This window comes from Notamacropus eugenii, chromosome 2 (genome assembly GCF_028372415.1).
Source record: "Notamacropus eugenii isolate mMacEug1 chromosome 2, mMacEug1.pri_v2, whole genome shotgun sequence".
Lineage (NCBI taxonomy): Eukaryota > Metazoa > Chordata > Mammalia > Diprotodontia > Macropodidae > Notamacropus > Notamacropus eugenii.
Genome location: NC_092873.1, coordinates 485,494,602 through 485,566,690, shown reverse-complemented (window position 1 = coordinate 485,566,690; position 72,089 = coordinate 485,494,602). Strand labels below are relative to the sequence as shown.

Below are 72,089 nucleotides of genomic sequence, written 5' to 3'. Positions count from 1 at the left end.
CTTAGGAATTAATCAAACTCATTAACCTCATTTGGAAGTAAACCAACAAAAAAATGCAGCAAATACTTTAACAGCCTCTGCGGTAGAGAGCCAGGCTCCTCTATTCCACATTATCAAGCACTTCCAGACCCAGCCTCAGCTCCTAGCCTCCCCATGGAGGATTGAAACAGGCAGACCAGGCTCTTCATGATCATAAGGACTGGACTTCCACTGCCAGTCCCCCCCATTACCTGTAAAATCATAGAATGTTGGTGTTTGAGGAAATCTCAGTGGAGAGCTAGTCAAACTCAGATTTAAAAAACAATCTCTACCACAACTCATCTGACATGTACTCGTTCAACCTTGGCTTCAAGCCCACCAAAGAAGATGAATTCATCCCATTCAAGACATCTCTTTGGACCGTGAGATAGTTCTAGCTGTTAGAAAATGTTTCCTGACTTCAAGCCTTAATCTTCCTTCTTTGTGATTTCTACCCATCATCAGTCAATAGACATTTAAGTTCCTAGTGTGTGACAGGTGGTCTGCTAAGCATTTGGGATACAAAGAGGCAAAACACAAACTCTGCCTTCTAGAATCTTCCGCTCTAATGGGGAGACAACAAGCAAAATGTATGTGTATGTCACCCTCACACTGATACACACACACACACACACACACACGCACACACAAACAAGGGATAAGCAAGAAAAATAGGAAATAATTGAGAGGGAAGGCAGTAGGATTATGAGGGGCTGGTAAAGATTTCCTTTAGGAGGTGGGATTTTTGTTGGGATTTATAGGAATCTAGGGAAACCAGGAGGTGGAGCTGAAGAGGGAGAGCATCCCTGGCGTATAGGACAGCCAGAAAAAATGCCTAGAGCTGAGTACATAAATTTTTTAAAATTTTATTTCTTTTCAGTTTTCTACAATCACTACCATATAACAGACTTTTTCCCCCTCCCTCACCTTCCTTACCCCCTACCTCCACACTCCCTCCCCGAGAAGGCATGCAATTTTATATAGATTCTACACATATATTCCTATTAAATACATTTTCACCATGGTCGTGTTTCATAGAAGAATTAAAATGAATGGGAGAAATCATATAACAACCAAAATGTAACAGAAAAGAAAATGATCTGCTACATTCTGCGATTGAATTCCATAGTTCTTTCTCTGGATGTGAAAGGCATTTTGGCCTAAAAGACCATTGAGAATTTTTTAAGCCCTTGCATTGTAATGAAGTTCTAAGTCTACTATAAAAAATCCTCACATACTGTGGTTGTTTCTGTGTACAAAGTTCTCCTGGTTCTGCTCCTTTCGCTCAGCATCAGATCATAAAAGTCTTTCCAGACCTCTCTGAAGTCTTCCTGTTCATAATTTCCAATAGTATTCCATCACATTCATATACCACAATTTATTCAGCCATTCCCCAGTTGATGGACATCCCCTTGATTTCCAATTTTTGACCACCACAAGGAGTACTGCTATAAAAATTTTTGTACATGTGGGACCCTTTCCCATTTTTATGATCTCTTGGGGATACAGTCCTAGTAGCAGTAATGCTGGGTCAAAGGATATGCATATTTTTGTCTCCTTTGGACATAGTTCCAAATTGTTCTCCAGAATGGTTGGATCAGCTTACAGTTCCACCAACAATGAATTAGTGTTCCACCTCTCCCACATCTTCTCCAACACTTATCATCTTCCTGTTTTGTCATGTTAGCCAATCTGATAGGTGTGATGTGGTATCTCAGAATTGTTTTGATTTGCATCTCTCTAATTAATAGTGATTTAGAACATTTTTTCATATGACTGTAGATATCTTTAATTTCTTGAGCTGAGATACATTATCTTGTCTGTAGAACAGCAAGGAGGCCAATGTCATGGGGGAAAAGGGCACACATCAAGTAACAAGGTATAAGAAGACTGGAAATCAGAATGGGTTCAGTTATGAAGGTGTGTGAATGCCAAACAGAGGATGTTTTCATCTAATTTTTGTGGCTGTGTCCAACTCTTTGTGACCCCACTTTGGGGTTTTCTTGGCAAAGTTACTGGAGTAGTATTCTACTTCCTTCTGCAACCCATTTTTACAGTTGGGGAAACTGAGGCTTAAGGGTAACTAAGGGTTAAGTGACTTGCCCAGGGTCACAGAGGTAAGGCCAAATTTGAATTCTTGGAGAGAGGTCTTCCAGATTCCAAGCCCAGTGCCCCACCTACCAGCCCCCTTTTGCATTTGATGCTGAAGGCAACAGGGAGCTCTGGAGTTTATTGACTAGGGGGTGACATGGTCAGACATGTGCTTTAGGAAAACCTCTCTGGTGGCACAATGACAGATAAGTTGGATTGAGGAGAGACCTGAGACAGGCAGACCCACCAATAGGAAATTGCAAAGGAGCAGGAATGGTGAGATGAGGGCCCACACCAGGGGTCTGAAAGTATCAGAGGAGAGAAGCAAGGATAGTGGAGAGAGGTTACAAAGATGAAATTGTTCTTGATTCTCCCTTTCTGGACCAAGGAGACTCCAAGACAGTTTTTTCTGGTACTTGGAGAGGATTATCGGATTCCCTTGAGTCTTTTCTGCTCTGAAAGAAACCTTCTCATTTCCTTCAAGTGATTCTCATTTGACAAAACTTGAGACCCTTCACACGATGGTTCTGGTTGCCTCCTCTGAACATTGTCTAGTTGTCAGTGTCCTCCCCAATATACAATACCCTGGATGTATTCGAGCAGGGCAGAGTACACTGCACTACTACCTCCTTTTCCTAGACACTATTCCTCTCAGTATCACATAAAATCACATTGTCTTTTTATTTTTTAATGTCATATTGCATTTTTTTCACTCCTTTTGAATTTGGACTACACCAAAATGTCTTGGTATTTTTCAGACAAGTCATTGTGTAGTAATGCTTCCCTTGTTATCTACTTACAAAAATGATTTTTGAAAGATTTTATTTTGAGTCTTAATCATTTTCATTGGATTAAATTCAGCCCATTGTTCTGGTCATCAATGTATAATTCACTTCATTCTGCATCAGTTCATACAAGTCTCCCTAGGTTTCTTTAAAAATAACCTCTTTATGATATTTTATAGCACAATGTATTCCATCACATTTATAAACACATTTAGTCATTTCCCAAACAATGGGTACTTTCTATGATTCCCATTCTTTGCCACCTCAAACAGAGCTGTAAATATAATTGCATATCCTCAGAATTTGTTTTGCTTAGGGTTAATCCTTCCCTTAATCCATATTTTTTTTTTCTAATTTCTCCTCTCATTCCTCCTTACCCCACTTCCCTCGTAAGAAATGCATTTTTGTACTCAAAAGTGTGTATATATTCTTCCATCCTTTGACCAGGAAAGGAGGGAAAGAATTTGGAACTCAAACTTTAAAAAAAGAAAAAATATTAAAAATAAGTAAACAAGAAATAAAAAAAAAAGAAAAAGAAAAATCATATCCCCTCCTCATGTCATGTCTGGATTCCTTATGTCTGTGGTTGCTCTGAGGTTATCAACATAATTGATGGGTCATGGATCAGAGTGGGAGGGGTCATCTGGTCCAGCTGCCTCATTTTGCAAGTGAGGAAACTGAGTCCAAGAAAGGTTGACTGAGTAGCCGAAGGACACACAACTAGTAAGTGGCTAAACTAGAATTTGACCTCAAGATCCCTGAATCCAAAGCTGGCCTCTTTCTCCTGCCCCAAGTGATGTCTGAATGTCTGTGTATATGCTGTGTGGGTCATGTCAAAGCAAGTCAACAAGTATTTATTAAGAGTCTGTGATGTGTCAGAAAGTAATGATTGTTGGGGATACAAAGAAAGGCAAACACAATCCCCTCTCCCAAGCAGCTCACAGTCTGTGGGTGCTGCTGTCTACACCATGTTGAGTATATGTACTGTGCATTGTACATGTGTCTGTATCTGTTATACTTAGATCTTGGGTCTCTGTATTGGAGAGACTGGAGGAGGAGAGATTGGGGGCAGAACCTCAGATTCATTGATGAAGGTGGCAGGTAGTAGGGGCTGGGGTTCCTGGCCTTGTAATGGAGGTAAATATGACTCTCCCCCTTCCTGCAGGAAGAGCATTTCTTCAGTAAATGCATCCCTCTCCTTCCCACAGAACAAAACTGACCCCAGAACTTTTCAAGGTTTCCCCCAGATTTTGGAGATTGAACTTCCAGATCATTCACTCTGCCTTTCCCTGAGATGGATTCCATTTGAGAAGATGAGAGCTCTTGGGGTTTTGTGATTGTTGGTTGTTGTTCTTATGTGTGTTTGTTTGTTTGTTTTTTACCAATCTGATGGGACCTAGGGGATCCTTAGGGAGCTGATATCTGTTCATTAATAAAGTAACCTTTTATAGTCTTTTTTCCCCCCTTTTTTGGGCATTTTCCCAACTAGTCACTTGACTTTTGGGTCCTTTGTCAAGAGTAGGGTATACTACTGTCAAGAGTAGGGTAAGATCTCAGTTCCTCCAAGATGACACAATCAAACATGTACTGGTCTGGGCACACTGAGGGATTTTTGTGCCCAGAATCTTAGCAGTTACCTCTCCACAGACACCTGGCCTCCAGTTCCACCAAGTCAGCACTGGGGGCTGATTTTCACATAAACTGTGGGGGCAGGGCCACCATTCAGTGTGAGATAAAGATCTGTTCTCTCAGGGTGTCTACACAGGGCCAAGGCAACAATCAGCTCCTCAGTGCCCCCTGGAGTTTTACAATTCAACAATAGATATGGGCTGCAGTAGGGGCTGCGGTTGTTGCTGCCTGCCCAATGTGGCCTCTGTGGTCAGCTGCTGCCTGAGACCAGAGCTATTTGAAAGCCCTTCTCCCTTCTCAGCCAGCTGAAAAAACCCTGTCACTGACCTTTGGTGCCTCTGGGTTGAGGGATCTGCAAACCTGCTGCTACTGGGACTGGGGATTCCAGGACTGGAGATTCCTCCCCAAGGGCTGTTTTCAAGCCTGACTGTGTGGCCAAGGCTGGGCTGGGCTCCACTTCACGTCTGGTGCAACAGACATTTCCTGTGGGCCTTTCAGATCATCCTGGGCTAGAAATCTCCTTCACTCTATTGTTTTCCACTTCTGCTGCTCCAAAATTTGTTGAGAGTCCCTCTCTACAGGTATTTTATGGGCTGTGTGCAGAGAACCTACCTTTGTCTGTCTTTCTACTCCATCATCTTCACTCCACCTCCTTTCTGAGACTTTATTTTTAGATTCTATCTCCTCCCTACTGGAAGTAAAAGGCCTAGTCCCAATAATGAGCAAACTGGGAGCTTAAGCTTTCTCTGTTTTTCTGACATGTGCTCATTCATCCTTCATAGGTACCCTGATGACCCTCCACTCCCAGAGAGACAGTGCAGACAGACACTTGGCTTTAACCCTACTGCAACTCAGAACTCAAGATGAATCTCCAGTCTCAGCACACATATCCCCCACTCCCCAGCATGGAGTACTGAAAGCAAGCACCAACCCACCCATCTATTTTAAAGAGTTTCCCATCCCACCCAACCTCCTGACTTTCCCTGGAGCATTTTGTCCTATTATTATGAATAACCTATAATTATGAGCAACCTTAGGTCACTATTTCTAGCACCAAGAACTCAGATCCAGTGGTGTAATGGATAGAGAGAATGGAGGTTCTGAAACATCATAGACCTATGACCATTAGCAAGTCACTCAGATTATGTTAACTTCTGTTTCTTCACCCATGGAATAATGGGTGATACATGGAATATGTCATGCAAATGGAATAATATGGAATAATATATGCACCACATGTCACAGGATGGTTATAAAAAAAGTGTCATGTAAATGTGTTATGATTATGGCATGTCAGGGGTCTCTAGGGAAGAGCATTTTCATGCTTCTCCACCTCTCTCTAAATTAGAACTGGGCTCTGGGGTAGGTCCATTGAATAACCAACAGCTGGCATTTATATAGAGCTTTGAGGTTGACAATTTTAAATTTTGTCTTTTTTCTATATACATATATATGATGCATACATACACACACACATACACACATACACACACAGAGACAGACACACTCTTCTACTTCCAGTGCAACTTACATCTTGAGTTCCACTGAGGCTGGGGTGGAGGAGTTTGCTTGCTATCTAATAGATTTCTCTGAAATTACAGTTGAGTAATCAGTTGGTTCCAGCTGTGGGTCCTTGGCTAGGAAACCCTGCATTCTACTGTCAAAGAGGGAAGGAGCAGAAGGAAGGGGGACTTCAGTGGGAGGAGGGTGAGTGAAAGAGGAGGAGGAGAGGAGACTGAGGTAGAAGGCTAATGCTCAGTCCCTCCTTTAGAAGAGTTTTATGTCCTCTTAAGAGGACTGTGCTGGGATTGTTGGGTCAGGTGTGTGCTGCTATTTTCTGAATCTTTGTGCTGTTTGGAATCCACTCCTGGCATCCCCTGCCTGCCATGGGGAGACTGTGGATGCCCCAGCCTGTCACCACCACCAGCTCTGTGCTGCTGTGGGTAACACTCTTGTGTCTAGGTGAGTCTGAGCTTAATGTGGCAGAAAATGGGGGTGCAAAGACAAAGGCAAATTCTACCTCAGGGCCCAACATGGGAGGAAAGCATGAGTGGGGAAGATGGAAAGAAGGAGGAAGGTGGGAGTGGGAAGGGGCTAAACATGACCAGTTCCTTAGGATCAGGACAGAGGACAGATGTGCAAGTTGCCAACAATGCTGATTCTTACAGAAAACTCTTCTCTGGGTGTCCTCTCCCCACCAGGCACCTGAGGGTTTTACTTTCTCCCTCCTATTGTGGCCTTCCTTTGAGAACCTGTCCCTCTCTATGGTATAAATGGCTCATAACAACTCAGTAGTAGACAGACTTCTTCAGGATGTTTCTATTTTAATAACCACAGTGGAATCAAATGGCTTCAGTCAAGAGGTGGATGAGGGTGCTTCTCCCTCTGTGGCTCAAATCATGAAAGTTTGCTGGTGTTTGCCCCTTCTTCCATGTCTAAAACTGGGATTCTTTACTGAGAGAAGGGAAGTGTTTATCCATGAAACCAGGGAATGGGGAAAACCCCCATTTCAATAATTCAGGAAGAGCAGATTGTGAGGCTTGAAGAGTTAAGAGATTCGTGTTTGCTTCCTTTATATATATAGACATTGTCTGGAAAGGAGGGTGGTGGTGATGTTGGAGGGGTACACAGGCTGTCCCCATTACGTTAGTGTAATGCACTGAGCTGGGGCCCTGGATCAAAGACTGAGAGTTGGAAAAAACTTTAGTGACCACTTGGATTCTTCCCCTTTCTGCCCCCACTTTTTAGATGAAGAACAAAAAACAAACCAACCCAAAGTCAAAGAAGGTAAATGATTTGCCCAAGGTCTCAAAGGCAGCAGGGCCATCATTTGATTCCAAAGCCAGACCATTGCTCTGATTTTGGTGCAAATTCCTCTTCTTTCATCTTTTTTGGGGGAATCATCTCCAGATCGAATTTTAAGTTGAGATGAGATATACTGTGTGTGCATCTCCTACCCTACCAAGGCCAAATGCATTCTAGAGGCTCTAGGCCTGCCCACAGTGGGTCATGACAGACACTCTTCTTCATTTCCCCAAATGTCATGCTTATATATGGACAGATTCCTGAATGTCCAGAGCTCTATCAATTCCAGGCATCTTTTGGTTCACCTCAGTGCCCTAGGGACTCCATCAACCCTGGACCTATTTCAGGAATAGCACTGAAGCAGAGAAATCTCCAGACCTCATCATAGGCAGTGCTTGGTTGTGAAAATGAAGAAGAGAAAAGGCTAGAATAGAACTGTGGAACCCAAGAGGACCCGAGATACCATCTAGTTTAGCTGTCCTATTTTATAGATGAGTCTCAGGACCTGGGAGGGCTCAATGTCCAGCCCAAGGTCCCATAATTAATAAATGACATAAAACTGTTCCAGAAACATCTGGTAAGGCAAGAGACTTTCTTGAGATCAATGGCCATGTCTCCTGACTTTCAGAGCAATTCCTCTGTCCAAGACACTGGAATGTCTGCAATTCTTCCATTTTCAATCTATTACTGGAAAGATGCTTTCCCCATAGCTCTGTCTTTCTGTCTATGTGGAGAGAAAATTCTGATTTTCCTGCACCTCCCCTCTGTACAGTCTCTGAACATCTGAACATCCCTGACCTTGTTCCCCTATTCAGACAAGGATCCAGTTCTGCCTTTGTACTAATAACAAGAGCTAACATTTAAATGGCTCTTTAAGGATTGTAAAGGGCTTTACATGGATTATCTCATTTGATCTTCACAACAACCCTGTGATGTAGGTGCTGTTATTGTCCCCATCTTACAGATGAATAAACTGAGGCAGACAGTGTTAAGATACTTACCCAGGATCACACAGCTACTTACATGTCTGAGGTCTAATTCTGAGCTCAGGTCTTCCTGCTGAGGTCCAGTGCTCTATCCACAGCACCATCTGGTTAAACTGTGACTACTCACCAATCCTAAATTAAACTTGCAGCCCCCATAGCCTTTCCTAGTTCTTAAGAAGCATAACCAGTAATATGGAAATACTTTTTGCATGATTTCACATGTAGAGTTGATATCACATTTCTTGCCTTCTCAGTGGATAACTGATTGATGTAAAGGAGGGAGAGAATTTGGAACTCAAACTTTAAAAAAAAGAAAGAATGTTAGAAATAAGTAAATAATAAAATAAACTAATAAAAAGAATAAGAAACAAACAGAAAAGAAGAAAAAGCACAATCAGATGTATCCACTACCCTAGAGACTCTCCTTTCTCTGTCTTTCTCCCTGCTCATGAGCACTCTTAGATTAAATCCTACTCTTAAGAAAGGATTTAGTTCAACAAACTCGTTGATAACTGAGATGTAAAGATGTTTTCATTTTGGAAGGGAACAAAACATTGAGCTACAGGAAGGTCTCCAATGGTGTCATTTCAGATGTCACTGAGCAGCCAGTAGGTTATTTTCTTATTTGTTTGCGGGGAGGGGACATTCAGTGCCCCTGGAATCCTTCTGATTCCAGGCAGCTCTGAGAAACCTTGGGGAAAGACTGCACAACAGGCTCCTCTGGTTCCCAACCTTGCCCATGCTGGAGCTGCCCAGCCCCTGGATTCCTTGAACTGCTCTAATCCTTGCTTTCTGGTCTCTTGCAGCTCCAACCATCAGGAGTAATGGTAAGTTCTGTATTCAGTTTTGACCTTTTATTTTTTTTTAAACATTCCCTTCACTTCCCTACTTCCTGAACATCCATATCAATGCAGTATAGCACATATCAGTACATCCAGTCCAGTAGCTCCTATCCTGACTGAGGCCTTGAACCCACCTGATTAAGGACAGAGTGAGACTTTAGGGCCAGTACTGCAGCAGCTGTCACTGAGATAACTCTCTTCTCTCAGTATCTTCCACCCACTCCTTCCTGCTGCTAGAGATTCAATCTTCTTCCTCAGGAGTCTGTTTTTAGGTGGTTCAGTCATGTCTGCCTCTCCTCGTGTCCCCATTTTACAGATGGGGAACTGAGGCAAATAAGAATTAAGTGACTCACTCACACACAGCTGGTAAGTGTCTGAACCTGGGTTTGAACTTTGATCTTTCTGATTGGGAATTTGGTTTCTAGTCACAAAGTCACAGGAAGAATATCCCCTCCAAAAAGGACTAGTCTGCTCAGGTGTGTCTCCATGTTTCTCTGTGTTTGAGTGAATTGTTTTTGTTCAGTCCTGTTCAACTCTTTATGATGCTATTTGGGATTTTCTTGGCAAAGATACTGGAGTGGTTTGCATTTCCTTCTCTGGATCATTTTATAGATGTGAAAACTGAGACAAACTGGGATATTGGGCTTGCCCAGGATGACACAGGTAATAAGTATCTGAGGTTAGATTTGAACTCAGGTCTTCCTGACTTCAGTCCTGGAGCTCTGCAACTACTGTCCCATCTAACTGCCCTTCTGGGTTTGAGTAGTTCTTATATGTATCCCCATTTCTTCTATATCCCTGGACTTGTGTGTGTTTCCATGGAAAGAAAGTCTGCTATTTATCACACATTGACCTCATTATTTCATTCCTCTAACTTTCAGTTTTCTCATCTGTAAAATGAGCCAGTCAGACTCACTAGGTAACCTTTATGGTCCCTTTCAGTTTTCACTGTTAAGATTTAGGATCAAATGAGAGAATGTGTATTAGTACTGTTCTTGGCACACATATAATGGCACTTAATAAGTGCTTCTTTTCCATCCTCACTCCCCATGGCATCTCCCTTTATATACGTGGTTGCTCTGAGGTTGCCAACATAGTTATGGGTCAGAGATCAGAGGGAGGGGTCATCTACTACAACTCCTTCATTTTGCAGGTGAGAAAACTGAGTCCAAGAAAGGTTAATTGAGTAACTCAGTTGGCAAGTTGGGCTAAACACATCTTACACAACTGGTAAGAAGTTAAACTAGAATTTGAATCCAAGATGCTTGAATCCCAAGCTAGCATCTTTCTTCTGCCCCAATTGATCTCTAGGTGTCTGTGTATGTGCTGTGTGGATCATGTCAAATCAAGCCAACAAGTATTTATTAAGTGTCTGTGATGTGTCACAAAGTGATTGCTGGGGTTACAAAGAAAGGTCAACATAATCCCCTTTCCCAAGGAGCTCACAGTCTGTGGGTGCTGCTGTCTACACCACATTGAGTATATGTACTGTGCACTGTACATGTGTCTGTATCTGTTATGCTTAGATCTTGGGTCTCTGTATTATGCCATCTGGGTTCATTGGAGGAGGAGGCATTGGGGGCAGAGACTCAGATCCTCTGATGAGGCTAGCAGGTAGCAGGGGCTGGGGTACCTGGCCTTGGAATGGAGGCAAATGTGACTCTCCCCCTTCCTGCGGGAAGAGCATTTCTTCATTAAATGAATCCCTCTTCTTGTCACAGAACAAAACTGACCCCAGAACTTTTGGAGATTGAACTTCAGATCATTCACTCTGCCTTTGTGTGAGATGGGCTCCCTCTGAGAAGAAGATGAGAGCTCTTGGGGTTTTGTGGTTGTTGGTTGTTGTTCTTGTATGTGTTTGTTAGTTTTTTAACAATCAGATGGGACCTAGGGAATCCCTAGGGAGCTGTCCACCCTTCAGGAAAAGGCTCTGTGGTCTAATGTCTCAGTGTCGTGTCAATGTGTGAGAAAATTGCCACCAGCCCTTGACCCAGCTCTGACCTTTTGTCTCCTCCACAGCCCTTATCTAAACATGCTCCATTCTGTTCTCTGTGCCTGTCACTGGTATCCTCTTCTCACATCTGGAATCTGACGCCTCCTTGGGGATTCCTTTTCTTCATTCCCTTCTCCTCTAACCATCAGGTCCCTCAAGGGCAAGAGTGACCCTGGAGCCCCCATGGTTCAATGTGCTCCAAGAGGAAAATGTGACTTTGACTTGTGAAGGGTTCCAGACCCCTGGACAGGAATTCATTCAATGGTTCCACAGTGGGTTACCTCTCCCCATCCACCAGGACTCCTACTTCATCCCAGGTGTCAGCTTAAAGGACAGTGGGGAATACCAGTGTCAGACATAACACACAGCCCTCAGTAACCCTGTGAAGCTACAGGTATCTAGAGGTAAGTGAAAGATAAGGAACCTTGGGTAAGGTGGGGGTGGGAAGAATTGAAATCTGCTTATAATACAGCTTGGAAACGGGCATATCCTGACTGAACTAATATGTCAGGAGCTATGGGGGGACAGTTTTTAAGAAATCTGCAGTTTCAGTTGTCCTTTTCACTCTTACCCTTACTGAGGTGTGAGTTCTAACTTTCTCTCGCTGACTCTTTCTATCCTCACTGCTCATTTCTGCTAGGAAATTTCCTGACCTCCCCTCATTGAATGACCAGGGGACTAAAGATGTACATTTAATCAATCAATAAGCATTTATTAAAGACCTATTAATAAGCACTGAAAATACAAGTATAGAGAATGAAAATCCCTCATCACAAAAAGTTTACATTCTAAAGGGGGAGATAACAAGTGTTGTACACACATACATATATGCACATGTATGTCTATGTAGACACACATATATACATATAGGTCCACATCTGTAGACATATAACATATATACAGCATACATATAAAATTAATAACTACAGCTCTAGGGAAGGCATTTTGGAGGGAAGATTGCTTGGAGTTACAAGGAGCAGGAAAGGCTTCATGCCTGAGCTGCATCTTATAGGAAGAGAGGTGGCACTGTGGAATGCTTAGTGCTTGGTAAGAGACTGAAGATCCCAGCGTCCTCCACGTCATCCTGGCCAATTGCCAGTCAGACTAACTTTTGTCTTGCCACTGGACTTTGATGACTTTGGAAGAGACTGAGGCTGACAACTTTGTGCAACTCTGCCTCTCTTAAATCCAATTCACCTAGGAGTCAAGACATCACCCTGTGATGTCACTGGTCCTCTTTGAAAACAAAGGACAAAGCAGCAGCAGCAATATGTGGGCACATTCTAGAAAGTGACATTCTGCATGTCCCTCAGACCAGGTCCTCAGGTTCAGAGTCAAGGTCTGCTTTTCTTTGTCTTTAGAGATGGCAGGAAATCTTAGATGGCCCAAGGCTCTAGGACAAGTGGAAATGTCCTGAACCATTGGCCTCTGTGTTTGTCTTTCAGATTGGCTGCTACTCCAAGCTGAGAGATTAGAATTCATGGAAGGTGACACGATGATCCTGAGGTGCGACAGTTGGAGGAGCAAACCGCTAAATAAAGTCATATACTACCACAACGACAAAGCCTTAAATTTTGACCATCAGACTTTCAACTATATTGTCTCTCCAGTGAATCATACTCACAGTGGATCCTACTACTGTCAAGGGAAAATAGGGAATGTTAACTATGTGTCTACAACTATGGTTATCACTGTACAGGGTAAGGAGATTTGGGCAAGGCACTTGAGGGGAAGAGATGGACACCTAGCACTGAGCTTATGTGGTTCTTATGGGGTGGACAAGGAACTGCTAGAAAGAGAAAATGGAAATACTTGACATTTAGATGGTATTTCTAGGTTTATGAAATGTTAATTTGATCTCCACCAAAAAACCCCACCCACAGGCATTATTATTGCAGTTGTTATCCTTTTAGAGGGAATAAATTGAGACTCAGAGAGATGTGATGTCTCTATGATAACACAGCAGCAGGGCCTGAATATGGGTCTTCCTTATTCTAAGCTCACCCTTTAGACAATGCCATACCACCACTCATTAATTCCAGTCAAGGCACAGAGCCTTGGAGAGTCATGGCAGTCTCACTGTGTGAAGATCAGGTCCGATGGGTGAGGGTCCTAGCAGTCCTAGCCAGATATCCAATTTCTGTATGCTCACCTCGTTTGGAGAACACAGCTCCCAAGTAATAAGCTGCAAGTACACAGCTTTTCAATAACTCTTCCACTGATCCCAGAATATCAATGGAACCCCATAAGTAGGGGAAGAAGGTCATCCACATACAAAATTTATAAAACACTCTTAGAACCCCACAACCTCTCTACTTTTCATCTCCCAGACCATCTCCTTCAGGATAGTTCTGTATCCAGGCAGAGACTGTGCAAGTCTGCACACATGGCCCCTCCCTGGAAGAGAGGCCTGAGGAGTGTCCTTTTCTTCTGGCTCTTGGGCCCCATCTGCCGGGTTATGTGTGAAGACCTCCATCAGTAGAGTGAAGGAGCCTGGATCAAGTCAACAAAAAATATACAAGCATTTATTAAGTGTCAGACCCCATACCACATTTAGCTCACTTGATACAAAGAGAAAAAATAAGTCTGTGACTTTAAAGAGTTTACAATCTGATGGGGGAGATAACATCAAAGCAACTATGTATATTTAGGATCAATTGGAGCTCATCTCAGAGGGAAGGTAATAGATTTAAGAGGTATGGGGAAAGGCTTCTTGTAGAAGGTGGGCTTGGAGCTGAGACTAAAAGAAGCCAGGAAATAGCCTAGGACTGGGCTTGGCTAATGAAGATAAGGGAGGAACAAAGGGGAAGCCTGAGGCATGACTGATTTAGCAAGAGTGGAGGGTAAGGAGAAGGTAGAGGTAGGCAAGAAGAAATTCTGTGTATTTGAGATCTGTCTCTCTCCCAACATCAGGAGGGAAGCTGAGCACTGGGAAAATGCTTATTATAACATTTCCCCTGGTGGTTGTGATTCTTGCTGCTGCCCTGTGTTACTAGAAGTGACACGAGAAACCAGGTATGTGATTCCCCTTGGTTTCTCATATAATGGGCTCTCTTCTTGGCCAAGATCCTGACCCAGTCCTTTCCCAGACCTTGAATTTTTTCTCTGGTCTAGAGAATCCCCAGACACACACATACCTATGACTGTGAGATTCTTTAACACAACAGGGGACTTCTTTTACTCCACAGATGCTGGAGTGGAGTGCTTAGATACAGTGTTTTACAAATCTAATAAATAGAAAATGAAAATTTATCACTCAAAAAATCTAACTTGGTGAAGAAACAAGGATACCATAAAAGAAACAGTAAGAAACAGGAGTAAAGATAGTCACTAAGAGACTCTAAAATCTTCACTGAGTGACTTCTGAGACGCATCCCTGACTATTCCACTTGGTTAACAGCATTCTTGTCTCTTTGGACAATCCTCTAGATTTAATAAAGTGTCTTCTTTTCCCTTGGGCTGGGGCCATCCCAACTTGATTCTTCTGTGGTTCCCTTAGTCAGAGACAGGTTATGTGAGGCGTGGTGGAAATGGGAAAGGAAAGCTTGAAATTTCATAATATCACAGATTTAGAGCAGGACGGGATCTTGGTCATCTAACAAAGTCTTCTGACTTTCAAGTTGAGGCAATGGGGACCTAGAAAGGTGAAACAGCTTGTCTGGAGTCACACAAGGGAAAGGGCTAGACTCAGAACTACAGTGGTGCTCCAGCTTCTAATCTGGCCTCTTTTCAGCAGTCTTGGCTGCCTTTCTCTTTCTCCCCATGCTCACACCAGTTAAATAACTTCTTTAAAGGCACTCAGGTGGCAGAGCTCTGCTTTGACTGAAGCTATCCTTCATTCCACTGTACTGTATGCAGATTCTGTGTGGTAGCATCAGAATTCAAATCCAGATCTTTCTGGTTCAAATCTAATGTCTTCAGTAGAAGACAAACATGGTTAGCTAAGAAAGATGAGAAGACAGGGCTCTGGAGTGGAGGTGTGCTGCAGACCCAGCAGGTACTGCGCAGCTGGGAGGGAGGTAGGGTTCGCCCACGGAGAGTCTGGCCACCTTTTTCTTTGATTACAGAAATGAACTGAGGATGGGGCAAGCTTGGATCTTTTTTTTTTTTTTAAATTGTAGCAGTTTGAGTGATACTTTTTAGTTTCTGTCTTGTTCTGTCTTATTAAAGAGGTGGAACAGCAACAGTATCCCTAGCACTCTGCAAATGCTTTACTGTGACAACGCTTCGGCTTCACAACTTTTCTTTTCATTCACAGCCAAGGCTCGTCAGGAGACAGGAAGGGCTAAGGTAAGAGGTGCCTTAGCTCCCTCCCCCACATCCCACCTCCTCCTGTTTTCCCCTTCCTTATGTTTCTCTCTTGTTCCATCTGTTTTGCTCTATACATCCCACTTCCTCAATTCGTCCTCATCTCTCTGTTTTCTCTAGGTGGGGATTTTGGCATCTTATTCGCTTCTAAAGCACACAGACGTCAGGAGATTAAGAGGAACCCAGTTTTTGTGCTCTGAGTTTGTCATACATAGCAACAATCCCTTGTGCTCTCCTTCTGGTGATCTCACTGTCTGGCAAAATAATAGAAATTCTGCATTGTTTTGGCCAGCAGCAGGTGTTCTCTGAGTTTGGTTGAGTTGTGGTCATGAAGCCCCTCTCTGAATCAAACTTGTCACATTGTTGTTATTACAGGGTGATTGTAATCACGTGGTCAGGACTATAGTTCACTGCACAGCCACTGAGATTTGGCCACACCAAAGTGCATCCCTCCTATAAGCAGCGGGAACCCAGCCCATGTGTAGTTGCTTTCCAGTTGTTCTATCACTTTGAAATTAACGTTCTGTTTAAAGCCTGACTCTCCTCTTTCTAGCCTTCTCTGCTCATCTCCCTGCTCTCTTGAAGTAGAAGATGATACCATCCAGTTACCACAGACAATCCTGAGGAATAATTATCAGAATCACCAAGAGTCATGACCACCTCTGTCCCTCCCTCAGTGGCCCTGACCTGTTTATTCCCACAAACACCAGACTGAGGGATCGAGAGGACCTAAGACTGGAGACCAGCTGCTTCCTGAGCCAACTTTGCCATTCCAGGAAAATGGATTTGAAAATCTCTTTTGGGGTTGTCTGCATGAATCCTAAACTCCTTTTAAGACATGAAGGCAACTGTCAGTGTTTACACTGCCCATCTGTACTGCCACCATCTACTCAATCCAAATGACTTCCTACCTTGAATCACTCTCCATCAGTACTTTGGACAGTCCAGAAAGTCTGGGTCTCTTTAGAGGAATTGCTCTGCTGTCTCCTGAAACTGCTCCCTCCCTGGGATACCTTCAAGGAAGCTTGTTCCTCAGGAATCTGGGATGAAGATGGAATGGCAGCCCTGAGAGTCTAGTTCCTCACTGGGGAGACAGACAACCTTTGAGCAATAAATCTAGAGAAAACCATGAGAGTAGGTAGTGGCAAAGGAAAGGAGCAGCTGGGTGGCAAATCCAGCCTCAGACACTAACTAGCTGTTTGACCCTGAATAACTTACTTAACCCTGTTTTCTTCAGTTCTTCTTCTGTAAAATCAGCTGGGGAAGGAAATGGCAAACCCCTCCAGCGTCTTTGCCAAGAAAATCCCCAATGGGGTCATGAAGAGCCAGACATGACTGAAAATGACTGAACAACAGCAGGACTAGTCCCTGTGGCATCAGCCTAGTGTTGCCTGCCCAGTCTTCTCTTATAGCTACTGTCTTATCCATTATCTGGATTGGAGGATAGAAATAAACAACCTTTTCTTTCCTCTCCCTTACTCATTCCCAGGGGCCTTCCTAATTTCACAATCAGACTGGCTCTGTAGTTTCAGATGCATTTCTGATTTATTTCTGATAATTTATTAAATGATTTTCTGTATCTGTTGATATTATATGATTTCTGTTACTTTTATTATTCATATGATCAATTATTTTAATCATTTTCCTTATGTTAAACCACCCCTGCATTCTTCGTATGAATCCTACTTGAATAAAATGTATCATCTGTGTAATGTATTGTCATGTTTCAGATAGTATTTTATTTAGGATTTTTGCATCCATATTCATTAATGAAATTGATCTATAATTATCTTTCTCTGTTTTTACTTTTCCTGGTTTAGTTATCAATATCGTATTTGTTTTGTAAAAGGTGTTTGGTAGGGCCCCTTCTTTGCCTATTATTCCAAATAATTTATTTAATATTAGAATTAGTTGGTCTTTAAATGTTTGTTAAAGTTCACTTATAAATCCATCTGGTCCTCTTGTTTTTTTTCTTAGGAAGCTCATTTGTGTTCAATCTTTTTATACAATAGGCATATTTAGATATTCTATTTCCTCATCTGCTGATCTGGAAAGTTTGTATTTTTGCAAATATTCTTCCACTTTGATTTAGTTGTTAAATTTATTGGCTTACAATTGGGCAAAATAACTCCTTATAATTGCTTTATTTTCGTCTCTAGTGGCATACTCATGCTTTTCATTTTTGATACTAGTAATCTGATTTTTTTCTCTTTTTAAAAATCACAATAAGCAATGGTTTATCTATTTTTTCTTTTTTTCATAATATCAACTCCTCATTTTGTTTATTGCTTCAATGATTTTCTCATATTCTCTTTTATTAATTTTACCTTTAATTTTTAGGACTTCCTTTATTTGTGGCACAGTGTGGGTTGCTTTCATTGCTGTGCTGAGGTCACTCTTTAGGCTATGGAGGAAGGAAGGTTTGCTAGTGTCCTGGACTGAAAAGAGCCGTCTAGAGAATATAGAGACCAAGCCCACAATACCAGGTATCATGAGAAAGGCAGAGAAGGAAGAGGGAATTCAAAAACCTAACATGGGAGCAGCCACTAGGTGGCGCAGTTGCTCTGGAATAAGGGGATCTGAGTTCAAATTTAATATCTGATATTTACTAGCTGTTGGGCAAGTTACTTAACCCTGACTGTCTTAAAAAAAAAAAAAGTAGCTCATGTGAAGGCCTCCACTTAGTAAGATGAAATTTGATAGAGTTAAAAAATAAAGTCTTTCACTTAGGTTTAAAAACTCAACTTTACATGTAGCGGATGAGAGAATTGTGTCTAGAAATATGGTTTTTAGTGAACTGCAAGTCTGGCCCGATTAAATCCTGTGATATAGGTCCTACATCTAGATTTGAAAGAGAACTTAAAGGGCCCCTCATTTTGCAGGGGAGGGAATGTTAGGCTGTGATCCTAGGAAGAGTGTCCTACAATCTTCCCTCCTCCCACCCTCTACTTAATGTTAAGTTATTTTTTCCAATTACATGTAAAGATAGTTTTCAACTTTCACTTTTAAAACTTTTATTTAGTATTCTATTTTCCCCCCCCCTTACATTCAAAAACTATTTTTAGCATTCATTTTTAAAGTTGAGAGTTCCAAATTCTCTCCTTTCCTCCCTCCTCATCCCCCTCCCCCGCGTTGATAAGGCAAGCAGTTAGATATAGGTTGTACATGAGTATAGCATATATATACATATATAACATGCAAAATGTATCCATGATAGTCATGTTTTAAAAAATATATATTGACAAAAAACTCAAGAAAAATAATGAAAAAAGTATGCTTTAATCTGTATTCAGCATTTTTCATCATGAGTCCTACAGAGTTGTCTTGGATCATGACGTTGTGGAGAATAGCTAAGTCATTCACAGCTGATCCTGTTGGTGTCATACAATCTTAGGTTGCATTTAAAAAGGAAAAATATCCATAAATGAGAAAGGCAGTCATTCCACTGCCCTGGTTAAGCTATATTTGAGGTATTAAGTTGTGGTCTGCATACAATATTGAAAGTGGTGGAGAATTAGATATTTCCTGTGACCCCCATGTCCTCTCAAACACATCCAAAATGTGAATTAAGCACCAAAGATAAAGCAATGTCAGCTGTCTGTATGGTCTAAGACATCTAAAATGCAAAAGAAGGTAGAAAAACATTAACTGATACCTACCCTGAGCTCACTCAGGACCCTTGCCCCATTACCAACAGCAAGGATGCTCTAGTTAACCCAAAGACCAACATATAGGCTTGTAACAAAACCCACCCTCACACTCCAGCCCCACCCCTCCCTTTTTCCAGTGCCATAGAAACTCTGTCTCCAGGCTGCTGAGGTTTGCCATTTAATATGGCAGCAGCCCCTCAAGACCCTGCTTGGGTCCTTTACAGACTCGGGGGAAAGTAAAGGGGACAAGGGGAGAAGACTGAAATTAGCAAAGATCTCTGGAAGAAGAAAACTCAAGAACCTGGAATACTGGCAGATAAATCAACAAGGAAAACATTAACAACAGAAGGAACTATGGCCTCTGGGTCTAGTATATGAGTTCAGACATCTATGAAGAAAAACAGCAAAGGAAAGGAAAATGACCCAACACTTGACAAGATAGAGGAACCTGTGGACTGTAATGGGAAGATGGAACCACAACATGTAGTCCCTGAGTGGTTCAGAAGAGAAATGAGAATTATGAGGGCAGACCTGCAAAGCAAAAAATAATGGGCAGGATAGAAAAATCTGAATCTACAATGTGGAATTTCACCAAAGAAACAAAAGAGAGGACAAGAGATTAGAAATACAAATATGCAGGAGTGAAGGACAATCCAGAAGAAGAGAAGCAAAAACCAATAAAATTCAAATAAAATCTGTGCATTATGCAAGGTAAACATAGCCAGCTGAAAGACAGGATGCGTAGAGACAACCTAAGCGTCATAGGCCCTCCCAGAAGAACATGACAGGTCAAAAAACCTCAACAACTATAACGCAAGAAATAATAGATGAGGATAATAGATTTCCCAGAACGTCTGAACACAGACAATTCTATACAAATTGAAAAAGTGTAGAGATTTCCTTCAGAGAACAATCAAGGCTGCACATTCCAAAACACATGGTGGTTCAATGGAATAACTCAACTGCAAAACAAGTTGTGCAAGTGATGCAGAGAAAGAACTTCAAATACAAAGGAAAGGAAATTCAAGACAATTCTGGACCAGTCCAGAAAATATAGGAAGGAATGGAAGAAGGTATTCTTAAGAGCAGTGGAGCTCAGGGTGCAGCTAGGAGTCACCTACTCTACAGATCAGAACTTACCTGTAAATGAAAATGAAGAAAGCTGTTTGATGTTTTCCAAAAGAGGCATTTGAAACATTCTTAGAAAGAAAAGAAAACTGAAAAGATTATTTGTTTCTTGAACATCCTGAACAACAGAAATGCAGGAGGATTGAATAAATCCAATAGCCCAGGAAGGCAAGGAAACCAAAAGAGAGCATATGCATCACTAAGAGACTTCCTTCTAAATGTAAGCAATGACAGGGATGATCAAGGTAACAGGAAAAAAGCAGACCTGGGGTGGAATGGACAGAACCTGATGATACCCCACCTTCTAATGAATCAATGTTTTTTGTGGAACTACATAACAATATGGGAGAGTTCATGAAAGTGGGGGAGGGGAGTAGGAGAATTGAGCGAAATGTTTGATTTTCCAGGTCAAATCAAGGGTTAGGAATGAGGGGAAGGTGACCCCTGTGGTCTCATTAAGAGAAGAGCCAGCAGATGAGTGGGTGAGGAGGAGAGGGGAAAGATTAAATAGAGGAAAAGAAAGAAGACCTCACTTTGATGACAGGAGGGGATTCCACTGATGCATGTTCCTAAGGGTAAAGAGATACTGTCTTTGAAGAGAGAAGGATACTGAGCACTGGGTGTGATATGGAGGATTTGGTACTTGAAAAGTCCATTCCTCCTACCTGGAATAAGGGGTGGGGGGATTGGAAATCCTATAGGCAATCAGTAGATGAGAGAGTAGGGAGCAGTGGAGGAAAATTTCTATGTGGGGGGAAAATGATAATCAGGAAAGAGCATACATCAATGGTGGGCTGTAATCATGGACACGGTGGGCAAGGGGTCTCATCATGGGGCATTGTCCTCTCTGACACCTGCAACTGACATTGTTCTGAGAAGGAGGCACCATGGCAAAAAGAAATCAGTAAGGAAAGCTCTACAAGGCAGTGGGAGAAACTGCTTGGAGGAGAGAGTCTAGAATGAAGTCTTGGGAAGTTTTGATTCCTTTAGGAATACAGAGAATAGAGAGAAACTAGATTGTTAGAGGCATCATGAATGGGAGAATGATTGTCTAGATTAGACAGAGAGAATGGCTAATGAAGAGGGTGAGGGAAATCTTTTGAAAAGGGGCACAAAAATGAAATTAAGAAATTAATGAATAGGACTAGTTGAAAGGGAGGGGAGGAACAGGGAATTTACTTGACAAACAGAGCTAAAAAAAGAGTGAAGAATTCCATAACCAGACAAAATTAGGTTAGAAAAAGGAACTAATCAGAAAAACCCTAAAAGGAAAGGGGTAGGAAATGAGAGGAAGGGATGAAAAGTGAAGGGAAGACAGTGAGTGGGAATAGGGCCACTTTATTTAATATAAAGGTAAAGTAACAGAAGGGAAGCTAGGTGGTACAGTGGATAGAGTGCCAGAGCTGGTGTCAAGAAGACTCATCTCACTGAATTCAAATCTGGCCTCAGACAATACCTAGGTGACTCAAGGCAAGTCACTTAACCCTGTTTGCCTAAGTTCCTCATTTGTAAAACGAGTTGGAGAAGGAAATGGCCAAGCACTCCAGTATTTTTGTCAAAAAAAACCCCACAAAATGGAAGGGTTTGTCACAAGGAGTCAGACTTGACTGAAACAATTGAACAACAACTAAGGTCACTAAAGTACAAAATCATAACTTAAAAAAATAAAATTAGGTGGTGGAGAATATAAACTTAGTTCATTTACTTTAAATGTGAATAGATGAAGCAGTTCAATACAATGAAAAATAGTGAGAAATTTGACAAGAAAACAAAACCCTACAATCTATTGCTTATAAGAAATACAATTAAAAAACAAAAACATACACCTCTGCACACATAAATACACACACACACACATACACACACAAACTGAGGTGATGGGGAAAAAACTTAGTACATATCAAGTAAATCCAAAACAAGCAAGAGCTGCAATCATGCTATTGGACAAAACAAAAATAAACATTTAAAAAAAGAAGAGAAAGAATATATTGCTGAAGGGAACCATAGATAACAACTGACTCTTTTAGTACCTTAACTTAATTCGGAGAATGGGAAAGGGGAGCAATTGGCATTTCTGGAAAGATTAGAGTCCTTGGGTCATGAAAGTTTTCCTGGTTCAACCAACTTGGGGGAGAACTTCAGTGGTCATGTCATCTGACCTGCTCCTGAATAAAAATGCCTTCTGATAATCATGAATTCACCTTGTTAGACGATTGGTAGAATTATTTTCCTTTATCAAGCCTGATTGTCCTTTTATGCAATTCCCACCCATCCACTGCTCCTCATTTTGACCCCTTTTGCCTGACAAAATGCATTTAGTCATTCTTTTACATGATAACCCTTCAAATGTTTGAAGATATCTCTCATAGTGCCTCCCCTTTTCTAACCATTTCTCTATTTCCAGTATTTATTAGAAAAGCTTCTAGTATATCCTCGTTGCACATGATGCTTGATTTTGTTTTAGGTAGATTCTTTTCATGATATTACAAAAGGTCTCTCTATGTCTATATTTTGTAGGGTTTTTAGCATAAAAGTATCTTGTACTTCATCAAAGGCTTTTTTTTGCATCTATTAATAAAAATTATGCAGCTTTTGAATGTTTTGGTTTTTAATGTTATCAATTATGTTGATTGTTTTCTTGATGTTAAACCATCCTTCCACTTTGAGTATTAATTTTATTTGTTCAAAGTGAATAATTTCTTGGACAAATCATTGTAGTCTGTTTTACAAGATTTTGTTTAAAATTTTTGAGTCAATGTTCATTAATTATGTTATCATATAGTTTTCTTTCTGTGTTTTATCTTTCCCTCACTTAGGTAGTAGGACAACATTTGTCTTATAAAAAGTATTCTGGCAGGGAATTTTCTTTCTCAGTTTTTGAGAATATTTTGTAGAGTTTAAGTATTGATTTTTCTTTAAAATTAATTTCCTTTTCAGAAATTGGGTTAGATAATATCTCTATTTGGGCTTCTGATAGTTTGGATATTCTACAGTATTGGAGGTATTCCTTTTTTATGTTTTCGATTTTGTCTGCATAGAGCTGGATAACCTGCTCTGATTATTCTTTTTTATTTCTTCTGATTTTGTTGTGTTTTCACCTTGCTCACCTATTTTGTTGATCTGATTGTCTGCTCTCTTCTCTTGAATCAGATTAATTAATTATCAATCTTCTTGAGCTTTTCAAAGAACCATCTTCAAGTTGTACAATACTCCCCAAGCTAAAGACAGAATAGCCCTTTTAAGACATGAAGCCTCACTACATATAAAATCTTCTATTTTTTTTCAAAACCCTTATTATCCTCCCAGTCTCCCCTCATTCTGTCTTCCTCTATTGTTCCTTTTACAGGACATTCCATTTTTTGGTTTCAGGAATTTTCATTGTTTGTCCCCTTTGCCTGGAATTCTCTCCCTCCTTTTTTCTACCTCTTTATCTCAATGGCTTCCCTCAACTGCCGCCTACAAGAAGGCTTTCTCAATTCACCTTAATGCTAATGCTTTCCCTCTGGTGATTATCTCCAATTTATCCTGTATCTATCTCATCCATATTTAGTTGTTTCCATAGTGTATCTATCTCCTATTAGACATTGTGAGATCCTTGAGAATAGGGTCTGTTTTGTTTGTTTGCCTGTCTATTTATGTACAGAGCTTATCATGTGTGCAGCTATGTGGTGCAATGGATAGAGTGCCAAGGGTTATCTTCCTGAGTTCAAATTCAGCCTCGGATACTAGCTGTGTGACTCTGGGCAAATCACCTCACACTGTTTGCTTCAGTTTCCACATCTGTAAAAATGATCTGGAGAAGGAAATGGCAAAACACTCTGGTACTTTTGCCAAGAAAATCCCAAGTGGAAAGAGATGGATATGATTGAACAATAAATTAAGTATAACACCTCAGTCCATATTTATTCATTTGCTGAAGACTCCACTGAAGAAAAGTCACAGTAAGGAATGGTGGTGTTCACTCTAGGTCTGAACTGGAAGAAAGGTTGAATGGAAAAGGCTGTATCTCTCTCACCTACCTGCAGAGTTACAAACCTCAGACCCGAGGACTGAGAGAGTCAAAGAGGTGAGGTTTCTGCCAATCTTAGACTAAAGATCTCTGCCCTTTCTGAAAAAGAGTAATAATAGTCCATAGGAAAAGAGCCTATCACATCACAGCAGAAAGAGGATTGTAACACCTAGCCTAGCTGGTGGCTGGAAGTAGTGGAGGATGCAGCTTCCTATTGGACCACTGAGTCCAAAGGATTGACCTTCCTAGGAGGAACCACCTGGTGAGGAGCCAGTCTAATAACCAACCCACCTGTTAAAAGGAAAATTCTTTGTTTGGGCTTTTGCCCTGTGGTTAATAAGGCAAAACTCAAGAGCAGAAAATTAAAAACATTTTTTAAAGTCAAGATTGAAAATATCTTGGTAGGCTAGCCTAAGGAGAGAACCAACCTGGAATTCAAGATAGATGATGCTTTTCTTAAGGCATCTTTTGTAATAAGAGCAAACAAATCTGATAGGTACATGGCACCAAAAGATGACTGGCCATTGTGTCTAAGATCTTCCTTATTGGTGAAGTCTAGGGAAATAAGATTAGAAAAGAAAGGGAATGGGACCAGTGGCACATATGTGGCAAGTTCTAGATAACAGATAGGGGATGGGATCAAAAGTACATGCAGCAGAATATGGCCTCCCTCAAGAGACTAACTATCACCACCTGAAAACAAGCCAGATTGGAAACAGGGAGGGTCACTGCAGAAATTTCGATATTCCACCTAGCCAAACTTGTAGGAGGCTATGGTCAGTGAGGAGATAGACTGATGGCTAATCCATGCTTGGTGAGGAGCTAATCCAGAAGACAACTCATCATAACCAGACAATGATGCCTCACTAAATTTCTACATGGTCTCGAGCTGAAAGCAAATAGAGAAAGTCTGTGCATGTTCAAAGGACAGCCCTCTCCTACTAGCCAGTTCACCCCTATTACATTCCATATGCATGGTTAGCTCATATAAGCTCTGGGGAACCTTAACCCATCTCATCCCCACTGGCATATTGAGTCTCAAAAGACAAGATGTTCCTGAGTTGTCATGTCAATGACAAGTCCCTATTCAAATATATTCTCCACAATATCAATCACAAATTACAGTTATGATCTGCCTTTTATCATTGATATCACTCCAGTTTCATTTAAACAGTTAATATCAATTAGCTTTACAAAGGCATAGCTACTGGGATGATCAAGCATGAATAAAAGTATAAGCATTTACCCCTAACACCTAGGGGTACATTCTCCCCTGTACCACCTTGGTCCATGGGGAGAGTGGACTCAAACCTAAAGCAGTTTCTATAGAACATTCACTCCTCCAAGTTTGCTTCCAAATTCAGCATAACAGATGGACAAATCAAATCATTCTCTATTGGCTACCTTGGATCCACTTTTCAACTGGTTCCAATAGACCATACAACATCTTACTCATCACAGAGCTCAACTGTCTGCAAAATCTGGTATGGAACTGAGCTTCTGGAAGTCTAGTGGCTCACCCAACAGAGACAGGAAAGAGCCATCCACCACTCGCTCTGTCAAAATTCATCAGGACGTAAGGGCCTGAGGTCTCTGTCTCCACCCAGAGATTTATAGAACTCCTCTTCAAAGTATTTGTGGGAAGTAGAGGGACTGAGTCATCTGGTTCTACATCAGCAGTCCATGAAAAGGCTTCTCTTCTTCCTGTGCCAAGCAGACAAAAGTAATAGTTATAAAAGTTCTGAAAATTCTACATGAGACCTTCATCATGCTCTTCTCATGCTCATAAGGACTGGGTATCATTGTACAATCCCATATCCCCTTCTGGGTGTTTCTCAAAGTACCTCCTCAGGCTAGGGGCCAGACTGCTGACTCTGAGGTGTGTGATAGCAACTCTCCTATTAAATTCTTACTTCCCAGAAATCAGATTTAGAGGCCTCAGCCTACTGGGCTTTCCTTCATAAAAACCAAGATTGGTTTCAGTAAAAGAAACTTGGTGTGGGGGAGGGGGAACCATTGGTTTCCTTCCTCTTTTCTACTTTATTCTAAAAACCTCCGTTGGGTCACATCCAGTCCCAGGGCAGCAGTGGACAATTGATCTGGTCTATTTCATCCCAGCGGAATGCAGCTGTTGCTACTGCCATTTTTGCTGCTTCTGGGTGAGTTCTGATTCACCTTAATAGGAGAGGTACAGGGTATCCGTGGTCCCTGGGACTAGCAGAGACCTTTTCCAAGTCCATATGAGAACACTGGTCTCTTCTGGGTTTGGGAGGATGGGAAGAAGGACATCATCTTTGACTGAACATAGCTGGGGAAGGGAGAGTAGACTCAGTGTCCTTGGGTCATAACGGCTCCCATTTAAATGAGACTTTAAGGCTTACCAAGTACTATACATATATTATCTCATATGACATTCACAATAACCTTGTGAGTTTGGTTCTTTCATTATCTCCTTTTTTACAGATGAAGAAAATGAACCTCAGAGTGCTTAAATGATATGCCTAGAGTCATATAGCTTGTCCTGGCAGGATTTGAATCTGATTTCCTAAATCCGAGTCCAGGGCTCTAACTACTATGTCTCAGTCTCAGTTTTCTTATCTGTAAAATAAGGCAGAAGGAGTAGAAAATAACTAACATTTTGTAGATTTCTAAAATTATATCATTTCTCCCTATGAATTTCTAACCTTCTGGACTGAAATTCAGCATTCTTTCTGTTGTTGTTTTTTCTGATGCTTCCAGGATCACAGCAGCTGTAAGCATCATCAAGGCAGATAGGTGGCTCAGGGTTTACCAGTAGGATAGTTCATCCATCTCCAAGAAGGCTACATATAATTTCATCAAAAGCAAAGTACAAGCAAAGTTTAGAACGATGCAGGACTCTTGGCTCAGTAAGAAGAGAGTTGAAATTCAATTTTATGCTGATAGTAACAGTCCAAAACAATCCAAAAACCTAAAAAGGCTTTTATGATGCCCTAGAGGCTGCTTATGGGCCAAACACCTCTGTTGCATCTCAGCTACGCAGTGCTGATGGAGTCACATTGGTTAGTGATAAGGACATGATCCTAGGATGGGCTCAGTATTTTCAGTGTTCTCAACAGACCATCATCAGACAAGGCTAAAGCCATTGACCATTTACCTCAAGTTGAAGTCAATCCTCTCTTAGTTGAACTTCCAACTGAAGAAGACTTTTGAATTCCATTAGCCTCCTTTCCTGTGGCTAAGCACCTGGTGCAATTTCTATTCCAGCTGAGATTTAAAAGGTAAGGGTCCATTGCTCATACAAAAGCTGACAGAAATTTCCTGGTTTATATGGCAAGAGGAGGTTATCTCCGAGGACTTCTAGGATGCCATATCTTTAGAGCAAAGGGAAATAGGTTGTTCTGTGAAACAGACCAAAAGGACAAAAACATGAACACATAATGAAAACAAAAATAGTATGCTTTGATCTGCATTCAGACTTCATTGGCTCTGTCTCTGGATGTGGGCAGCATTTTTCATCATGTGTCCTGTGGAATTATCTTGGATCATTGTATTGCTGAGAATCTGAGATAGGTCCTAGTGGGTAGGTGGTGACCTGTAGCTTTAATCATAATGGGGAAAAAATGAGTGTATGGACCCAAGACATCCCTGTCATTCAGAATCAGGTTATTAAACATATCTGTTCTCATTTAATCCATCAAGAAGCATTCAGTAAATGTCTGGTATCGGCCAGATACACAGGTAAAGATACTTGGCAAGCATCTGTTTTCCTAATATTTTATGATCAGATTTATTTCCAAGGATCTTGAATGATTTTAATCTGCCTCAACTGGAAAAAACATATACATCCAGTGGCTGGGGAATGGCTAAATAAATAGAGGGTATAAAGGAATGTTATCATGTCATAAGAAATGACAAAATCCAAAGAATACAAAGAGATTTGGAAAGACATAAAATCATGGAAAATGAACAAAACAGAATCAGAAAATGTGCAAACTACATTTATGATTTTTAAAAGGGAACCAATTTTTAAAATGAAGTTTAGAAAAATAGATCAGAAGGATTCAGAAAGAAACAAGTCAATAAAATGATTTAGTTGAAACAAATTTCTTTTTACAAATTGTGAATAGTTTGGACTTTGTGGCCTTCTCTCCAATGTATTTATACTTTCTATTCATTTACAATATATTTATCATTTACTTCTTATTTGAATGTTTGTGGTTTTTGATGGGTTTTTATGTTCTGAACATATGATTTCACGGGTGTAGGAGAGCTCCTGGAATTTGCAGCTATCTGCTCTCTGTGCTCTGAGAACACTCCAATGAGAGGGCAATGAAAGACTAAGTGACTTGTCAAGCATCAGCTCTATGTACTGTGGGAGGGACTTGAACATGAGTCTTCCTACTTTTTCCCCCTAAAGACAAATAAAACAAGCCCAATTCATCTTCTACGTATGTCTATCTTTATCCATTCTTCTGGAAGTCACAGTGTTGACCTGTCAGCAGAAAGCAAATTATGTCCCTTGGGCCAGTCCAATAGGGTTTTTTTTCTTCAAGTATGGATTCTGAGGCAAGAAAGGAATCCACACTTGCCATACAATTAACCAAAATTGTTTATCGGCAAATTACTTGGTGGGAATGTATCCACTTTACCCAAGCTTTGGCCTCTAGGTGCTTGAATACACTGGGCTCCTTGGGAGCATAGCAGCTGCTTTAGGGAGGTTTCAGGGATGATGGGAGACAATAGTCTAATAGGGCTAATTGTTTTTAGACAGTAATGCAGTTCAGTGGTCACTCTGAGGGATTTTTCTCTCTCTTTTTATCTCCCTTTGAAAGGTATCTCAGAAACCCATGTTTGGTAAGATATCTCTCAGTTTACCAGTTTTTTATAGTTCTATAAATTCTAAATAGTTCTAAAAACATGAGTTAAAAAAGTGATAGTTCTCAGCTAATCAGCTCTTCCCCATTGCAGTCCTCATCCTAGGCAAGCATTCTGGAGAGTTTTAATAAAGGGCCAGGCCTTACAGAGTTCTCCAATGGGGTCTCTCAGATAAGGGCAATCATATCACGCACAAGCTCATCAGGGCATAAAGTACACTCAGGTTAGGGGACAAGTTCTAATCAAGCACCATGTGCCTTGGGGTGGAGGTCTTCTCTGGAGCAGATATGAGGCAAAGAACAAGAAAGGAGTAAGTCTAGAAATGGTAAGGCAAGGGGTAAGGCCCATGAGTAAGAGAATGTGCTGGATCTGGAAACTGGGACAGTCTGTTGAAAATACGGACAAAGAACAGCAATGGCCTGTCCCCTGGACTTGTACATTTATAAGGACAGGACTTTTCTCTTTTGACTCCGCATCAGTTCTGAGTGGCACCGAGGGCCCAGTGGTAGGCAAGTTCACTGCCATCACTTGAACCCTATGAGTTGTTCCTCACCAGCTCAGCAGTTTGGGGCTGTTGTTCCCTCCAAGAGCTCCAAGAAATCTGGCCTCATTTCTGCAGTTCTGCAGCACTCTAGGATCACCCCAGTCTGGTCCCCTTCCCTAGACCTTGAGTTGTTACTGGCCAGGGAATGAACAGCCCACCCTGCCAAGGGCAAAATATACTCTGTAGCTGCCTAAGACTGACTAAAAAGCCTTCCAAAAAGCCTCCTTCAAGTCCCAGAGAATGTCTGTCCTTGCATAAGAAGCCTTTCCTGACACCCTTTAATCCTAGTGCCTTCCCTCTGTTGGTTAGTTTCAATTAATCTTGAATATAGCATGTTTGTACCTACTTGTGGGCATGGCTCCATCGTTAGACTGAATTCACTGAATGCAGGGATTGTCTTTTGCCTTTCTCTGTATCTTCATTACTTAGCACAGTTCCTGACACATAGTAGGCACTTAATAAGTGCTTATTGACTTATAGGGAAAAAAAGTATTTATTAAGCAATTACTATATAATTTTCAGTTCTGCAAAGTCAAAACTCTCTGATGTCTCCATCCAGAAGTGTGAAGATGTTGGACCACAGAGTTCCCAATGACCACTTGTGGAAGCAAGAGATAATTCTTCCCAGGTTTCTAGATGGAGAAACTGAGGATCTGAGGTGGGCTAGGGACCTTCCTATAAAAAGCATGTCAGAGGACAGTGGCTGACCTCTAACATATGCTTCTTTCTTCATTGTGGTCATTAGGAAAGAAACCAATCAAGCCAAATATTTTGTGGGGCCTGAGTTTTCCTTCTTTTTCAAGGTCTCCCACTATTCTAGAGATAGCCCACTCCTCCGCCACTTCCCCCTCCACCTCATCTTCCTCTCTTTTTCTCTGTCTGTCTTTCTTTTCTGGAATTCTCCATGGCTGTTATCTCTTATGCTAGGAATGCCCATGCTTCATGCAGTCTCCTTGCAGCTCCCTGCTTGTGAGAACAGAAATGAGTCAGGATCTACCTCAACCTCTCCCCATGTAAAGTCCATGTTTCAGGTCTGTTTCATCATTGACCACATGAGGGGGCTGCTGTTCTAGTATATATACATACATACATGCGTGTGTACATATATGTATATGTATGTACGTGTGTGTGTGTGTGTGTATATATATATATGTATATATATACATATACACACCATGTGTATACACACACACAATGGCTACTGTAGTCTTAGAGGTATTGTTTCCTGCTGCCCAGAGTAGATGGGTAGGGGGGAAAGATGGGAGATCCTAACAGAAGAAGATGGGTCCCAAGCAGTTTCCCACAATCTTCAGAAGGAATGACTAGAAGATGGACATGCCAGGACAGAAAGGTTATCCTCTTTGGAGTACCATTATTGAATCCCTTTCCTTCTCCTGCCATAGCCTAGAGATTGCTCAGCCTTCCCCTGCTGTCCCTGAATTTTTCTTTCTTCTTCCATCTCTCTATATTCCCTTATGCCTCAAGCTTCCCGTTGTGTAAATTCAAATGTGCCAAGGAAGGACTTCTTACTTTTAGCATCACTCTTTGGCTTTGGTCTCTGTACCAGCCTCCTAAGTCCCCAGAGCAGTCCCAGTGGACTGGGACACTTTTCATTCAGAGTCAGAGGAGAAAACCATCTTTCTCTGACTGGGAACATTCACTGCTGGGGTTACTCTCTTCTGAGTGAATAATAAATAACACAAGGTCTATGCCTGCTCAGGGCCTAAGGATGATGTTATGCCCTTAGAGGCCAGACTCAGGGCTAGCCCAAGACAACTGAGAAATTGTCAGTGTCTTCATGGGCTTCTCTTGCTCTGCCTCCAACCATCACATTGTAGTATATCCTAACAGACTCTTGAGGTTCTCCAGTTATCCCAGGCTGCTTAGCATAGCCCTTCCTTCCCCACTTCCCATGGGTCTACATTCTCTGACCAGATATTTCTACACAGAGGGAGCCTCCCTTACGTCCCTGACATTTCATCACATAGACAATTCAGCCATACTTTATCCTTTCCTGATGTCTCTTCTCCTAAGGGACATTACTGAGTTAGAGGAAGTGTTCTGACCAGAAAACACTCCCAAGTGACGACTGATGTAGTAATCACAGGGTTTGACTCAGATAGTCAGCAGGGGGACAAGAGGAACAACAACTAAACATGACTCAGGTTAGGACAGTGATTCTCCAAGAGCGATCCATGGACCACATCATTAATTTTTTTCAGTGAAGATCATAGGATTAAGGTCAAAAAAGCCAACTGGAAAGATAGTACTGTAAAGTTGGCATGGGAATGATGAATATGGTTAAATGCTGCAAAAAGATAAAGGAGCATGAGACTTAAGATAAGGTGATTGATTGGTCCTTGGTGACCTTGGGGCAATCCACTGCAGTCAAGAGGGAAGGGTGAAAAAGTATCTTCCAAGAGAGTGAATGGATGATGAGGAATTAAGTGTAGATAGTACTTTCAAGAAGTCTGGTGGTTAAGGGGAGGAACAACATACTGAGGTATCTTGAGGGGGATCAAAAAATTAAGGGCAGGTTTTTTAGGGTATAGGAGATCTATATGGGAAGGACAAGTCATTGGTGCAAGAAAGCCAGTGAACATGATGAGAGATGATGAGAGATGAACAATGCAAGAGAGGATATTAATGAACAAGGACTGTGGGAGGTGTAACAGTCATATCAACAGCATAATCAGGCAGTAACAAGGAGAATGATTCCTTCATGAGGATGAAAGCAAGAGAGGATGGGTGAAGACAGCCTTTTTAAGGTAAAGGGAAGGCAAGTTGAGGGACCTCATGGTAAATCATCTCAATGTTACTGATATTGTGAAATCTATAGTCATTTGCTGAGTGAAGCAGGTGAAGGGTGCAATTGGTGATTTCAGGAGAATGGAAAAGATTTTGAATAGCCAATATGGAATTTGATAAAGAAGTTGCTTATGTGGATTCACATAATTGGCATGTTGATCAGGATGATAGGAATAAGAATGGTCGGGGAGATAAGGTTCATAGAATCATAGAATTTCAGAGCTAAAAGGGACCTGAGAGGGCATCCTGGGTAACCCATATCTGAGCAGGAATCCATTTTATAGTAGTAAGAAAGAGGGTATTCCAGTTTTTGTTTAAAGATTTCCACTGATGGAGAAGTCCTCCTAAGGCAGCCCATATTACTTTGGAATAATACTAATTGATAGTAATTTTCCTCCTTTTTACAGGTCCTAAATTTGCTACTTTGCAAAGTTTACTCACTCTTCCAAGTTCTGTCTTAAAGGGTAAAAAAAAAAAATCAAATTTATTCCCTTTCCACATGATGACATTTCAAATACTTGAAGTCAGTTATTAAGTTCCCCCAAACCTTCACCTTTAAAGGCTTAAAAAAATACAATTTCTTCAACTGATTCTTTTGGGCATGCTTTTTTAGTTTCCTCACACTACAGATTTTTCTCCTCTGCACATGTTCCAGCTTGTCAATATCCCCCCTAAAATATGGTACACAGAATCAAAATCAAGGTGTTATCTGACTAGAGCAAACTTCAGAACTCTTTCCTCTCTTTAGATATTATCCCTCAGGTGTAATTAGCTTTCTCTTCCTGTTACCTTAATTCTAGGGTGTGTTGCAAACGTTTTGCAATGAAGTCTCTGAAGAAACTTTACACATTCCACAATTTTCAGTTTATTCTGCATTATTAACAATTTTTCATGGTTTTCTTAAGTCTTGACAATTGAGAAAACAATACATCAAGATTTTATTTGTAGCATTTGTCAATTTCTCAGGTGTTGATGCTCACACTGAAAATTTAACAGTCACGTCTCCTGAGATAGGATTAGCAAGCACCAGTAATTCCTTGCCTTGTCACAGAACACAGGGGGCCTTACATGGAAATTGAAGTCCATTAAACTCAGGCCTTTCTCATATGAACTGTTCCCTAGACACACCTCTCCTGTCTTGTAGTTATATCATTGATGTGATCAGTTGATGTGAAGTTTGTAGAGCTGACATTTTAAATACAATCTATGTTTATTCACATTAATCCTTATTAAAAGTACACAAGGTACAGATGCTTCAAACTCCATAATGGTTTCGTTTCCAGACCTTTTGGCAGCTCCTTCTCCCAAACTGTCAAAGCTCACAAGTCATATTTCTCTCTCATATTCCTTTCCCAAAGACCAAGATTCATACAACAGAGGCAGGTGCAACAGCAGGGTCATGTGTTCTTGGCCCACATGATGGATGCCTGGGTAGGGAGAGAAAAGCCCAAAGTCCCCTTCAGAGGCATGTAGTATTTCACTTTCCCTAGTCAAACACAAGCAACGTATGTACCCACAGTTCCAACTTAGGAATTAATCAAACTCATTAACCTCATTAGGAAGTAAACCAACAAAAAAATGCAGCAAATACTTTAACAGCCTCTGCGGTAGAGAGCCAGGCTCCTCTATTCCACATTATCAAGCACTTCCAGACCCAGCCTCAGCTCCCAGCCTCCCCATGGAGGATTGAAACAGGCAGACCAGGCTCTTCATGATCATAAGGACTGGACTTCCACTGCCAGTCCCCCCCATTACCTGTAAAATCATAGAATGTTGGTGTTTGAGGAAATCTCAGTGGAGAGCTAGTCAAACTCAGATTTAAAAAACAATCTCTACCACAACTCATCTGACATGTACTCGTTCAACCTTGGCTTCAAGCCCACCAAAGAAGATGAATTCATCCCATTCAAGACATCTCTTTGGACCGTGAGATAGTTCTAGCTGTTAGAAAATGTTTCCTGACTTCAAGCCTTAATCTTCTTTCTTTGTGATTTCTACCCATCATCAGTCAATAGACATTTAAGTTCCTAGTGTGTGACAGGTGGTCTGCTAAGCATTTGGGATACAAAGAGGCAAAACACAAACTCTGTCTTCTAGAATCTTCCAGTCTAATGGGGAGACAACAAGCAAAATGTATGTGTATGTCACCCTCACACTGATACACACACACACACACACACACACACACACACACACACACGAACAAGGGATAAGCAAGAAAAATAGGAAATAATTGAGAGGGAAGGCAGTAGGATTATGAGGGGCTGGTAGAGATTTCCTATAGGAGGTGGGATTTTTGTTGGGATTTATAGGAATCTAGGGAAACCAGGAGGTGGAGCTGAAGAGGGAGAGCATCCCTGGCGTATAGGACAGCCAGAAAAAATGCCTAGAGCTGAGTATATAAATTTTTTAAAATTTTATTTCTTTTCAGTTTTCTACAATCACTACCATATAACAGACTTTTTTCCCCTCCCTCACCTTCCTTACCCCCTACCTCCCCACTCCCTCCCCAAGAAGGCATGCAATTTTATATAGATTCTACACATATATTCCTATTAAATACATTTTCACCATAGTCGTGTTTCATAGAAGAATTAAAATGAACGGAAGAAATCATATAACAAACCAAAATGTAATACAAAACAAAATGATCTGCTACATTCTGCGATTGAATTCCATAGTTCTTTCTCTGGATGTGGGAGGCATTTTGACCTAAAAGACCACTGAGAATTTTTTAAGCCCTTGCATTGTAATGAAGTTCTAAGTCTACTATAAAAAAGCCTCACACACTGCTTGTTTCTGTGTACAAAGTTCTCCTGGTTCTGCTCCTTTTGCTCAGCATCAGTTCATATAAGCCTTTCCAGGCCTCTCTGAAGTCTTCCCATTCATCATTTCTTATAGCACAATAGTATTCTATCACATTCATATACCACAATTTATTCAGCCATTCCAAAATTGACAGACATCCCCTTTATATCCAGTTTTTGACCACCATAAGGAGTACTGCTATAAAAATTTTTGTACATGTGGGACCCTTTCCCATTTTTATGATCTCTTGGGGATACACTCCTAGTAGCAGTAATGCTGGGTCAAAGGATATGCACATTTTTGTAGCCCTTTGGACATAGTTCCAAATTGCTCTCCAGAATGGTTGGATCAGCTCACAGTTCCACCAACAATGAATTAGTGTTCCACCTCTCCCACATCTTCTCCAACATTTATCATCTTCCTGTTTTGTCATGTTAGCCAATCTGATAGGTGTGATTTGGTATCTCAGAGTTAAGAGTGATTTAGAGCATTTTTTCATATGACTATCGATATCTTTAATTTCTTGAGCTGAGATACATTATCTTGTCTGTAGAACAGCAAGAAGGCCAATGTCATTGGCAAAAAGGGCACATATCAAGTAACAAAGTGTGACAATACTGGAAATCAGAATGGGCTAAGTTATGAAGGTGTGTGAATGCCAAACAGAGAATGTTTTCATCTAATTTTTGTAGTTGTGACCAACTCTTTGTTGACCCCACTTTGGGGTTTTCTTGGCAAAGTTACTGGAGTAGTATTCTACTTCCTTCTGCAGCTCATTTTTACAGTTGAGGAAACTGAGGCTTAAGGGTAACTAAGGGTTAAGTGACTTGCCCAGGGTCACAGAGGTAAGGCCAAATTTGAATTCTTGGAGAGAGGTCTTCCAGATTCCAAGCCCAGTGCCCCACCTACCAGCCCCCTTTTGCATTTGATGCTGAAGGCAACAGGGAGCTCTGGAGTTTATTGACTAGGGGGTGACATGGTCAGACATGTGCTTTAGGGAAACCTCTCTGGTGTCCTAATGGAAAATAGGTTGGATTGAGGAGAGACCTGAGACAGGGAGACGCACCAGCAGGAAATTGCAAAGGTCCAGGAATGGTGAAATGAGGGCCCACACCAGGGGGCTGAAAGTATCAGAGGAGAGAAGCAGGGATAGTGGAGAGAGGTTACAAAGATGAAATTGTTCTTGGTTCTCCCTTCCTGGACCAAGGAGATTCCATGACAGTTTTTCTGGTACTTGGAGAGGATTATCGGATTCCCTTGAGTCTGTTCTGCTCTAAAAGAAACCTTCTCACTTCCTTCAAGTGATTCTCATTTGACAGAAACTTGAGACCCTTCACACAACCTTTCTGGTCGCCTCCTTTGAACACTGTCTAGTTGTCAGTGTCCTCCCCAATATACAATACTCTGGATGTGTTCTGAGCAGGGCAGAGTACACTGGGCTACTACTTCCTTTTCCTAGACACTATTCCTGTCAGTATCACATAAAATCACATTGTCTTTTTATTTTTGAATGTGATATTACATATTTTTTTTACTCCTTTTGAATTCGGATTCCACCAAAATGTCTTGGCATTTTTCAGACAAGCCATTGTGTAGTAATGCTTCCCTTGTTATCTACGTACAAAAAATGATTTTTGAAAGATTTTATTTTGAGTCTTATTCATTTTTATTGGATTAGATTTATCCCATTGTTCTAGTCATCAATGTATAATTCGCTTCATTCTGCGTCAGTTCATACAAGTCTCCCCAGGTTTCTTTAAAAATAACCTCTTTATCATGTTTTATAGCACCATGTATTCCATCACATTTATAAACACATTTAGTCATTCCCCAAACAATGGGTACTTTCTATGATTCCCATTCTTTGCCACCGCAAACCCAGCTGTAAATATACTTGTATATGTTTTGCTTAGGGTTAATCCTTTGCTTAATCCATATTTTTTTCTAATTTCTCCTCTCTTTCCTCCTTACCCTATTTCCCTGTTGAGAAATGCATTTTTGTACTCAAGAGTGTGTATATATTCTTCCATCCTTTGATCAGGAAAGCAGGGAGAGAATTTGGAACTCAAACTTTACAAAAAGAAAAAAATGTTAAAAATGAGTAAACAAGAAAGAAAAAACAAAAAAAGAAAAAGCATAGCCAGATATAGGCAGTCCCCCAGAGATTCTCCTTTCTTTATCCTTCTCCCTGCTCATGAGCACTCTTAGATTAAATCCTACTGTTAAGAAAGGATTTAATTCCATAAACTCACTGACACTGAGGTGCAAAGATGTTTGTATTTTGAAAGGGAACAAAACATTAAGCCACAGGAAGGTCTCCAATGGTGGCATTTCAGATGTCACTGAGCAGGCAATAGGTTATTTTCTTATTTGTTTGAGGGGAGGGGACTTTCAGTGCCCCTGGAATTCCTCTGACTCCAGGCAGCTCTGAGGAACGTTGAGGAAAGCCTACACAGCAGGCTCTTCTGGATCCTTAGTCTGTCCCACGCTGGAGATGCCCAGCCCCTGGATTCCCTGAACTGGTCTAATCCCTGCTTTCTGGTCTCTTGCAGTTGCAGCCATCAGGAGTGATGGTAAGTTTTGTATTCAGTTTTTGTCTCTCTTTTTTTTTAACCACTCCCTTCTCCTCCCCTTCTTGAACATCCATATCAATGCAGTATAGGACATATCGATACATCCAGGACAGTAGCTCCTATCCAGACTGGAGCCTTAAACCCACCTGATTAAGAATAGAGTGAGACTTTAGGGCCAGGAAGGAAGCAACTGTCAATGAGATAGCTCTCTTCTCCGAGTACCTTCCAACCAAAGCTGTTTGCTCCCCTTTGTACTGCTAGAGACTCAACCTTCTTCCTCAGGAGCCTATTGTTTTTAGATGGTTCAGTCATGTCCAACTCTCCTTCTCTAATATGTCCCCATTTTATAGATGGGGACCTGAGGTAAATGAGGGTTAAGTGACTCACTCATGGAAACACAGCAAGTAAGTGTCTGAGGCTGGGTTTGAACTCAGATTTTCCTGATTCCAGGTCCACTCCTCTATCCAATGTGCCGTCTAGCTACCCAGTAGATTTGTTTTTCAGTCACAGGATGCATACACCCTCTAAAAAGAGCTAGTCTGCTCAGGTGTGTCACCACGTTTCTCTGTGTTTGAGTGTATTGCTGGTCTATCTTGCCCCCCTCTTCACAACACCATTTGGGATTTTCTTTGCAAAGATGCTGGGGTCATTTGCTGTTTCCTTCTCCAACTCACTTTACAAATGAGGAAACTGAGGCAAACAGGATTATGGGGCTTGCCCAGAGTCATACAGTTAGTAAAAGTCTGAGGCCAGATTTCAACCCAAGTCTTTCTGACTTAGGCCTGGTGCTCTATCCACTGCCCCACCTAGCTGCCCTTCTGGGTTTGAGCAGCACTTGTACATAAAACTCCATTTCTCCTGTATCCCTGAGCTTGGGTATATTCCACTGCCTATTCCATGGAAAGCAAAGTCTGCTATTTCCTACTCATTTGACCTCATTGTTTAACTGCTTCAAGCCTCAGTTTTCTCATCTGTAAAATGAGCCAGTTGGACTCACTAGATAATGTGGTGAGCTCTAAATCTTATGATTTAGGATCAAATGAGAGCATATGTGTAAAATGCTTAGGACATTACTTGGCACACAGTAGGCACTTAGTAAATGCTTGTTTCCCATACCCACTCCTGGATTCATGGCTGGATTCCTCATGTCTGTGGTTGCTCTGAGGTTATCAACATAGTTGAAGGGTCATGGATCAGAGTGGGAGGGGTCATCTGGTCCAGCTGCCTCATTTTGCAGGTGAGGAAACTGAGTCCAAGAAAGGTTAGCTGAGTAGCCCAAGGTCACACAGCTAGTAAGTGACTAAACTAGAATTTGAACCCAAGATCCTTGAATCCAAAGCTAGCATCTTTCTCCTGCCCCAAGTGATGTCTGAATGTCTGTGTATCTGCTGTGTGGGTCATGTCAAAACAAGTCAACAAGTATTTATTAAGTGTTTGTGATGTGTCAGAAAGTAATGATTGTTGGGGATACAAAGAAAGGCAAACACAATCCCCTCTCCCAAGCAGCTCACAGTCTGTGGGTGCTGCTGTCTACACCATGTTGAGTATATGTACTGTGCATTGTACATGTGTCTGTATCTGTTATACTTAGATCTTGGGTCTCTGTATTGGAGAGACTGGAGGAGGAGAGATTGGGGGCAGAACCTCAGATTCATTGATGAGGCTAGCAGGTAGTAGGGGTTGGGTTTCCTGGCCTTGGAGTGGAGGTAAATATGACTCTCCCCCTTCCTGCAGGAAGAGCATTTCTTCAGTAAATGCATCCCTCTCCTTCCCACAGAACAAAACTGACCCCAGAACTTTTCAAGGTTTCCCCCAGATTTTGGAGATTGAACTTCCAGATCATTCACTCTGCCTTTTCCTGAGATGGATTCCATTTGAGAAGATGAGAGCTCTTGGGGTTTTGTGATTGTTGGTTGTTGTTCTTGTGTTTGTTTGTTTGTTTGTTTGTTTTTTATCAATCTGATGGGACCTAGGGGATCCTTAGGGAGCTGTCCACCCTTCTGGAAAAGGCCCTATAACCTCATGCCTCAGTGTGCCATCAATGTGTGAGAATACTGTCACCAGCAGTTGACCCAGCTCTGACCTTTTTCTCCTCCACAGCCCTCTAAGCATGCTCCATTCTGTTCTCTGTGCTTCTCACTGGTGTCCTCCCTTCACATCTCGGATCTGATGCCTCCTTGGGGACTCCTTTTCTTTATTTGCCTCTTCTCTATTCCCATCAGGTTCCCCAAGGGCAGTAGTGACCCTGGAACCCCCATGGTTCAATGTGCTCCAAGGGGACAATGTGACTTTGACTTGTGAAGGATTCCAGTTCCGTGGAAAAGATTCCATTGAATGGTTCCACAATGGGTCAGCTCTCCCCATCCACCAGGACTCCTATAACATCACAGCTGTCAAAGTGGAGGACAGTGGGGAATACCAGTGCCGGGCAGAAGGCACAGCCCTCAGTAGCCCTGTGAAACTACAGGTCTCCAGGGGTAAGTGAAGGTTAAGGAGACTGGGGTAAGGTGGAGGGAGAGGGGATAGTTGGTATCTGCTTACAATACAGCCTGGAAAGGGACATATCCTCTTTATTTGCAGAACTAATATATTCAGGCGGGTGGATGGGAGAGTTCGTGAGAAATCCACAAGGTATTTTAATTCCCCTTTTTACTACTGCCTTTACTGAGGTGTAAGTTTAGCTTGTCATGTTCTAAGTTTTTCTCACTGACTCCTTCATTACTCATGTCTTCCAGGAAATTTCCAAAACTCCCCACCAAGTCACCAGGGTACTAGAGACCTACATTTAATCAATCAATAAGTACTTATTAAAGGCTTTTCATGTACTAAGCACTAGAAATATAAGCATAGGCAACAAAATACTCACTGATCACAATGACCTTACATCTTAATGGGGAGATAATAAGTACATGTAACATATATGTACATATATACACATACATTTTAACCATATAGACATGAAGCATATATTACATATATTATATATAATATATATATATACTCACACAACATACATATAAAATATATACAAGGTATTTTAGAAGGAAGACTATTAATAGTTGAGAGGACCAGGAAAGACCATGAACTAAGGTATTGCCTGAGCTGCATATTTTAGGAAGAGAGGAACTTTATAAGGGCAAGGTATGGAGGGGCTCCATTCAAGGCATAGGAAGTGTGGTTCGGAATAGAGATGGACAGTGGAAAAGCCTGAATTTGGGAGCTGAATGTATCATGAGAGGAACAGAGAGAAGGACACTTTGGTTGGGTGCTCAAATCCAAAGGGTGGAAATCATGTCCAGTGATGTTGGCTAGGTTGTAAAGACCTTTCACAAGTAACAAAGGAATTTGCAATTTTTTCTAGAGGCAATGCCAAACCACTGTAGTTGGTTGAGCAAGAGTCCCGTGATTAGTCCACCATGCTGTACTAGCGTCCCCTGCAGGTTGAGTGTTATGGCTCCAGATTATAAACGACCTCACATTCTCTAAAATGTTTTGATCTCCTGACTAGTTCTTTAATTCCTCCCAAATTGCCCTAAGGTTTGTTTACCTGCACATTCTCCCCATTTCTTGGGCTCTGATATGTGGTTTGTCCTCTGGATTTTATGTGGGCAGATGGGGTGTATGGCAATTCAAGGACTAGTACCACTGGTGTGAGGGTTTGCCAAGCCCTTTTCCAGGAAGCTCATCCACTTTTGGTATCTACCTGGCACTCAATTCGCCCCTGTGGTTCCAAGACGATGTAGATTGTGCTTTGGTCACCTGTTTTGGCAGATAGGCTAATGAGGTTGAATGTAACCAACCAGCCACAAACGCATTGGCAAATTGGTGCAGTGTCTACCCCAAGCATGTGAAGACTTCTGTCAGTGGAAGGGATGGATAAAAACATCTTGTTCCAATGGACACGAAGGTGGCTGAAGCAGGCATTGTGGTGTGGTTAGACCTTGGTCAGATGTTGAAGAGGCTATGGTCATCCACTTCAGTCTGGGCCATTGCCAACAATCCTAACTTTTGTCTTGCCACTGGACTTTAATGACGCTGGAAGAGTGAATCTGACAACTTGGTGCAACTCTACTTCTCTAAAATTCAATTCACCTGAGTCAGGACATCACCCACCTTTAGATGCCATTGGTCCTCTTGGAAAATGAATGTCAAAGAACAGCAGCACCATGTGGGCAGATTCTAGCAAAGGGAATTCTGCATGTCCTCAGGCCAGCTTCAGTGACAGGAATAATTGTTCAGAGTCAGGATCTGCTTTTCTTTCTCTTTGGAGATGGCAGGAAGTCTTGGATGGATCAAAGCTGGAGGACAAGCTGAAATGTCCTGAGCTAGTGGCCTCTGTGTTTGTCTTTCAGATTGGCTACTACTCCAAGTAGAGAGATTAGAATTCATGGTAGGTGACATGATGATCCTGAGGTGCCACAGTTGGAAGAGCCAACCACTGCACAAAGTCACCTACTACCAGAATAACACTGCCTTAAAGTTTGACCATGTGATATTCAACTACATTGTCTCTTCAGTGAATCATACTCACAGTGGATCCTACTACTGTCAAGGGAATGTGGGGCAGACATCCCTTAAATCTGTAAGTGTGGATATCACTGTCAAAGGTAAGGACACTTGGCCAAGGCATTAAAGGGGAATAGATAGACACCTAGGACTGAACTTACGTGGTTCTTATGGGGTAGACAAGGAAATGCTAGAAAGAAAAAATAGGAATAATTGGCATATAGGTAGCATTTTTAGGTTTATGAAGTATTTTTCATACATGTTTCATTTGATCTCCACAAAAAACCCACATGTAGTATTATTACTCTTGTTATTATTTTAGAGGTAATAAATTGAGGTTCAGACAGATATGACATCTCCATGATAAGATAGCAGCAGGACCTGAATGTGGGTCTTCCTTATTCCAAGCCCAGCACCCTACCTACTGTGCCATGCCACCTATCTAAGTAATTCCAATTGAAGCAAAGAGCTTTGGAGAGTCATGGCAGTCCCACTATGCTGAGATCAGGTCAGATAGGTGGGCATTTTAGCAGTCCTAACCTCAGGTCCAGTTCCTCTATGGTCACCTCCTTTGGGGACCCCCAGCTCCCATGTGATAAGCTTTAAGAAGATAGCTTTTCAATAACTCTTAAAGAGCTTACCCCAGAATATCAAAGGAACCCCCTAAGATGGGGGAGAAAGATCATTCAGATACTTACAAAGTACTCCTAGAATCCCATGTGTTATATGTGATCCTGCGAGGCTAGAAGTCTTCCCAGGGGAGTTAGCTCTGCAGTTAACCAGCCCATTCATTGCCAAGTTTCAACCCCAAATTACTCTCACCATACACAGACTCCATTCCTACTTCCATGCTAATGAATAGGGTTGAAAAAAAATTACACAAGTAAACTTTCCTGATTTCCCCTTGTTCACCCCAGATATTAGTGTTCTCACCTATTTAAAAATAATTTTTGTTATACAATAAGCATAATATAATATGATAATTAGGATATATTTATATATAATATGGCTATGAGCACCCCATCCCCCAACTCTAGAAACCAAAATATTAAGTTGTGCAGGTTTCCTACTTAACCTCAAAGCAATAATATGTAAACAAGTTATTGGAAAGCAACACACTGAGGACATTTTTATCTTTAGTAAGTATGTTTCTCTAAGTCAGGTTTCTCTCAGGTCTTCTCAAAACTGTTCATGCTTCTCCTTTCCACAAATAAAACTTTCCAAATCCAAAAGGGGAATATATCTTGCCTATACTTATTTGTATGTGCGAAATTTCCTCTATAGACAGTAAGCCCTTTAAAGGCAAATCTTCCATTTTTATCTGTGCTTCCCTCTGTGCCTAATACAGTACCTGGCCCATAGCAGGTATTCAATAAATGGCTGTTGATTGATCAAACAAATGACCTTGCCTTGGCCACTTCACAGATAAAGTTCTTCCAGTCCATCAGATGGGAGATACCTGAGCTTCCTTCCTATCTCCCTCATCATTCAAACCATCCTTCTTACCTGACTTAGAGAAAATGATCCAACACCTCCTTTCCCAAATTAACCACATCACCTGTGCTCTTAATCATTTCTCCTGGAGCTATTACTGGTTCATCATTTCTCTTGTGTCTTTAATGTCTCATTCTATCAGACCTTTCTCCTCAGCCTGCAAACAAGCTGGTCCTGCCTGCCTTAAAATATTGTTCCCTCGAGTCTGCCACTCAAGCTACAATCCTATCACTTTCCTTTAACCACTAAACTTCCCAGAAAAGTGATCTGTACTCCTTATATCCCAAGACCAACTACTCTGTGCCCTTGATCCCATCACCTCCTGTCCCTTAATGGGTGCTTGTTCCTTTCACCATCCCTTATCTCTATCTCCCTAAAATTTTTACGTATTTCCTTATCTATCAGCTCCTTCTCTGCTGAAATCTCCTCATCCTTAAAAATTCCCTTAACTCTATAATCCCTAACAAGCTACGCTACATCCCTCTGCTTTTTCACAGCCAAAATCTTAGGGAAAAAACGTTCATCATCTTCTTCCACTTCTTTGGAGAGATGGGAAGATACACGGGTATGGGACATTACATAGGATGTAAGGTGTGTTTGATGTATTGTTTGCTTTCAGTGATTTTTTTCTCTTCTTTTTCTCTTTTTAAATGAAAGCTCTTTGTTATAGGGGATGATTTGTAGATATGGTGGAAGGGATACAGGCAGAAAACAAAGGAAAGTTAAAAACAAAAGGGACTAAAAACCTCTTTTGTTTTTTTTTAAAAAGAAAGCCCTCTATCTTTGTCGACTCTTTCTCATGTCACATTTGCTTCTCACACATTGTCAGTTTCACTTCTGCCCTATCATTTAACTGAAACTGCTTTCTCCAAAGTTACCACCGATCTAGCGTAGTACCATGCAATGAGCTAGCATGGCACCTTGTGATGTACACTGGTTTCACGGTCAGAAAAGCTGAACTCATCTTTCCATCAAGTTGACAAACTCTACTACCCTCTGGGCCACCATTTCCTCATTTGCAAAATGTGATTGGATTAGGTTTCCCAGGTTCCTTCTAGAACTATGATCTCTCTTTTTCTCAGTCCTCATCATTTCTGACCTCTCTGTAGCACTGCAAACTACTGTCCAGATGATCCTTCTGGCTAGTTTCTCCACTCTGCGTTTTTGTAATACACTTCCTTCTGGGTTATCTTCCTCCTTGCTAACTGATGTTTCTGAGTATCTATGTTGAGCCCTTGATGTTTGAGTGCATCCAAGAGATCTGTCCTGTGCCCTCTTCTTTTCTTTCTCAGCGTTCTCTATCTCCATGATCTCATCAGTTCCCACAGGTTCATTCTGTGCAGATGTCTCCTAAATTTACATATTGTACTCTCAACTTTTTCCTGAGGTTGAGGTTCCACATCTCTAGCTGCCTGTTAGGCATCTCTACTTGGATGTGTCATAAGCATCTCAAATTCTACTGAACTCACTCATTCTGTCCCCTAGACTCATCCCTCCCCCTAATTTCCCTACTTCTGTCAAGAGCCTTACTTGGATTTCTGAGGTCATCCTGGACTCTTCACTCTCCTCTCCCACCTCCTAAATCCAACCAGTTCTCTGGTCTTACTGATTCTAACTCCACACTTGTCCCTTTTCCACTCACATGACTGTACCATCCTAGTTCAGGGGATCCTAACTCCTCACCTACTATACTGTTGCAATAGCCTCCCAATTGGTATCCATGCCTCCAGTCTCCCCTCTCTCCCATTCACCTTCCACATAGAGGCCAAACTGGTGTTCCTAAAACCATAGGTCTGACCATGTCAGTCCACAGCTGGTTCCCTCTTAACCTATAAAAACAAGGATAAAATAGAAACTTCTCTGCTTGGCATTTAAAGCCTTTCATATCAGACTTCAAACTATCTTTCTAGACTGATTGCATGTTGCCCCTCCTCATGGACTCTCTAGCCAAAGTGGCCTATTTGCCATTCCCTATACGCAATAGCCAGCTCTCACCTCCATGGTTTTGGACCAGTTGTCCCCCATGCCTGAAACATTCTCTCTGTTACCTTTGTGCCTTGGAATCCTCTGTCCCATCAAGACTGCCCTCAACTGCCACCTCCCACAGGAAGACTTTTCTGATTGTCCTAATTGTTGCTGCTTGCCTCACCCCAATTACTTTGTATACATTTTGTATTTTCTTATCTATGTATAAAGGTTGTTTCCTCCAATAGAATGTAAGCTCTTCTAGGGCAGGCAGGATTGTTTCATTTATGCCTTTGTACCTCCAGTGCCTTGCACAGGGTAAGTGCTTAACTAATGCCTCTTAGACTGAATTTTAAAATTTAATTTAAAATCAAAGATTCTGGGTTTTGTTTCCCAGAATATACAGATGCGTTTTATGTTTTGTTTCCATGAATGCATTTCTCTCTTTTATTTTTTAAAATTCTCAGCTTAAGGAATACCTCAAAAATAAACATTTTCATATGCAAAATAGAAATAAAAAAATTAAATGTGAAAGCATATATCTATGTTACGTACAGTTTGCTTTTTTAAAAAAAAGTATGTAAGAAATTCAATGTTTTTTTTGAAAAGCTATCCTATATCTTTGTATTTCCTTCTGAACTTTATTCTGTTCTCCTGTATGCATTAAAAATGGTCCAGTAACCATTTTTCTTTCTTCTCTTTTTTTGGAAACACTACTGATATATCTCTTTTCTCCCCAAAGCCAACCATGATAAAAAAAGAGAAACATAATTCTTGTAACAAAGATATGTCATCCAGCAAAATAAATCCACACATTGGCCTATTTTGAAAATGCATGTTTCATTCTGTGATTTGAATCTATCCTGTGTCAGGAGGTAGATGGCATAATACACTTACTTCTATATATTTTTTGGTGTCCTGTGACTTTTTCACATGGTGTCTGTACTATGATCCTATGAAATTGGAAGTCGTCAGGGGCAAGGAGGTTGTTTTTATAGCCTCCTATAGTGTCCAGTCAATGCTATTGACTGAGGGTACCTCATCATCTGATATTTTTCTTTGTCCTAGGAGCTTGCCATCTCTCCCTATTCAAGTGTAGAATGACTTGAGATTCTACTTTGAATTGATACCTCCTGGATTCTTGGTTCTTGTTTCTCTTTTAAAACTGAATGCTACTCTAGTCCTTGAAACTCGTTTATATGAAAGGGAGCCCGTGGTGCTGAGATGCCATGACTGACAAAACAAATCCATCTCTAAAGTCACATTCTAGCAAAATGGCAAAGGAAGGAAGTTTTTCCAACATTTCCATCAATCAAGTGAACTATAATGACTATAAATGAACTATAATGATTTCTGTTCAGTGACCATAGGAAATAAGAAGGAGAAGTCAAGAGTGGTGAGAATTACTGTCCAAGGTTAGATATACCCAACCAGGAAAGAGGGAAGGTTGTTGGGCTTTGAGGGAAGGGGACTTTGGAGGATGAATCTGAAGAGGGTTGTTGATAATTTTAGAGTACTAAACCATCATGAATTGTCTTTCTTGCTACCAGCACAATGGCTGAAAGGATCTACTTGACGTGCATGACTATTTTATTTGTGTCTAAGTTACACAAAGGACTTCTTGGGAATTGGGGCATAATCATTCATTCACATGTGGTTGCAAAAGAACAAAAGTTATACCTCTCCCCTCATTTCCCAAGTCTGGATTCCTCCATTGAAAGGAATAACTTCTCCTTCTCATGCAACACACCCCATTTTTTAGAATCCTGAGGTCTAATACTCCCTGATTCAACCATGCTCCCAATCATTTTGACCAGCACAACTTCTTTAGTATGAATCCTTGCAACTTACCCCTCATTCCCAGGGTAAATGATCAGGTGTCTGGCCCTTCTGATGACATTCTGAATTCCTGAATCCCTAGAAAGACCAGTAGGAGTTCATCCTTTGATTTGGCAGGCCCAGGTAAAAGCTCTTTCCATTATATAGTGTGAAGAAGAAAATATCACATGGGTCTAGAAGATCTAGAAACTTGATTCAGAAGTTCCAGTAATAATAGTAGTATTATAATCAATAATAGCAAGGGTAATAATAAAACTGATGTCAACTATTACAAAATTCAAATGTAGCATAAGTATGGCATAGGTGCAGTACCTCACTCTTACTGTTTCTCCCTCTCCCTCTCCCTCCCTCTCTCTCTCTCTCTCTCTCTCTCTCTCTCTCTCTCTCTCTCTCTCTCTCTCTCTCTCTCTCTCTCTCTCTGTCTTTGTCTCTCTGTCTCTGTCTCTCTGTCTCTATCTCTCTCTCTCTGTCTCTCTCTTTCTTCCTCATAGTGACCCTCATAGTACCTCTTGCCTGAGACCCTTAGCAACAGGTCACCTTAGGAATCTAATCAGTCTTCTCTCTGAAAATCTCACAGTATCCTTCCCAAACCCCAGACCCAAGGACAGATGACTACCTCTTCTTTCTTTCTCCTTTACGAAGCAAGTGTTTCATGGGTATTGGTTGAATTGTTTTGTTGTTTCACCAGAATTCTAACGGTTCTTCCTCCTGTCTCTTATTTTTATACAAATATAGATCCAAATGCATCCACTTCCTCATCTTCTAAAATCTGGTTCTACATTCTTTTCTACCTTGTGATGGGAATTCTGTTTGCCATGGACACTAGTATATACTTCACACTTCAGAGAGAGGTCAGTGGCTCAAAGAAGAACACAAGGCATCCTTTAACCAGATGGCGATAGGAACCTGAGGATGACTGATTCATCAGCCTGTGGAATGACTGGGGTCTTGGCATAGCAGTGACCCATTCATCTCTGTCTATTTCCTCATCTACTAGTCCTCATCCTTCTCAGTCCATTCCTGAGGGCATCAGTGGACGACTCCTATCAAGCTTGGGATGAGAACTCTTCCTTATTCCTGACCTCCAGTATCTCTTTGTCTTCAGAAGACAGAGGTGTCTATGAGCTCCAGGAAAAGTAATCAGCCCCAACTAGTACCCTTCTCATGACAATTCCTAGGAGCTCAAGGCTGCACTGTTACTGACCCTCCCCTAGACGCAGAAGGACTCTGGAGATGTATGAAATGATTTTAGTATTTTAATAAACAAATAACTTTCTAGGACTAACTAGGACTAACAATTGGCTGCATCTTTCTGTTATGTGAGTGATTTAAAGACAGTTCTCCATATTTGTCTTGGAGGGATGTTGATACAGGGAGTTTGAAAAGAGATGAAAGATAGTAAAAGAATCTTGAAAGTTAAGGCAGAACAGTTGGATGAGACTGGGCCAAGGGATCCTGCAAGTATTCTAAGACCCAGAAAAGAGGCGACTTCATCTATCAGAAGAAGAGGATGCAGATATCTCCTACCCCACTATGGAGAAGAAGGGACTACTAGGTCAGAATATTATATACATTAGAAAATATTTTTACTTGATCACTTTTGTTCCTCACAAGGGAGGAAAATGACTACCATGTTAAGACAAAATACATCAACAAAATGTTTTCTTAAAAGCCACATCAAATAGCTAGAAAATAAATTAAAGGGAAAAAAGTATGTTACCAAGCTGATTTTCAACTTAGTTGGACTATCTGGTCCTAGTGGAGACTGCTATGTTCCTGTCTTGACTTCCACCCCAGTGGCATCTCCTTTCAAAGGAGACTCCCAGAATCCCCTTTCAATTCATTCACTCAACAAATATTCATTCACATTCCCTGTGTGTAAGGAACTATGTAGTAATCACTGTTGGAGATGTAAAAATGAGACCTTATCCTTAACCCTACAGGTTGATGATGTCACAATTTCCATAAGATAGTGAGGATTATAATCAGATTTTAGGATGTCAAAGAATATGGATGGTGAGGAAGTAGAGTCAGTGAATTTATCCTACCATTTTGAGAAGTTCACCAGTAAATAGAAAGAAGTAAAAGGAGAGAATAAGCATTTTTAAGTGCCTACCCTGTATCAAGCACCATGTTAAATGTTTCACAAATATCGGATTTGAGTCTCACAACAATCCTGGAGGAGTAGGAACTATTATTATACTCCTTTTACACATGAAGAAAGTGAAACAGACAAAGTTTCATTCATTGATTTTCTTAAGGTCAAATTTGAACTCAGATCTTCTTCACTCCAAGCCCACTACTCTGTCCACTGTACCACTTAGTTGCCTTTAGATGAGAAGCTAGAGGTTCAAGTAGAGTCCTGCATAAAGTTTTAGTTTTAAGATGAGGAAGAGTCATGTGTCCTTGAAAGCAAAAGAGAAGGAGCCAGCAAAAGGGAAGAGATTAAAGATGGTTGGTGTAGAGGAAACAACTGAAAGGAGCAAGATGTTGGAGAAGATAGAAGGGAATGACCTTATCACCGAACAGGAAAGTCCAAGCCAAATGTTTCAAAGACATTAAAAACAGACTGAATGGTCCTATCTATACCAAAATATTCATAGCACACCCTTCTGTGAGAGCAAAGACCTGTTAACAAAGTAGAGGCCCATAAGGGAGTGCTAAACTAAATACATTTTATTAACCACAAATATAATGAATATGATGAATTCAGAGAAGCATTAGGAAGATATTTCAGTATATGAACTGATGCAGAATGAAATAAACAGAACCAAATAATATATGTATGTCTCTGTATATCTGTATGCATAGACACATCCACATACGTGTGTGTGTGTGTGTGTGTGTGTGTGTGTGTATATATATATATATATATATATATATATATATATATATATATATATATATATATATATATATATGGATGGATGTGTATATTTGCATATGAGCATGGATGGAGACATTTTAACTGGTTTGTTTGCCTACTGCATGTTTGGGAAAAGTGAATGAATGAACAGCCAGAACCATTAGCCTTTTCAAAAGGCCCAAGGCAGTTCTCACTCTCTCTGCTACATCTGTATCTGAGGGGAGCAAGGTGGCCCCTTCCCTTATGGAATATAGCGAAACCAAGTAAAAAGGGAGAAGTATTTCCATCTGTCTGAGAAGTAGAATGCCCTTGGCCTGTGTTTTTCTTTTCCATTCTAGATCCAGAGGGAAAAGTCTCTAATTTGGGTTAAGAATTTGAGTTTCCCCAATCCAGGCATCAGAATCCAGTCTAGGTGTTGCAGCCAGCACAGTGTCAATGACATGAGGTACAAGGAACAAGGGGCTTCATTGAGAGAGACCATCAAGGCTCTGGCCCATAGGGAGGACTCACCTGGAAGTGCTTTTGGCCTTCAAATAAACTGCATGGGCCTGATGCTGTGTAAGGACTGAGCTCATTCAGAGTTATCAGCTGCTACCTCAGTGTGGAAAGCACTGCCTTAATTCTCTTGTCTTGTTGTACCATCTCTTTAATGCTTCCTTGTAGTGTGGAAGAAAAATTCAACACACTGCCCTTTGTTCATAAGCTGGTCAGAAACAATTTTTTAATTAAAGTGTTCTAAGCCTAAGCTGTGCTGGGAGACCTCTAGTACGTAGAGTGCAGGGTCTGGAGTCAGGAAGACTTGAATTTATATTGAACCTGAGAAAGTTAATGGCTATATGTCCCTGGGCAAGTCATTTAGCCTCTGCCTCAGTTTCTTTTACTCTAAAATGGGGATCAAATGACACCTACCACACAGGGTTGTTGTGACGATCAAATCAGGTAATATTTGTAAAATACTTAGCCCAGTGCCTGGCACATTGCAGGTATGTATTAAATGTGTGTTCTTTTTCTTCCTTGCTTATAGAAAGAGAAAACCAAGAGTCAAAAATCTGTCCTTCCTCTGGACATCCTTCTGTGACACAGACCATTTTCACTCACAACTTAAAATATTTTCCCCTAAAGACAAAATTCCATAAGAAGGCAATGCATAGACACATAAATTTCAGTGCAGGACTTACTTTTAGAAACACTGATAAAAATTCCTCATTCTAGGGGAACCATGGACTTCAGAATAAAGTACAATCCAGATATGATTTTGTAATATGTAACCTAAAGTGGTAACAGGTTATGGGGAAAGGAAGAAGGGAGTCTTGGTATGTCTCTCTGAAAGTTAAGTCTCCATCAGTCAAGGAACTGGTTCCGTTTAGCCCCTTTGCCCTACCACCCACACCTTCTTTCCATCTTTCTGACTCATGTTTTTTTCCCAAATTAGGTCCCCAAATAATGCCTGAGCTGGAATTGACCCTTTGTCTTTGCACCCCTCCATCCTTTGCTCTGACTAAGCTCACTTACCTAGACACAACAGTGCTACCCACCACAGCACAGAGCTGGTGATGGTGACAGGCTGGGACAAACACAGGCCCCCCATTGCAGGCAGGGCATGCCAGGAGAGGACTTCAAGCAGTACAGATTCAGAAAACAGCAGTACAAACCTGTTCCACCAACCCCAGCACAGTATATTCCACAGGACACATAAATACTCCTAAAAGAGTAAGTGAGCATTGGCTTTCTATCTCAGAATCTCCTCCCCTTCCTGCCCATTTCACTGGCCCTCCTCCCACTGAACTCCCCCTTATTTCTGCTCCCTCTTTACCAGTGGAATGTAGGGTTTCCTGGCACAGCACTCACACAGTTGGAACCAATTCATTATATGAGTCTAAATTTAGAGAAATCTACTAGAGAGCAAAAAAACTACCTCATCCTGAAACCCAAGGGTTAAGTTGTACTGGAAGTAGAAGTTTGTGTGTATATGCATACAGACAGACACACACAAACATACATACATGTGGAGAGAGAGAGAGAATATGAATATATGGATGGATGGGTATGTGCCCTTAGTGAGCGACACAATATGTGTGAAGTGGAGGAAATGGGAAAGCGATGCTTGAAATTTCATAGGATCACAGATTTACAGTAGGAAGGGATCTTTTAGGTCATCTAACAAAGTCTCCTGACTTTAAAGATGAGGCAGTGGGGGCCTAGAAGGCTGGTCTGGAGTCACACAAATAGAAAGGGGGCAGACTCAGAACTACAGTGGTACTCCAACTTCTAAGCTGGCCTCTTTTCAGCAGTCTTAGCTGCCTTTCTCTTTCTCCCCATGCTCCCACCCAGATTTCCCCGAATAACCTGAGTGCTAGATGGAGGGGTTTCAGTGACTTGGAGCTGAACTGTCAGGGAAGATGGGAGCCATAGCCTCTACTGGCAGCCAGATGGGGAGGGCTGGGAAGTGGTAGTTGCTCAGCCACTGTTGGGTCTTGGTCACAGATATCTCTCCACATGAGAAGAGGATTGGGGCTTCCCCACCTGGTCCACCACCTCTCCTGTCCTGAGATCTAGAGTAAAATGATCCCTAGGTCTTTGTACTTGTTTACTTCCTACTGTCTCAGAAATTATCTTATTGAGTGGTGGGTGGCAGCTTTAAGGAGGTGTCTGTTAGTCCCTTAAACCCTTTACCTTTTTTTGGTTCTGAGATTCGTGACTCTGTCCCATTGTCCCACCTTATATGTGCTCTGCCTTAGCTGTCCCAGACAACCCTAAATACAGAGAACAAGGAAAGAGTCTAACAGAGTATATACAGGTGACTCTCACTGGCTGAACCATTGTATGGTGGGACATAGATACACCTTGCTCAAGCTGGAACTGTAAGGTGGACTGGAAGCCAAAGAAAAGGAGGCTCGTGGGAGTCCAGCAGAGCTGCAAGGAGGACAGAAGCTCAGTTCTCTAGGCTAGCTCTGTAGCACAGCTAGGACAACGTTGGAGATGGGGGAAAGTGGAGATATTACATGGCAAAGTCCACACAACTAGGAGATCAGGACTGTGCTTCTCAGAAAGTGGAGTAAGGGGTATCTAGGGCTAGGAAAAGCCTCTCAGGAGCACCATGAGGTCTGTAGTACAGGGAAGGGAGATAATAATACAATCCTTACACTAACCCTGTGAGTTCAGTAGTATAAGCATTATTACCCCCATTTTACAGATGAAATAACTGTATTCAAAGGGATCATATGATTTGCCCAAGATCCTAATATCATAGGATCACAGATTTAGAGGTGGAAATAACCTCAGACGTCATTTAGTCCAGTCCCTTCATTTTACAGATGAGTGATTTGCTGAAAGGCAAGAGCTCAGCTTTGACTCCAAATTCAGGTTTCTTTCATTTCATCTTCTTTAGTGGTATATTCTCCCTGTTCATTTTTGATACTAGTAACTTGGTTTTCTTCTCTCTCTTCCTTTAATCACATTAGCCAATGATTTATCTATTTTATTGATTTTTTTTCAAAATGCCAACTCCTAGTTTTCTTTATTAATTCAGGGGGTTTCCTACTTCAATTTTATTAATTGACCTTTAATTTTTAGTACTTCATTTATATGTGGCAGAGAAGGGGTTGTTTTAATTTTTGTATTGAGATAACTCTTTGGACTAGAGGACAGAAAATTTGCTAGTGTCCTGGACTGCAGAGAGCAGAGCAGAGAATATAGAGATGTAGCATGTTATATACCAAGTATTACAGGAAAAGCAGAGAAGGGTGAATTCAAAAGGTAGCTAAGATGGGGGCAGCCACTAGGTAGCACAGTGGACAGAGCATTGGCTCTAGTCATAGAGGACCTGAAATCTTCAAATCTGGCCTCAGACACTTTACGAGCTGTGTGATCCTGGGCAAATTACTTAACCATGAGAGGCCTAAAAAAAAAGCAGCTAATATTAAGGTCTCCATTTAATAGGTTAAATTTGATAGAGTTCAAAGGGAAAATCCTTCATTTAGGTTTAAAAACCCAACTTCACATGTAGAGGATGAGAGAATTATACCTAGAAATGTGGATGGCAAGTCTGGTATGATTAAATCCTGTGATATGGGTCCTAGGTCTAGACTTGAAAGGGAACTTAGAAGGCTTCCAGTCCAAGTCCCTCTTTTTACAGATGAGGAAATATTAGGCTGTAATCCTAGGAATGGTGTCCTACAATCTTAGGTTGCATTTGAAAAGTAAAAATGTCCACAATGAGAAAGGTACTCATTTCACTGCCCTGGTTAGGTTACATTTGAAGTACTAAGTTCTGTTCTACATCCCATGCTAAAAAAATTGAACAAGGTAGAGGATTAGCTATTTTCTCTGATCACCATGACCTCTCAAACCTCTCCAAAATATGAATCAAGCACCAAAGATAAAGCAATGTCAGCTGTCTGCATGTGCAGGACACACAAAATGCAAAAGAACATAGGAAAAAATGAACTGATGTGTACTCTGAGGTCACTCAGGACCCTTCCCCCACTAGTAGGAGCAAGGCTGTGCTAGTTGACCCGAGGATCAACACATGAGTTTGCAGCAAAACCCAACCTCACACTCCAGCCCCACCCCTTCCTCTTTCCAGTGCCATGGTGACTCTGGTTCTGGGTTGCAGAGGTTAGCTTGGAATGTAACAGCCAGCCAGTGTGACAGCAGTATCTCAGGAGCAGAACCCTGCTTGGGTTCTTGAAAGAGTCAAGGGAAAATAAGGGGGACAAGACTGAAATTAAGATAGATCTTCAGAAGAAGAAAACTCAAGAATCTTGAATATAGGCAAATAAATCAACAGGAAAAAACAACAACAGAAGGAACCTCCAAGTCTAGTACATGAGCTCAGGCATCTATGAAGAAATACAGCAAAAGAAAGGAAAATGACCCAACACTTGATAAGACAGAGGAACCTGTGGACTGTAATGGGAAACTGGAACCACAACATGCAGTTCCTGATTGGTTCAAAAGAGAAGTGAGGATTATGAGAGCAGAACTTATGGTCTGCAAAGCAAAAATAATGAGCAGAATAGAAAAGTCTGAATCTACAATGTGAAGTCTCATCAAGAAACATGAGAATAATAGATCAGGAATGCAAATAAACAGAAGTGAAGGACAATCCAGAAGAAGAGAAGCAAAAAAAAAAAAAAAAAATTCAAAGAAAATGTTCTCTATGCTCAAAAAATAGCCATATCAAAGACAGGATGCATAGAGACAACCCAAGCATCTTAGGTCTCCCAGAAGAACATGGTAGGTCAAAAAAACTTAACAACTACCCAGAACTTCTGAACACACTGACAATTAAATATGAATTGAAGGAATTTCCAGATATCTTTCAGAAAACAATCAAGACTGCAAATCCCAAAATACACGGTGGTTAAATTGAATAATGCAACTGAGAATCAAGTTTTGCAAGTGATCCAGAGAAAGATCTTCACATACAAAGGAAAGGAAATTCAAGACTATTCTGGACCCAACCAGAAAATATAAGAAGTGGAATAAAGTATTCTGAAGAGCAGTGGAGCTCAGGATGCAGTTAGGAATCACATACTCTACAGATCTGAACTTATCCATGAATCAAAATTAAGAAAGAAATCTGTTTGATTTTTTTTTAAAAAAGAGGCATTTGAAACATTCTTAGAAAGAAAAGAAGAACTGAAAAGATCATTTGTTTCTTGACTATCCCAAACAACAGAAATGTAGGACTGAATAAATGCAGCAGCCAAGGACAGCAATGGAAACAATGACAGCACATATACATATGTGTGTGTGTGTGTGTGTGTGTGTGTGTGTGTGTGTGTGTGTGTACCACTAAGAGACTTCCTTCTAAATGTAAGCAATGAGACAGGGATGATGGAGGTAATAGCAAAGAGGCAGACCTGGGGCATTATGGACAGAACCTGATAATACCCTGCCTTCAATGTTTTTTGTGAGACTACATAACAACATGGAAGGGTTTGTGAATTTGAGGGAGGGGAGCAGGTGAATAGAGAGAAATATTTGATTTTCCAAGTGAAATTAAGGGCTAGCAATGAGGGAAATTCCCATCTATCCATTGCTCTTCATTTTGACCTCTGATTATTGACAAAATACATGTAGTCATTCCTTCATATTATAACTTATCAAATATTTGAAGACAGCTCTCATAGCACCTCCACTTTGCTACTCATTCCAGTATTTGCAGTTTTTATTGGAAAAGCTTCTAGTATATGCTCATTGTATATGATACTTGATTTGGGTTTTAGGTAGATTCTTTTTATGATATTACAAAAGGTCCCTCTATGTCTATATTTTGTAGGGTTTTTAGCAGAAAAGTCTTTGTTTTTCCATCTATTAAAATGGTCATATAGCTTTTGGATGTTTTTATCTTTAATATGATCAATTATGTTGATTGCTTTCTTAATGTTGAACCATCCTTTCATCTTTGGTATTAATCTCATTTGTTCAAAATGAATAACTTGGGCAAGTCACTGTAGTCTGTTTCATAGGGTTTTGTTCAAAATTTTTGAGTCAATGTTCAGTAATTATATTGGCATATAGTTTTCTTTCCATATTTTATCTTTCCCTCATTTTGTATTAGGACTATATTTGTCTTTTAAAGAATTCTGGTAGGGTGTTTTCTTTCTCAATGTTAAGAATAATTTGTGCAATATGGGCACTTATTGTTCTTTAAAAGTTTGATAGATTTTCCTGGGCATTCATCAGGATGAGGAGATTTTTTTTTTCCTTTGGTGGTTCCTTTACAGCTAAATTAATTTCCTTTTCTGAGATTGGGTTACTTAAGATCTCTATTTGGGCTTCTAACAGTTGGGTATTTTATAATTTTGAAGGGATTTCTCTTTTTTATGTTTTCAGTTTTGTTAGCATACAGCTACCTAACCTGCTCTGATTATTCTTATTTATTTCCTCTGATTTTGTTATGATCTCACCTTGCTCACCTATTTTATTTATTAGATTTTCTGCTTTCTTCTTTTTAATCAGATTAGTTCTGAGAAGGATGAGCTCTGGAGAGCCCATAGCTAGGACAGAGACCTCAGGTCCTCTCTCACTCATAGCCTCCAGGAAACCTGTGTGCATGTGGCATCCTCAGCCAGCCTCTGTTTGGGATGGATTGTTTTGGATTCCTTCCTCTGGTACATTACATTGTGACACTTTATAAGATTCATATTATAGTTTACTGGCAGCCAGGTCAGGTGAGGGACAACTTATGGGCTCTAACTCAACAGTGAATTGGCCTGAGAGTTGACACTGTGCCCTGTAAGCCAGGAGTCACCATCCAATAGCATGGCACATTCAGAAATGAACTTGGTGGGGGAAAAGCTTTGACACAATTGTTTAATCTGAATCCACTCTTATGAGGGGCTGAGATGGAGGACATAGGGGGTTATCCCTGCAGGGAAGTGCTCTGCATTTCTCTTCTTACTATATCATCATAGTAAATACCTTTTTGTAAAAGCCAATTGGTGTTAATTGGGTATATTGATGGGGGGGGGGCACTCATCACTGGATCAATTAATGATCTCAGGGAGATACTAACTGTAACTGGAGAGAACACACCAGAGAGGAGGTTTAAGCTTAAAGCTATAGAAAAAACTCCACTGCCCCTCAGACATACCCCCAGAACCCTGAGGAGGAGATCTCTCAACCCTTCCCTAGGAACTCTCCTTGCTAGAGCTTATGTGAGTCCTGGGAGATACTATAGAGCCCATAGAGAGCTGGAGGGAGTCTGCCACCTAGTGGCTGCAAGTGGCTGTGCCTGGAACTTCTCCAACTCCAGGGCCCTAAGTGAGCTCTCAGGACTTGGGGGAGAGACTGCAAAGGCAGATGCATTGGCCCGGAGTAGCTTCATGGCCCTGAAACCTGTTTTCCCCTGGCAGAACCATAATACTCTAGTGTCTGTTGGCTTTGTGATCAGCATCGTACTAGGTAGGCACTGTAGGGAAAATACAAACTGAGAAACTGGGATCATAAACTTAGAACTACAATAGACCCTACAGGACACAGCAGACATCCAGTGTGCTCATTTTTCAAAGGAAGAAACTGAGAACTAGAAAAGTAAATCAGCTTGACCAAGGTCATGTAGCTAGTAAGCAACATAGTTAGTATTGATTTCTCAGGCCTTCTCTTCTCTTTCCACTACAATCCTGAGTTTAAGAAGAGTGACACTATAGGGCATTATTGATAAAGATAAGTCTAAAATGAGTAGATAACCTGACTTTCTCTCATTATGGGCTCCCTGAAAACTATACCAGTTTCAAGTCACGCTTTGGGCTGGAATCAGCAGTTCACAAGCACCCACCAATGTTCCTTTTACCAGACTAACCAGAGGTCATATTGTTTCAAAGCAAAAGACATTTAATTAAGACAAAACAAATGACAGTGAAACTTTACCTGTATACACATAAAAATCTCACATGGATCGTACGTAATGGTTACAAAGGGGATACGCAGAGAAAATGCATGTGACAAGGGCACTGTCATGGAAACCCTCATGGTCACGTGATATGCAGAGCTAGAGAAACTCATATTTTGAGATGTTTCCAGGATGTTGTCCCTGCCAGAACCTTCTCTGTCTCTGATGTTGCTGCTGCTTAACAGCTGTAGGCATCATATGGATGGTCCGGAGGATGCTGACAAGCTCTGGTTGGATGGGCTTTCCTGCAGGGCAATTCTGTCCATTGCTCAGCCATACCCCCTTCTTGACAAAGGACTTGCAAGTCAAGTAACTGACATGGAAAATGCCCAAAAAAGGGGAAAAAAATAAGACTATATAGGTTACTTTCTTGGTGAAGAGATATTTTCTTCTATCCTTTTGAATAAGGAAGAACAATGCTTACCATCAGAGGAAGACAAAAATGCCAAGATTTCTATATTCAAAACCTGGAAAATAAATATGCAATGGTCTCAGGCCATGGAAGAGCTCAAAAAGGATTTTGAAAATCAAGTAAGAGAGTTGGAGGAAAAACTGGAAAGAGAAATGAGAGTGATGCAAGAAAATCATGAAAAGCAAGTCAACACTTTGCTAAAGGAGACCCAAAAATACTGAAGAAAATAACATCTTTTAAAATAGGCTAACTCAATTGGCAAAAGGGGTCCAAAAAGCCAATGAAGAGAAGAAGGTTTTAAAAAGCAGAATTAACCAAGTGGAAAAGGAAGTTCAAAAGCTCACTGAAGAAAATAGTTCTTTAAAAATTAGAATGGAGAAGATGGAAAATCAAGAAATTACAAAACAAAACCAAAAGAATGAAAAAATAGAAAATGATGTGAAATACCTCATTGGAAAAATAACTGACCTGGAAAATAGATCCAGGAGAGACAATTCTAAAATTATGGGACTACCTGAAAGCCATGATCAAAAAAGAGCCTAGACATCATCTTTCAAGGACAACTGTCCTGATATTCTAGAACCAGAGGGCAAAATAAATATTGAAAGAATTCACTCATTACTTCCTGAAAGAGATTCAAAAAAGAGAAACTCCTAGGAATATTGTAGCCAAATTTCAAAGTTCCCAGGTCAAGAAGAAAATATTGCAAGCAATTAGAAAGAAACAGTTTTAGTATTGTGGAAATACAATCAGGATAATACAAGATTTAGCAGCTCCTACATTAAGGGATCAAAGGACTTGAACTCTGATATTCCAGAAGTCAAAGGAACTAAGATTATAACCAAGAATCTCCTACCCAGCAAAACTGAGTATAATACTTCAGTAGAAAAAATGGTCATTCAATGAAATAGAGGACTTTCAAGCATTCTTGATGAAAAGACCAAAGCTGAATAGAAAATGTGACTTTCAAACATAAAAATCAAGAGAAATATGAAAAGGTAAACAGGAAAGAGAAATCATAAGGGACTTACTAAAGTTGAACTATTTACATTCCTATATGAAAAGATCATGTTTGCAACTTGAGACTTTTCTCAGTATTAAGGTAGTTGGAGGGATTACATACATATAGAAAGAGGGCACAGAGTGAGTTGAATAGGAAGGGATGATATCTAAAAAAATAAAATTAAGGGGTGAGAGAGGAATATATTGGGAGGAGAAAGGGAGAAATGGAATGAGGCAAATAATCTCTCATAAAAGGGGCAAGAAAAAGCCTTTTCAATGGAGGGAAAAAGTGAGGAGGAGAGAGGGAAAAAGTGAAGTTTACTCTCATCACATTTGGCTTAAGGAAGGAATAACGTGCACTCAATTTGGTATGAAAATCTATCTTATACTACAGGAAAGTAGGAGAGAAGGGTATAAATGGGGTGGGAGGCATGATGGAAGGGAGGGCAAATGGGAGAAGGGAGCAATTACAAGTAAACACTTTTGGGGAGGGACAAGGTCAAAAGAGAGAATAGAATAAATGGGGAGCAGAATAGGATGGAGGGAAATATACTTAGTCTTACACAGCATGACTATTATGGAAGTCATTTGCAAAACTACACATACAGAGCCTATATTGAATGGCTTGCCTTCTCAGTGGGGATGGGTGGGGAGGGAAGAAGGGAGAGAAGTTGGAATACAAAGTTTTAGCAATGAAAGTTGAGAACTCTTTTTGGGAACAACTGAGAAATAAGAAAATACGAGTAAATGGGGTATAGAAATTTATCTTGCCCCACAACGTAAGAGAGAAGATGGGGATAAGGGAGGAAAGGGTGTGATAGAAGGGAGAGCAGATTGGGGGAAGGTGTAATCAGAATGCATGGCATTATGGGGTGGAGGAGCAGAGAAATGGGAAGAAAATTTGGAACTCAAAATCTTGTGGAAATGAATGTTGAAAACTAAAAATAAATAAATAAACATATAAAAGAGAAAAAAAGAAATTTAAATCACACAAAATTGAATATTATCAGTTGTTATGAGTTCTGACAATATGGAACATTTCATGCTGAATTGAGCTTAAATATTAATCAACTAGGGAAAGCAATAAAGAAAAAGAATTACAAAAATCTCAGAACTAGAAGGGTCCTGGGAAATCACCTAGCTCAACCATTGCTTAGAAGGAATCCTCTCTAAAAAATTTCTGGCAGATAATCATCTATCCTTCGTACATAGGCAGTATAGCGGATAAAGCACTGGGCTTGGAGTCAACAAGACCTGAGTTCAAATCTGGCCTCAGACATTTACTTAGCTCTGTGACCCTGGGTAAGTCACTTGATCTTTATCTTCTTCAGTTTCAACTATCTCATAGGGTTTATGTAAAAATCAAATGAAATGATATTTGTAATAATTGTAAAATATTTGTTTAGTAGAATATGTATTTAACATAAAAAACAACTTTGAACTCCAACTTCTCTCCCTTCCTCCCTCCCCACCCATCCCCACTGAGGAGGCAAGCAATTCAGCCTAGGTTATACATGTGAAGTACTTCCATAAAAGTCATATTGTGAAAGACTAACTATATTTCCCTCTATCCTATCCTGCCCCCCCCCCATTTTTCTATTCTCTCTTTTGACCCTATCCCTCTTCAAAAGTATTTACTTCTAATTACCCCCTCCTCCCATTTGCCCTCCCTTCTCTCATTCTCCTTACCTCTTGCTTATCTCCTTCCCCCCTACTTTTCTGTAGTGTAAGATAGATTTTCATACCAAATTGACTGCTCATGTTATTCCATCCTTAAGCCAAATGTGATGAGAGTAAGGTTCACTCTTTCCGTCTTACATCTCCCTCTTCCTCTCCATTGAAAAAGCTTTCTCTTGCCTCCTTTATGTGAGATAATTTGCCCCATTCTATTTCTCCCTTTCTCCTCCCAATATATTCCTCTCACCCCTTAACTGTATTTTTTTTAGATATCATTCCTTCCTATTCAACTCACTCTATGCCCTCTTTCTATATGTATATAATCACTCCACCTACCCTAATACTGAGAAAAGTCTCAAGTTACAAACATGATCTTTTCATATAGGAATGTAAATAGTTCAACTTTAGTAAGTCCCTTATGATTTTTCTTTCCTGTTTACTTTTTCATGCTTCTCTTGATTCTTGTGTTTGAAAGTCAAATTTTTTATTCATCTCTGGTTCTTTCATCAAGAATCCTTGAAAGTCCTCTCTTTCCCTGAATGACCACTTTTTCCCCTGAAGTATTATACTCAGTTTTGCTGGGTAGGTGATTCTTGGTTTTAATCCTAATTCCTTTGACTTCTGGAATATCAGAGTTCAAGCCATTTGATCCCTTAATGTAGAAGCTGCTAAATCTTGTGTTATCCTGACTGTATTTCCACAATACTTGAATTGTTTCTTTCTGGCTACTTGTAATACTTTTTCCTTGACCTGGAAACTCTGGAATTTGGCTACAATATTCCTAGGAGTTTTCTTTTTGGGATCTCTTTCAGGAGGAAATTAGTGGATTCTTTCAATATCTGTTTTACCTTCTGGTTCTACAATATTAGAGCAATTTTCCTTGATAATTTCTTGAAAGATAATATCTATGCTCTTTTTTGATCATGACTTTCAGGTAGTCCCATAATTTTTAAATTGTCTTTCCTGGATCTATTTTCCATGTCAGTTGTTTTTCCAACGAGAAATTTCACATTGTCAGCTATTTTTTCATTCCATTGGCTTTGTTTTATAATTTCTTAATTTTTCATAAATCATTAACTTCCATCTGCTCCATTTGAATCTTCAAGGAATTGTTTTCTTCAATGAATTTTTGGACCTCCTTTTCCATCTGGCCAATTCTGCTTTTTAGAGCATTCTTCTCCTCATTGGCTTTTGGGATCTCTTTTGCTATTTGGGTTAGTCTATTTTTTAAAGTGCTATTTTCTTCAGCATTTTTTGGGTCTCCTTTAGCAAGTAGCTGACTTGTTTTTCATGATTTTCTTGCATCACTCTCATTTCTCTCCCCAGTTTTTGCTCTACTTCTCTTACTTGATTTTCAAAATCCTTTTTGGCTCTTCCATAACCTGAGACCAATTCATATTTTTTATGGAGACTTTGGATGTAGGAGCTTTGACTTTGTTGTCTCCTTCTGGTTGTATGTTTTGATCTTCCTTGTCATCAAAGGAAGATTTTATAGTCTGATTCTTTTTTTGGTTTTTGCTCATTTTCCCAGCTATTTACTTGACTTTTGAGCTCTTTGACAAGGTAGTTCTCTGCTTCCCCTGGGGGTGGAGGGTATACTGTCAGTCATTTGATCCCCCCACAATCTATAGGCCTAGAGCTCCAGAAACAGTTGCTGCTGCCCCTACCCCTGCTGCAGATGCCATAGGCTCCTCCACCACCTCTGTCACCCTAGCCCTGAGGCAAACTACTCTACTTTCTCACACCATCAGTTATTTCTCTGGGGATGGATAGCATTTTTCATCTTGAGTCCTTCAGAATTTTCTTGAATTGTTGTATTGTCAGAATAGCGAAGTCATTCACAGCTGATCATCTTACAATATTACTGTTACTTTGTACCTAATACATTTCACTTTGCATCAACACATGCAAGTCTTTCCATGTTTTTCTGAGAGCATCATGCTCATCATTTCTTATAGTACTATAGTATTCCATTATATTTACATAACACAACTGATTCAACCATTCCCCAATTGATGGGCATCCCCTCAATTTCTAATTCTTGACCCCTAGAAAAGAGTTGCTATAAAATTTTTGTACATATAGATCCTTTTCCTTTTTTGATCTCTTTTGCAATAGAAACTTGGTAAAGATTATTCATTTCAAAGGATATTAAATGATTTTCATCTGCCTCTACTGGAAACAACAAATACATCCAGTGACTAGGGAATGGCTAAATAAATTGAAGTCTGTGGACATAAGGGAATGTTATTGTGCCATAAGAAACAACATAATGAAAAGAAACTTGGACTTACATAAATTCATGCAAAGCAAACAAAGCAGAGTCAGAAAATTATACAAACTACATGTATGTTTCTTAAAAATGAACCAGTTTTTTAAAATGAGATGAGAAATAGATCAGAAGGATTCAGAAGGAAACAAGTCAAAATTATTTAGTCAAAAATTTCTTTTACAAATTGTGAATAGTTTGGAATTTGTGGTCTTCTCTCAATGTATTTATTTATAATTTCTCTTGATTTACAATATATTTATCATTTACTTTTTATGTGAATGTTTGTGATTGTTGATGGGTTTTTATGATCTGGACTTATGATTTCATGGGTTTGGGTGAGTCCCTGGAGTTTACAGCTGTCTACAATCTATAATCTGGAGCACTCTCTGGGGCAGGGGTCAGAACCTGTGACCTCAAGGTCACATGTGAAAGAACCAGTTTGTTTTGTGAAGTTTGTATTCAGTCAAAGAGCCACACTTGAGGACATAGAGGGCCACATGGGGCAATGAAAGAGTAAGTGATCTGTCAACCATTAGTTTGTACATATCATAGGAGGGACTTGAACATGAGTCTTCTTTCCTACATTTTTTTCCCATATTGACAAATAAAACAAGTCTAATCCCTCTTCTAAATATGTCTATCTGTTAGAGACATGCTTGACACTAATAAGATAGAAAGGAAAATTTATTGCAGCAGATTTCAGAGAAATTGAACACATTGGCCAAAGTTGGTTCAGACCCCTCTCCCTCCCCTTAGGAAGGAAGAACACTGAGTACAGAAGAAAGATGAGCTATATACCATTAGTTCAAGACAGATCTAGCTACCAGGAGATGGATTGGTCCCTTCTCCATTAAATCACCATCTTTTCTACATGCCTACTACATATCTCCTTGATATGTTTCCTCCCCCCACATATGAATTGTGCCTAATTTTGTGCTATCTCTCCCCCTGGATGGAGAAGTTAATATGCAAGTAGCTTATTGAGCAAGTGCAAAGAAGAAAAGCTTTCTGCCACTTATTCCTGATCATATTCCCTGACTGGTTCAGGCTGGTTTTAGATTTTATTAAGAACTTTGTGATTTTCTGAAGGTCATTAACTATCTCTTTGTTTGGGTTTCTTTCAGGAGGTGAACGATGAATTCTTTCAACATCCATTTGCCCTCTAATTCTATAATATCAGGGCAGTTTTCCTTGATAATTTCATGGAAGATAATGTCTAGGCTCTTTTTTTGATCATGGCTTTCAGGTAGTCCAATAATTTTAAAATTATTTCTCCTGGATCTATTTTCCAGGTCAGTTGTTTCTCCAATGAGATGTTTCACATTATCTTCTATTTTTTCAAATTTTTGGTTTTGTTTACTAACTTCTTGGTTTAACTCACAGTCATTCATTTCCCTGGACTCAATTCTCTCTTGCAACGAATTATTTTGTTCAGTGAGCTTTTGAACCTTCTTCTCTATTTGGCTAATTCTGCTTTTTAAAACCTCCTTCTCCTCACTGGCTTTTTGGACCTCTTTTTCCAATTGAGTTAGCCTCTTTTTAAAGCTGTTATTTTCCTCAGCGTTTTTTTGGTTCTCCTTTAGTAAGTTGCTAACTTGTTTTTTGAGGTCTTCTATTGCCTGAGCCCAGTTTAAGTCCCCTTTGGAGGCAGGGCCCTTGACTTCCTCTGACAGTATGCCTTGTTCTTCCTCATCTGAAAGGATGGGGGGAGACATGTGTTCCCCTAGAAAGTAACCTTCTATGGTCTTATTTTTTTTCCCTTTTCTGGGCATTTTCCCAGCCAGTTATTTGACTTCTGAGTTTCCTCTCCACAACCAACTTGCCTTCAGTTCCGCCCAGCCAGTGCTTGGGGGCTGAGGTTCAAATGCTGATCCCAAGCCTCAGGGGCTTTCAGTGGGGGTGGGGCTGCTATTCAGTGTAAGATTAAGTTCAGCTGCTCAGGTAGGGGCAGGGCCACCACACAGGGCTCAGTTCCCTCTGGGGTTTTACAAGGAGACCTTCAATAATGGATTCAAGCTCCTGACTGCTTTGGGAGCCCTTGTCTGCTGCTGCCTCTACTGCTGCCTCACAAGGGGGGCTGAGTTATGGGGACACTCCGCTCCCCTCTCAGCCAGCCACAAAGATCCTCTCACTGACCTTTGGTGTCTGTGGGTGGAGAGACCTGCGCTCCCCCTGGAGATTCTGTCCCTGAAGCCTGCTGAGATCTGCTCCCTTCTGTGCGGTGTGGTCAAAGCAGGGCTGGGCTCTGCTCCATGACCCGTGTGCAACAGACCTTTCCTATCGGTTTTTCAGGTCTCTGGAACAGAAATCTCCTCCACTCCACTGTTCTGTGGCTTCTGCTGCTCTAGAATTTGTTGAGAGTTCTTCTTTACAGGTATTTTATGGGCTGTGGGGTAAAAGTTAAACATCTGTGTATCTTTCTACTCTGCCATCTTGGCTCCTCCCATTAACTGTCTCTTGATTGGTTGATGCACCTACAATCTGCTAGCTTTCTTATAATCTGACTTACTCCCAATGACTTCAACAGCTAGCAACTCTGTCGAAGCAACTCTTTGCTTCTGTCTCTCACATATCTTTCTTCATTTTCCTAGAAGTCACAGTGCTGACCTGTCAGCAGAAAGCAAATTGTGTCCCTTGGGTCAGTCCAGGAGGGTTGATTTTTTTCCCCTCACAGTGTGGTTTCTGAACCAAGAAAAGAATGCACACTTGCCATACAGCTGACCAAAATTGTTTATTGGCAAAGTTACTTGAGGGGAATGTATACACTTCACCCAAGCTTTAGCCTCCAGATTCTTGAATGCACTGGGGTCCTTGGGAGCACAGAAATTGCTTTAGGTAGGTGGATGGCATAACTTTAACAGGGATAATAGTTTTTAGTCAGTACTGCAGTTCAGTAGCTACTTTGGGGAATTTTTCTCTGCTTTTGATAGGTAGGTCAGAAACCCATGTGTGGGAAGCTATTTCTCAGTCTACCAGTTTTGTATAGGTTCTAAAAACATGAGTTAAAAATGTAATAGTTCTCAGCTAATCAGCTCTTTCCTATTACAGTCTTAATCCTAGAGGAGCATTCAGGAGAGTTTTAATAAAGGGCCAAGCCTTACAGAGTTCTCCAATGGGGTCTCTCAGATAAGGGCAATCATATCATGTACAAGCTAATCAGGGCATAAAGTGCACTCAGGTTAGGTGAGATGTTCTAATCAAGCACCATGTGCCTTGGGGTGGAGGTCTTCTCTGGAGCAGATATGAAACAAAGACTAAGAAAGGAGCTAGTCTAGAAATGGTAAGCAAGAGGTAAGGCCCATGAGTTGGGCAATGTGCTGAATCTGGAAACTGGGACAGTCTGTTGAAAATATGTGACAAAGGACAACAATGGCCTGTCCCCTGGACTTGTACATTTATAAGGACAGAACTTTTCTATTTTTGCCCTGCATGAACTTTGAATGGGGCCTACACCTAGCATAGGCAAGTTCACTGCCATCACTTGAACCCTGTGAGTTGTTCCTCACCAGCTCGGCAATTTGGGGCTATTGTTTCCCCCAGAAGCTCTAAGAAATCTGGCCTCACTTCTGCAATTCTGCAACACTCCAAGGTCACATCACTCTGATCCCCTGCTCCAGACCTTCAGTTTTTACTGGATGGGGAATGAACAGCCCACCTTGCTCAAAATATATATATTCTGTACCTGTCTAAGACTGACTAAAAACTTCCTGGCACACCTAGCTTCCTTCAAATCTCAGAGAATCTTTTTCCTTCTACAAGCAGCCTTTCCTGACACTCTTTAATCTTAGTGCCTCACTTCTGCAATTCTGCTACACTCCAAGGTCACCCCAATCTGATCCCCTGCCCTAGAACTTGGGTTCTTACTAGGAGGGGAATAAACAGCCCACCCTGCAAAGGGCAAAATGTATCCTGTACCCACCTAAGACTGACTAAAAAACCTTCCCAAAAGCCACCTGACCTTCCTAGCTTCCTCTGAGTCCCAGAGAATTTCTTCCCTCATACAAGAAGTCTTTCCTGACACCATTTAATCCTCGTGCCTTCCCTCTGTTGGTTAGTTCCAATTAATCTTGAATATAGCATGTTTGTACCTACTTGTGGGTGTCTCCACCATTCGACTGAGTTCCTTGAATGCAGGGATTGTCTTTTTCCTTTCTCTGTGTCCTCAGCACTTAGCACAGTTCCTGACACATAGCAGGCCCTTAATAAATGCTTATTGACTTATGGAAAGAAAAAGTACTTATTAAGCAATTGCTATACAATCTTCAGTTCTGCAAAGTCAAAACTCTCTGATGTCTCCATCCAGAAGTGTGAAGATGTTGGACCAGGGATTTCCCAATGACCACTTGTGGAAGCAAGAGATAATTCTTCCCAGGCTTCTAGATGACAAACTGAGGACCTGAGGTGGGCTAGGGACTTTCCCATAAAAAGCATGTCAGAGGACAGTGCCTGACCACCAACATTTGCCTCTTTCTTCATTGTGGTCATCAGAAAAGAAACCAAATCAAACCAAACATTTTGTGGGTCCTGAGCTTTTCTTCCTTTTGAGGGCATTCTTTCCCTTCCTCCTCTTCCTCTCTCTGTCTCTCTCTCTCTCTTTTCTGGAACTCTCTATGGCTGTTATCTTTTATGCTAGGAATGTCCATCCTTCATGCAGTCTTCTTACAGCCCCCTGCTTGTGACAATAGAACTGGAAAACTAACCAGAGTAAGAATCTATCCTGATCCCTCCCCATATAATGCCCATAATGCTGGTCTATTATTGGGGGGGCCTGTTCTGTCCTAGTATATACATATATATATATAGAGATATACATATAATGCTTCCATTCCTATTTATTTCTTTCCACCCCAAGCTTTCCCATGTGCAAATTAAAATGTGCCAAGTAAGGACTTTTTACTTTTAGCATCACACTTTGACCTTGGTCTCTGTGCCAACTTCCTAAGTCCCTTGAGGTGATCCAGTGGACTGGGACACTTTCATTCAGGGTGAAAGGAGAAAACCATCTTTCTCCCACTAAGAAAAGTCATTGCTGGGATTACTCTCTTCTGAGTGAATAATAAATAACACAAGGTCTTTGCCTGCTCAGGGCCTTAGGATGATGTTATGCCCTCAGAGGCCAGACTCAGGGCTAGCCTAAGACAATTGAGAAATTGTGTCTTCATTGGCTTCTCTTGCTATGCCTCCAACCATCAAATTGTAGTACATCCTAATAGGCTCTTGAGGTTCTCCAGTTATCCCAGGCTACATAGGATAGCAGCCTTCCCCTTCTTTCCCCTGCCCCATGGGTCTACATTCTTTGGGCAGATGTTTCTAGACAGAGGGAGCCTCCCTTATGTCCCTGACATTTCGTCATGTAGATAATTCAGCCATACTTCTATCCTTCTCACCCTGACATCTCTTCTCCTAAGGGACATTATTGAGTCAGAGGAAGTGGTCTGACCAGAAAACACTCCCTAGTGGGGACTGATGTAGTAATTACAGGGTTTGACTCAGATAGTCAGGAGGGGCACAAGAGGAACAAAAACCAAACATGCCTCAGGTTAGGACAGTGATTCTCCAAATGTGATCCAGGCACCACATCATTAAAACATTTTTCAATGAAGATAATAGGATTAATGTTAAAAAAAAAAAGCCAACAGGAAAGATGGTATTGTGAAATTGAGATGGGAATGGTAAATATGGTTAAATCTTGCAAAAAAAGATCAAGGAGAATGAGACTTGAGATAAGGTGATTGATTGGTCATTGGTGACCTTGGGGCAAGCTATTCCAATAGAGAGGCAAAGGTAAAAAATGTCTTACAAAAGAGTGAATGGATGATGAGGAATTAAGTGTAGATAGTTCTCTCAGGAAGTTTGGTGTTTAAGGGGAGGAAGAAGACACTGAGGTATCTTGAGGGGGGGTTGAAAAATTAAGGGCAGGTTTTTAGGGTATAGGGTATAGGGTATAGGGTATAGGGCAGGTTTTATAACTAGAAGGGAAGGACAAGATTAATGGTGCAAGAAAGCCAGTGAAGATGATGAGAGATGAACGATACAAGAGAGAGTCTGGACATTAATGAACAAGGACTGAGAGAGGTATAAGAGTCATATCAACAGCATAATCAGGCTGTATGTATGTATATATGTGTATATATACACATATAATCAGGTTTGTGTATATATATGTACATATATATGTATACAAGCAAGCTATATACAGGATGAATAGGAAATAATTAAGAGAAGTAAGGCAATTGAATTAGAAGTTATTTGGAAAGGTTTCCTATAAGAGATGGAATTTTCCTTGGAACTTAAAGGAATCCAGGAAAGCTGGGAGGTGCAGCTGAAGGAGAGCATCCCAGGTATATGGGACAGTTGGGGAAAAAAATGCTTAGAGATAGAGAGATAGTGTTTTGTCTATAGGATAGCAAAGAGGCCAGTGTCAGTGGGGGAAGAAAAGAGCACATATCAAGGAACAAGATTCAAGAAGACTGGAAAAGTAGAAGGGGCAAAGTTATAAAGGGCTTTGAATGCCAAACAGGATTTTTTTTTTATTTTTGTGGTTGTGTATCCAACTCTTCATGATACTTTGCATTTCCTTCTGCAGCTCATTTTTTACAGTTGAGGAAACTGTAGGCTTAAAGGTTAACTTATTTGCCCAGAGTCACACAGTTAAGTCAATGCCTAAGGCCAGATTTGAACTCATGTACAATGATCTTTCAGATTCCAGGCCCAGTGCTTTATCCACTGCACCACCTAGCAGCCCCCTTTTGCATTTGGTGCTGAAGGCAATAGGGAGCCACTGGAGTTTACTGAAGACATACACTTTAGGAAAATCTCTTTGGTGGAAGCATGGAGAATAGGTTGGATTGAGGACAGACCTGAGGCAGACAGACCCATTAGCAGGATATTGCAAAGGTCCAGGAGTGAGGAGATGAGGGCCCATACCAGAGGGGTGACAGTATCAGAAGAGAGAAGGAAGGATAGTGGAGAGAAGTTATGAAGAAGAAATTATTCTTGGTTCTCCCTTCCTGGACCAAGGAGACTCCACGAAAGCTTTTCTAGTATTTGGAGAGGATTATCATGTTCTCCTGAGCCTTTTCTGCTCTAAAAGAAACCTTCTCACTTCCTTCAAGTGATTCTCATTTGACAGAAACTTGAGACCCTTCACACAATCCTTCTGGTCGCCTCCTCTGAACACTCTCTAGCTTGTCAATGCCCTCCCTAAAGTACAATACTCTGCATGTATTCTGAGCAGGGCAGAGTACACTGGGCTGCTACCTCCTTTTCCTGGATACTGTTCCTCTCTTAATGCAACATAAAATCATATAATCCTTTTTTTGGATGTCATATTACATTTTTTATTTATTTCTAATTTGCACTCCTATCAAAATGTTCTGGTATTTTTCATATAAACCATTGTCTAGTAATGCTTCCCTTATTTTCTACTTAGAAAACTGATTTTTGAAAGATTTTTCCTTTTAGTCCTATCATTTTGAACTGATTCAATTCAGTCCAATGTTCTAGTTGTCACTGTAGAAATTCTTTTCTTGGTTCCACACACTTCACTCTGCATCAGTTCATACAAATCTCCTAAGGTTTCTTGGAAAATAGCCTCTTCATCTTTTTTTACAATACAATTGTATTCTGTCACATTTATAAACAGTAATATGTTCAGTCATTCTCCAATCAATGGGTACTTTCTAGGATTCCCATTCCTTGCCACCTCAAAAAGAGCTATAAACATTTTTGATGTACTTAGAGTTTGTTTTGCTTAGAACTGAGCTTTCTCTTATTCTATATTTTTTCTCATTTTTCTTTCTCACTTCTCTCCTTACATTA

The 72,089-nt window shown here is 40.8% G+C and overlaps 1 protein-coding gene and 1 pseudogene across 2 annotated transcripts; both read left to right on the top strand.

Moving 5' to 3' along the window:
* The first annotated feature begins 6,323 nt into the window (after nt 1–6,323).
* LOC140529856 (low affinity immunoglobulin gamma Fc region receptor II-a-like) lies at nt 6,324–13,022 on the top strand (annotated as a pseudogene).
* A 13,295-nt stretch (nt 13,023–26,317) lies between these two features.
* On the top strand, nt 26,318–48,923 carry LOC140529855 (low affinity immunoglobulin gamma Fc region receptor II-a-like). 2 transcript variants are annotated; one of them, XM_072648828.1, is made up of 5 exons: nt 26,318–26,403; nt 37,814–37,834; nt 40,057–40,311; nt 42,187–42,416; nt 48,374–48,923. In XM_072648828.1, exons 1-5 carry the CDS (start codon nt 26,367–26,369, stop codon nt 48,434–48,436), a joined length of 606 nt encoding a protein of 201 aa, XP_072504929.1. In that variant the 5' UTR covers nt 26,318–26,366; the 3' UTR covers nt 48,437–48,923. The 2 variants fall into 2 exon arrangements, with proteins under 2 accessions (XP_072504929.1, XP_072504928.1); XM_072648827.1 differs by having other exon boundaries at nt 42,187–42,441.
* The last annotated feature ends 23,166 nt before the right edge of the window (nt 48,924–72,089 follow it).

What these genes read in the sequence shown, in the direction of transcription:
- LOC140529855 (XM_072648827.1), top strand. Translation starts at nt 26,367, where the DNA reads ATGCAGCTGTTGCTACTGCCATTTTTGCTGCTTCTGG. An exon ending in GAAACTACAGGTCTCCAGGG is followed by an intron (nt 40,312 to 42,186) that starts GTAAGTGAAGGT and finishes TTTGTCTTTCAG; the next exon opens with ATTGGCTACTACTCCAAGTA. An exon ending in TGTGGATATCACTGTCAAAG is followed by an intron (nt 42,442 to 48,373) that starts GTAAGGACACTT and finishes ATACAAATATAG; the next exon opens with ATCCAAATGCATCCACTTCC.